Source organism: Manis pentadactyla, chromosome 16 (assembly GCF_030020395.1).
Source record: "Manis pentadactyla isolate mManPen7 chromosome 16, mManPen7.hap1, whole genome shotgun sequence".
Classification (NCBI taxonomy): Eukaryota; Metazoa; Chordata; class Mammalia; order Pholidota; family Manidae; genus Manis; species Manis pentadactyla.
In genome coordinates, this window is record NC_080034.1 from 36808099 (window position 1) to 36873510 (window position 65412).

The 65412-nt window shown below is 44.5% G+C and overlaps 2 protein-coding genes and 2 long non-coding RNA genes across 11 annotated transcripts; 2 read left to right on the forward strand and 2 right to left on the reverse strand.

Moving 5' to 3' along the window:
• Positions 1-2311: 2311 nt before the first annotated feature.
• Positions 2312-28331, forward strand: PXT1 (peroxisomal testis enriched protein 1). Its single transcript, XM_036917444.2, has 3 exons — positions 2312-2743; positions 23769-23899; positions 27611-28331. Exons 1-3 carry the CDS (start codon positions 2575-2577, stop codon positions 27713-27715), a joined length of 405 nt encoding a protein of 134 aa, XP_036773339.2. The 5' UTR covers positions 2312-2574; the 3' UTR covers positions 27716-28331.
• On the reverse strand, positions 23803-24674 carry LOC130681206 (uncharacterized). Of its 2 annotated transcripts, none has more exons than XR_008994276.1 (3): positions 24512-24674; positions 24084-24312; positions 23803-23931 (listed from the first exon to the last, which is right to left on the reverse strand). It is a non-coding gene; the product is annotated as an uncharacterized LOC130681206 (long non-coding RNA). The 2 variants fall into 2 exon arrangements; XR_008994277.1 differs by having other exon boundaries at positions 23808-23934.
• A 1770-nt stretch (positions 28332-30101) lies between the features above and the next one.
• On the forward strand, positions 30102-60159 carry ETV7 (ETS variant transcription factor 7). Of its 7 annotated transcripts, XR_008994274.1 has the most exons (10): positions 30108-30497; positions 32440-32551; positions 41722-41886; positions 42228-42353; positions 44307-44381; positions 45868-46010; positions 47403-47503; positions 47612-47835; positions 49959-50003; positions 52630-52839. XR_008994274.1 is itself a non-coding variant. In XM_057493721.1 (9 exons), the coding sequence occupies exons 1-8, from the start codon at positions 30492-30494 to the stop codon at positions 49966-49968; spliced, it is 738 nt and encodes a 245-aa protein (XP_057349704.1). In that variant the 5' UTR covers positions 30102-30491; the 3' UTR covers positions 49969-50003; positions 59955-60159. The 7 variants fall into 7 exon arrangements, 6 of the variants coding, with proteins under 6 accessions (XP_057349704.1, XP_057349703.1, XP_057349705.1 ...); XM_057493721.1 differs by lacking the exons at positions 47612-47835; positions 52630-52839 and adding an exon at positions 59955-60159 and having other exon boundaries at positions 30102-30497; XM_057493720.1 differs by lacking the exon at positions 47612-47835 and having other exon boundaries at positions 30102-30497; positions 52630-52859.
• On the reverse strand, positions 32683-35793 carry LOC130681205 (uncharacterized). The gene is made up of 3 exons (XR_008994275.1): positions 35024-35793; positions 33732-33846; positions 32683-32810 (listed from the first exon to the last, which is right to left on the reverse strand). It is a non-coding gene; the product is annotated as an uncharacterized LOC130681205 (long non-coding RNA).
• Positions 60160-65412: the final 5253 nt, after the last annotated feature.

Sequence of the window (65412 nt, forward strand, 5' to 3'; positions counted from 1 at the left end):
CTTTTCACTATTAAGCATGATGTTGGCTGTGGGTTTGTCATATATGGCCTTTATTATATTGAGGTATGTACTCTCCATACCCATTTTGTTGAGAGTTTTTATCATGAATGGATGTTGAATTTTGTCAAATGCTTTTTCAGCATCTATTGAGATGATCGTGTGGCTTTTATCCTTATTTTTGTTAATGTGGTGTATGATGTTGATGGATTTTTGAATATTGTACCATCCTTGCATCCCTGAAATAAATCCCAGTTGTTCATGATGGATGATCTTTTTGATGTATTTTTGGATTCTGTTTGCTGATATTTTCTCAAGAGCTTTAATTTGCACATCTGCAAAGTTCATTTTGCCATGTAAGATAAAATATTCATGAGTTCTGGGGATTAGGCTGTGGACATCTTTGGGGACCATTATTCAGCCTACCACACATAGAGAGCAAAATGTGAACCCACAGATGAATTAGTTGCCACAGAAATGATAAAATTCCACTCATATATATTTTAAACTTTATATCAGAACCTCCAAAGTAGGTGAAATAACTTTATTCAGTAAAAAATATCATAAATACACATTGAAATAAGACCTGATACCTAACAAAAAACAATGATTATTAAATAGGCACCATACATCAGCTCAATGGCTGCTTGGACTTCCTTGCGCAAATCCATTATTATGCTTTTGTGAATCCTGGGTTTTCCTGGCGTTTTCAGGTAGGCACATCATTTTCTCAAGGCAATTATCTAATTATACTATATAAAAAACCATAGGGTTTTTCATCCATGTATTCAAAAATAAATTTTAGGTAAATAATATAACTAAGTACTAATTATTTTTCAATAAGTACCTCAACATCCTACAGAATTGTTTGGGTAAAAGTGCAATGTAAACCTATCTGGGGAAAATCAAGTCCAGCATTTCTTGATGTTTATTTTAAAAGACTATGGTTAGATATTTTATTCTGAATTATCTAGCAATGTCATATGAATAACTATTACTAAATGACAGTTTCACAATGGGCTGATAGGTAAGGCTGTCAGCTGGCTCTTTCTGATAGGAACCTCACCCTTCAACTGTATCTTGATGGCCAATTTTGCCTATTTAGTAATTTAATAATTTCATCCAAGGCTGATCTGGCTCTGATGCATTCGCTGAAGAGCAATGTCCTTTTCCCAGTGGAAACTTTGAGAAATCAAATTGAGATCATAAGGTTGCCTGATTAGTATAGTTAAAATGTCAGGCTGCTTAGGGCACCAAAAATGCCCAGGGACTCACCACCCTTCATCCCAATTTACCTGTCCCCTAATCTGGCCCAAATTACAATAATCAAAATACTGAAGAAGCATTCTACACTGAAAAACTTGGTACATTTTAAAAATAATGAGTCAGAATTCAACTTGATGACTTCCTCCCTTGGTTTGTATAGCTGAAGCAGCTGCTCATTGCCTTTCTCCCAAAGTCATTTCTTTTCAACTGTTTTTTTCTCTAAAGCTGCAATGCAGCCTTACTGTTTTTACAGTCCAGTATAGTAGACACTAGCCATGTGTAGCTACTGAGCACGTGAAATATGGCTAGTCTGAATTGAGATGTTTTGTAAGTATAAAATAATACCAGAGTTAAAAAACTTACATTAATGAGAACATAAAATATATCATTAATAATTTTAATATTGATTACTGATCGAAATAACATTTAGATTTATTTTGGGAAAATTTGGTTAAATAAAATACATAATTAAAATTAATTTTACCTGTTTCTTTTTACCTGGTTAATGTAGCTACTAGAAAACTTAAAGTTACATACGCGGTTCACCTATTTTTGTTGGGTAGCACTGATCTAAGGTTCCTGAAGGCCTCCCGTTACCTTCTTTAATTGTTCTTTATGGTCTGACCTCTCCATTCCTTCCCTTTCTGGGATCCGCCTCAATTTATAAGGTAAAATAGAAAGTCAAATTCTGTGAGCAACCTATAAGTCAAGAGAATTAAGTGCATCCATAGACGTTGAAAGTCTTAGTTCAATTCTTCAATTTAGTGGGTTGGTACCGCAATATTAGAAAAAAGGGGGCAGGAGAATAGCCTTCATTAGTGTCTACCATGGACTATTGGTATATGGAGAATTAAAGAGAGAATATAAGAATCATTCTGGAGAGGAAACACACAAACAGAAGGAAGTAGGACAAAGACTGTATTCCATCTCCAACCCTACCCACCTCTCTAGGTTTCTGATCTATTTTTCTTTTGGCTACACCTATTTGCCTCTCCTTTTCTGTGTGCTAATTTAGACTGTTTCCTTGATGGAATGCGGCAGTTGAAAAGATGAAGAAAAACTGCTGGGAGAGGAGGATGTGGAGTGGTGTAGCAGATCTAAAGACCAAGCAACATAGAAAGATGTTTATCTAAGTTGAAAAAGACCTTAGAGATTACCTTCTTCTATCTTCCACCCAAACCTATAACCTTTTTATATGTGGAATAAAAGCTGCTTGTATTGTTAGAACATCAATATTTGTCTCACAAACCAAATACATGCTGAGAAATGGGGGAAATCCTCTGAAAAAATGTTTTTCAACAGGGAAAAAATATGAAGAAAGCACATGTTGCCACTGTTTATGAACCTGAAGAACTTCTGAATACCTCTCCCAAAGTAACAAATTGTTGCAAATCACTGTGGGTGAAATACAGTTTTCAGAGGACATACATGACCAGACTTGTTTGCTCCCAGGCAGTTTCAGCCATGCCAAGGAAAACAGGTAAGATATTATTTGTATAAGATAAATATTCTACTTAGTGTGTATTTTTCTTGGTACTGAGGATATAAAATTGGGCTGTAGATCATTTAAGTGTTAACTGTAAAAGGAGAGTGCTAAATCTATTTGTTGAAGTTATTAGGTGGTGGAAATCTGAAACTGACTTTGCTTCATAGTATTAAATCTTTTAGTTTCTATAAGCCCGAATCATTGTTGTGATAACTAATTAAGATAATCCCAAATCAACTAAAATAGACCAAACACATCTTTAGTAAAAATTTGCCTTTAAACTTCACCCAATGATATCTGCATTGTTAAGGTAGGGAAAATTCAGTTTGGGTTCCTTCTTGATTTTATCAATACAGGAAAACACATGAAGGAAAGATAAACTTGAAATTTTGTTTTTGCAAAATGTGTGATTCCTAAATGTCCCAAAATGTTGGAATATTAAAGTCTTATGTTTTGAAGAACATTAAAGAGTGTTGGGGTTAGATTTTTAGATTAAAAATGTTATACACCTGAAATGTATTATTAAAACTAATCTCAAACTATCCTCCAATTTTAAAAGGTGGAGATTCAAGCATCCTGATAGGTCCCATGCCACTGTATCAAATATGGTATCCATTTTCTAGAAGGAACTCAATTGACTAAAATTTTTAATTTTCAACTGTGCAGGTGTCAACAATTGTCTCAAAGCCTGAGATTCTGTCACTTATAAATACCTTCTAAAACATGTTTTGTTTTTTTTGAGATATAATTCATACACCATAAAACTCACCCTTCTAAAGCTCAGAATTCAGTGGTTTTTCAGTATATTTGCGAAGTTGTTCATTCATCACCACTCTTCTAGAACTTATGTTTTATTGTAAACCTTACCAGTATGTTTTCACACTCATTATACCTCACAGATTCCTCATGAAGCTGATGGGTGTCTTCCTAGGTGTCCTGTGGGTGGTTGCCACATTTACCCCAAGTGCTTTTCTAATTAGTTTCACTTCAAAAACAGCAGCAGTGTGAAAAATTCCGATGCTACCACGTTTGATTTATAGAGTAACAGCCAACAACCTAATGTACACGTTTGGTTTCATGCCTAGAACTCTCGTTTTTCTATGTATGTAAAAATTGTGACTGGCATTTTAGTCTGGTGGGCCACCAATATGTTCAATACCAAACAACTGGAAACAAGGAACCCCCAATTAGAGGTGGTGGCAGATGCAAGCCTGCCTTTTCCTGCCCCCATTTTTCCTGGCTCAGGAGGCCGCAGCGCGTTTCTCCCTTTTATTACATTGCTGACGAAATGGAGGAGGTGCTCCCTGAGGGGGCCGGTGTGAGACTGCAGGGCGTTGTTACCACGGCGTCGAGAACGCCCAAGCCAAGGTAATTGGAGGCGCCCGGCCCCGGAGTGCGGGAAACTAGCTTCCCGACCGTCGGGTCCCGTCAGCGGCTGGGAACGCTAAGGCGCGTCACTGCGGCGCCGGAGCCAGCCCCTGGCCGCCGCGCGGCGTGTGTGCTCCCCATTGGCCACGGGTAGCACACGTGACCGCTGCCGCCCAACCGGCCGAGCGCGCGCTTTTCTCGCCAGGCGCGGGCCAGGGCTGCGCAGCCGGTAGCTCTCCCGCCGGTGTGCGGGAGGTTCCCCAGAAGACCCTGGGAGGCTCTCCGGCCGGGAACCCTTAAACAAACAAACAAACAAACAAAAAAGCCCTAAGCACTGCCCAAGGCAAAAGTCGTACAGAGGAAGCTGATTATTGAAGGTCCTCTTACCCCGGCAGTGGCTTTGATCCGGGGCTGCGACACAGACTGAAGATGGAAATCACAAGCCATTCTTGGCTGGAAAGTGACTCACTGAAGGCCAATTTTAACTCTCTTACTTTAGGGAAGTCTACACGTATGAACACAGCTTTTGGAAAAACAAACCCATAATTTTTGTAAGGGGAACTTAAAGCCACTTTTTCTTAGAAGTAGAGGGGGTGGGTAGGACCTTGGGAAGTCCAGAGCAACGATCCTGATGATTCATTTAAGGGAAATTAGGAACTCATCGGAAATTAAAAATGCATAAAAGGCCCTGTCCACCTCTAAAAACGTAGTAGTTATTGATAGGAAAGGGCTGAATTAAAGAAACCCTATGTATGTATGGATGTGTATAAGCAGTATAAATGGGATACGTTAATTGTAGAAGTCAATAGACTCCAGTTATTCAGCTTTTCTCTCCTTTTGAGAATGCTGGCATGCTTATTTTTACCCGTTTTTCTTTGTTTCTAAGGCTCACCAACTCTCCCCTGCCTCCTCTAGATAGACACAGTTTCTTTTTTTCTTCTTCCAAAAAGCTACTAGGGCCTACTATGTTCCAGCCACTGTGCTAGGTATTAGGGTGACAATGGTGAACAAAAATGGTACTAACCCTTCCTTTCTGGAGTGTACAGTCTGGTAAAGGAGGCAGAGAGTAGTCAGTTACACATACCAATGTTAAATACAATGCGATGAGAGGTCCAGATGCTATAATGGGACTTTGACCCAACAGGGAGGTTAGAGAAGACTTCCTTCGTAATGTAACCCCTGGGCTGAGGTCTGCAACAGTTAAGGGGCCAGGAACTGCAGGCAGAGGGAACAGCCTGAGCAAGGGAGAGCTGGTAGCCTTTCCCTCTCCAGTAACTGCCCATCTCACCCAGTTACTATCCATGCATTAATCTTGCCTCTTAGTTCTCACAAGACACTTTTCTTTCAATTCCAAGTATTTAGAGAGTAACTTGTAACCTAATAATTATATTGTGACAGACAATGTGTATCCTGTATTTAAGTATACTAATATACGTATCTAATATGCATTAACATCTTGTTTTAAGAAAAACATACCATAATTATTACAAAATGTAGAATATGATGTATCATAATAGAACTAAAAGTGCTGTAGATATTCAAGTGTAAGAAATCACTTTATTTTGGAAGATTCAAAGCATTTAGAGTAAGTAATTTTTGAGATATGCTTAAAAGGCAAGATTTGGTCAAATGAAGATACAGTTTAGTGCATACAGTTCAAGAAGAGAAAGTAGGCTGGGCAGATAGGTTGCAATATATTATAAGGGATTTGGAAACCAGTCCAAACAGTTTGTGGAAACATTTAAGTTTTAAGGACTTTTGTGAGGTTGCTTTCCCTTCCAACATTTACCATGGAAAATAAAAAATCTACAAAAAGGTAGTACAAATAAGTCTATGATTACTCATAAACATTTCTCATGGATTCACCATTTTGGGGGACCACATTTGCTTTATCTTTTTCTCTTTGTCCCCCCCTACACACACCACACACACACACACACACGAATACATGCACAGATGTTTTTCTTTGCTAAACCATATGAGATAAAGTTGCATAATACTAACTTCAACTCTAAATAACTCCACATGTCTCCTAAGAGCAAAGATATTTTTCTGCATAACCACAATGCAATTATGACACTTCTGAGATAACTTTTTAAATTAATTTTGGAAAAAGTGTGTTAAGTAAATAAAAAGTGAGTTACTTGCAACAGCGGCTGACACATCGTAAGTACAATGTAAGTGTATAAGTGTTTGCCTAAAAATACATTTTCATGGTTGGAAAACTAAAAAATATGGAAAGGCATATGATGAGAAGTCTCCTCTGTATGCTTCTCTTCCATCTGCTCAGCTCCCACTCTCATCATTCCCTATAATTGGCGACCATTTATCTTAGATTCTTGGGTATTCTTCTAGAGGCTCTTTATGCAAATATGAATAACCGTAAATATAGGTTTTTATACTCCCTACCCTTTTAGACAAAAGATAGCATATTAAGCACACTGTTTTTACTTCATAATTTATTTAAATAGTCTCCTATTGATGTATATTTGGATTGTTTCCAATCACTTAACATTGAAACCAATGCTACAACAAATAACCTTGAACACACTTGCATTTGTAAAATTTGGTACGTTGCCCACCCACACCCCCCAGAGTTTGTACCAATTTACACTCCCACCACCAACTGTGAAAGTATCTCCAGGTTTTTGATAAAGTTCTATACCAAGAGTTTAAAATATGTGAATATGCTGCTATTTTACAACTTAAAATGACAGAAGTGTCTTCAAGACAAACTAAAAGGTCAGGCTTTCCTTAGATAATAAACTAAAAGGTCAGGCTGTCCTTAAATAAACTTACAGAGTAGCCAACATTTTTCATCCAACTCTAACCTTTTTTATTCCATTCTCTCCACCCCCTTATGCAACTATATCTTTATAATCATAACCAACAATATCTGATGAGTATACGTTCTATGTGTAGGCCCTGAGCAAGGTCCCAGAGTTATGAAATAGATACATGTCCTCAAGGGTTTCACCATTCAGTTGGTCAGATATGTACAAAATGTAAATAGTTGTTATGTTGAGTTCCAGAATGCAAAACATACGTCTTGCTTTTGGCCCACTCAATCCTTTGTTGCATCTTACCTCCAGGTCTTCCCTTCTCTGCTCCTTTGCTTGCCCCATTGAGCTACCCATGGCTCGTTGGCTTCCTTACAGTGCCTCCATTTCTCCCAACGTCCCTAACTGAAACTTGCCCAACTTGTATTCTATTTTCCTAATGCAGATTCTAGATTTTGTATTTCCCAGGTATTAGTTAATCAATTAACAAATAATTACCCTTTTGACTGGCACAAGCAGGGCTGGTCCTAAACACATTTTGCAGTAGGTGATCTTCATTTGGAGGCTCTCCCTAGTCAGTTCCCTTTCTTCTCTCTGGGCACCTTGTCTGCTGGGTGAGCAATCAGTCCTCACAGGTACCTTCACTTTTTCTCACAAAAAAAAGTCAAATAATCCTTGCTGTGGTATGAACTAAGCATTAGGGTATTATTTCAAAATAGCATGAGGTAAGAATATCTTCACTATGTATATGTTTCAAAATACTCTTGAAACCAACAATAGAAACTGAAATGACAGTATGGTTGCAGTTTTGATCACAGGGCTAGGTATTTCACCTACTATGTAAGCCACCTACTTAGGGGCTTGCCCTTGGCTGAGGTGAAATTAATGTACAAGACCCTAGCTCCCCCAGACCTCTCCCCCACCTTCTTCCCACTCTTTACTCTGTTGCAAGGTTCTGGCGCTCTGGGGACTGTTGCCCTCAGAGCTCTTTACTTTTGAACCCCACTGGCAGCCCTGGTTCAGTGGCATCTGGCAGCAGGGCTGGGGGGGGGCTGTGAGGGGGAGTTGGTGCCCTCCAGTGCCCTTAGGCACTCTTCCCTTTCTTCTCCCAGTCAGCCTGCAGCCTGGTGGCCCTCTTGTGAAAGGTTGTTTTTCCCAACTATTTCCTCTTGTGTAGGTGATACACTTTCTTCTCAGGAATAAGTAAGTGGTTCCCAGTTGCTGCCCAGTGTATTTGAAAGTGTGGATTTAGGTAATGATGCTGTGTTTTTGTTGCATTAAATTTTTTAAAAATGCAAGTGCTCAAGTCCATGGAAACCTTTTACAATATTTGTTGAATGAAAAAGTGAATGAATGAATGCAGTCAGTATCCAGCCATTCCCTTTCATTTCTACAACATTCCACTATCCCATTCCCATAAGGGAAACTCTTTAACTGGCAACGCTTTCCAGTTTTTCTAGATCAGTGATTCTCAACCCTGGCTGCATGTTAGAATAATTTGGGGAGTTTAAAAAACCTTATGTGTAGTTTTATTCCAAGACCAAAAAAAAATTTTTTTTAAGTTTCCAAGCTGATAGTCATGTGGAGCCATATTTGACAACAGTGTTTAGATAATGTATGTTTACTCTTTTAATCTTCTGGTTTATCAAATTGATGCCATCCCTTGATTCCTTGATATGACAGGTGAGGTTTAGCCCATACTAGACTCTCTCTTCTCATGTCTGATAATTAAATTATTTTAATACTTCTAATTTGTTATCTTTATAAACAATTAAAAAATTTTTAATTTCTTATTTCTCGTTTCCTATTATTTCATGTCTTTTCAGCAATATCATGATCCTTTTATAAGATAAAGATACTAACTTCCCTGCCCTGTTTTCACTCAGCCTTCCACAGCCTGCTGTTTGTCCCCTTTACTTTTCATGTTTTGGGAGAGCCAGGGTTGTTAACATTTACATTCTGACCTCCAGGCACAACCAACTCTTCCATGCTTTGTCTATCAGTTGATTCTAAAAGTTAAAAACCAAAAATCTCAGTTTACACTACTGTATCTATGTAAATATTGTCTAACACCCAAGTCCAATGTTAGTAGCTAAGACATACAACATAGGGCCTATTGTATATCAGGCACTTTAGAAAGATCATTGTTTAATATTCATGAGAATCTAAAAATTCCTTTTAACAAAGTAGGAAAATGAGGCACAGAGAAGCTAACAACTTGCCTAAGAACAGGAAATTAGAAAGTAACTGAAGCTTCTTCTTTGGGAGGATAGGATAAAATTTTTTTTCCTTTAGCTACAAGTTTAGGACCCTTGCCAGCTGGAAAGGGAATGCCCACCAAGGTCATATACATATTTTTTCTTCCTTTTTGGGGGGGCTAGGGGCATGACAGTGGTCTTCAGCTCCTGTTGTACTACTATGGTCAGTTTTCTTCTTTTCACTTCTGTTAGGATCCCCCTCTTCCTTATCATATGGCCTAGTTCTCTGCTCCATGTACAAAACTGATGTCTTTGGGATAAGCACCTGAATCTCCTTCACCCTTTCATCAGAAGTCCTTAGGTGAGCATCACATGTGATCTCCTATCTTAACTCATAGGAAGGTGGGACCCCCTCCTGTTCAAAGCTAATCTTCCATGTGTTTTCATTCTTACTGTTCCTAAACCTCTGGGACTTTGCCTCAACAATTCGCCCTACTCTATCTTCCATTTTACATTACTGTTCTCGAATTCCTTTCCTTAATCTACAAACCTGCTCAAGACTCTCAACTTAGAACATTCCTTCAGCGCCTCTCCTTGCTCCTGCCCACTCTCTCATTCCTCCATTAGGGCTCTCTTGGAGGGTAGTCTACGCTTAGTGATGCCAAGTCTCACTCAGATGCACATTTCACTATAGTGCAAGCTTCTTTTCGTCCTTACTGCGTGACCAGTTCTCTTTTGCTGTACTTCAATCCTGAGGGATACCAGTAATGCTTTTTTAAAGAAGCAGGTTGTCCTTCACAAGTGACTTTGAGCCTTCCTGAGATTGGTTAGTAGTCCTGCTAAATTTAAGCAAATTCTTTAAAAAATATTATTCAGATCAAGTGTTGTTAGCAATTGAACATTCAAGTATAATGCGTTTAATTGAAGATGAGCAAGTGTGTCCTTTGAGATGAGGCAATTGCTGCTGATTTTTACTTGAAAGATTTAATTGTTCAAAGTGATTGAATTCAGAGTACTAACTAATGGCTTAAAGCTTTTCTTAAAAAAGCCACTTTCCTCAATTAAAAGAAGAGGTCACACTAAGTTTGAGATGAAGCCTTGAGTTCTGGTGATGTGGTTTGTCTTGGCAAAAGGGAGGCATCTGTTTTCCAATCTGGAAGCAGATGGTCCAGCATATGGAGAGGCCAAGACTTCCTGAACATTATACCTCATTCTTGTCCACCTGTTGTGTCAGCATTCCAAAGGTAAAAGGTTGTGCAAACACTCTCTTCAAGCTCTCTTAAGGCTCCAGGATTTAAGGGTGATGGCTACCAGCAAAAAGTCTGTATGTACTGATTTTACCTGAGGATAATCACCTCCCAGTAATGAAGCAAATGAAACAAGGGACTAGAGCTGCAATTGCTTAAGATTATGCCTAGTCATACAGGTAAAGTACTGCAAAGTGTAACACAGAGGAATAGCCTTTCAGAGGGCACTATAAAATAATTCCTTCAGTTTAAATTTAAGCCACATATTAATTTGCTTCATGTTTGGACCATAATCTTCCTGTAGATTTTTTATTGTTTTCTGGGCTTTCTCATTGCGTTTCCTCCCCTCCCCCAATGTGATTTGTAGTTATGATATCCTCAAGTTTCCCCAATTTTTGTTTTCTTTTCCTTAATATGTTTTCTATCAAATCTCCCTTTCCCTGGGGACTTCCCTTCTAGAGCTGTTCTCTTGCTCCAGTGTAGTCACTTTCTGAGCCTTATTGCACCATTTCAACCTGGGATTTCCCTTCACATGGGTTGAATTCACCTTCTAAATCTTTTCCTTTCTTTGTTGGTTTAGTCATACTCTTACTGGAATACTTCCTCAAAGACTTCATAAGAAACTGTGAATGGGAGAGAAATTTTCTGAGTCTTTGTGTGTCTGCAAATGTCTTTATTCACCTCTTGCATATTATTGAGAGTTTATTTAGGCATAGAATTCTAGGCTGAAAGTAATTTTTTATGAAATTTTTGAGGGCACTAATTTTCCACTATGTTCTAGTATCCATTGTTGGTGGGAAGTTAGTCACCAAACTAATTTGTGTTTCTCTTTGGAGATGTTTAGCATCTCCTTATGCCTGATGTTTTGAAATTTCAGTCTTTTTATTTTCCCTTTTATTGTCCTGATAGCTTTTTTATTTTTCCAATGGGACTTTGTAATCTGAAGTTTGGTGACCTTCAGTTCTGGGAGGCTGTCTTATACTGTTTGGTTTGCTAATTTCCCCCTCTATCTCTCTCTTCCTGGGACTCCTATTAATCATACTGGTCCTCCTTATGACCTATATTTTCTATTTTTCAACTTCTGATGTTTTTTTCTGAGTGATTTCCTTCTCTTAATTTTTTAGACCATCAGTTGTATTTTTAATTTTGGCAGTGATATTTTTGACATCTGGAAGATTTTGTTCTAAGTAATTCTTTATTCAAGCATTGTCTTTTGTTTCCTGAATGTAATATTTTCTTAAATCTCTCTAAACATGTAACACTAGAACTTGCAAACATTATCTTCTGTTCCCTGAATTATATAATTTTCTTCAGGATCACTGTTCTCTTTATTTATCTGGTATTTCTCTTTCATTCTGTGGTTTTCAATTGCCTGGTGTTCATCCATTATTCTAAAAAATATGGACTGGGTAGCTGGTGTGGCTTTTTTCTGCTGTGAGTAGGACTGTTTTCCCAGTGGTAGCTATAGTTAACATTATGTAGTGTTTAACCATGTTCCAGTCACTGTCCTCTGCAGGTTAAATATATTAACTGATTTACTCATCTCAGCAACCTTTCTATGAGGTAGTTACTATGGTGTTTCATTAAATTTAGTATTTCATTGGTTATAAAATGTACCATTATTTTGTTTACAACTGAGAAGGTAAACAATGCTGTTGAAATATGACATGCTATAGATTATAAAACACATTCTGATTTTGGGGGCATTAAAGAAATCCTAGAATTGTTGAAATAATACATTATTCGTCCCATTTTACAGTTAAAGAAACAGATGCATCAAGAGATTAAGTAATCTTGCCCCAGGTTACACAGTTTTATCTGTAGCAGATTTTGCCTTTGAACCCAAGGGATCTGGCTTCAGAATTTTACCATTCTGATGCCTAACTGCCTCTCTAGGGCTCCCTGCTGAGTGGGGACTCAACTAGGGCATAGGAGGGCTCTGAGTAGGTTGTGTCTGTCAGGGACACTTTAGGGAGATGGTTAGGGAGCTAGCTTTCTAACCCTGGGCCCCTTAAATGCTAGAACAAAGAGACCTTTAATCTGAGGCACCAACACCCACAAAGAAGCTTTGGATTTCTCCACAAGATTTGTTCTCTTCCATTAGAGAAGAATGGTTTGTTTTTTGTTTTTTTGGCCTGGAATCTGAGCAGGGTACAGTGGGCTGGAGGTGTCAAGTGTACCAAGTGGCTCAGTTGATCTCCATCAGACTTCCAGTCAGTGGCATGTCTCCCTCACCCAGCCTCGAGGTATTGGTGGAGTAAAGGGGGCTTCCAGGCTTCGGGAGCCCCTGTGGTAGGTTCTCGGCTCTTTCTCTGCCTGGCTCATTTCTCCGTGTTTTGTTGCATCTGTTTTCAGCCTTCCAGAAACATGTACAGATTTCTCATCTGTTGTTGACCCTGACTCCCATTTCTCTTCATTGTTGTGGTTTTATTCTGTTTCATACTTTAATTTTGGTGGGGTCAGAGGGATTAGGATATAATATCTGAAGCTTAGGGGATGTCAGAACTTAAAATAAGGATTTAAAAGTCATCATTCATGCATTTATTCAATAAAAATACAGGACAGTGGATCAGATACTTCAGAGTTTGTACAACTGATGACATAACTTCTGGATAATGGCTGATGGTCAACAAGGTAGGCAAAGGAGGGGGAATCAAGAAAAAAAAGATGTTTCCTAATCATCTTTCAACTTTTGTTGAAAATTTCTTTCTAAAACATACTAATGGGCATTGCTACTTGGTTAACTATGGTGTACAGAATATAACAGCTTGTGCTCAGTCTTGAAACAGAAGTCTATTTTTAGTAAGACCTTTATTTTTAGTAAATAAGTCATGAGTATAAAAGTATGATTGCCATGGAGAAAATAAAATAGTCATGTGATAGCTGGCAGTGGAGAAACACTTATAAAAGTTTAAGAGCTTGTTTGCTTATAAGTTTTCCTAAATGGAAATGAAGGAATATCTGGTCAAAGTTTCTCATATAGGATTCTCAGCAACAATATTTTTAAAAGTTCCATCACATTGAGGCTTCTTATTTGCTCTATGAATGAATTATTCTTGCAAAAATATTAACCATGAGATTTTTCCAAATTCCTCACTGGGCCAGACCATTTTGTTTTCATAACTGTGTGTATATATACATATTCACACAACTTTTTAGCATAAAGTGAGATTTTCCCCTGCTCTGGATATTAAAAAGTCAATACTTAGAAAATAATAAAGAGTTTACTTTTTCATTTCATTCATTTTGATGATCTTGTGACAAGGTGTCTCACTTCTCTAATATATGATCACTTTGAACTTTGATGTAAGGATTTATTTCCTGTTATCTTATAAAATTACTTATAATATTGTGGTAGAGCTATTTTATTATATAAATGTCTGTAGGACAGGTACACCAACTCTCTCTAGCCAGCAAATAATGTCATATATAGTCAGAGTCCAACAGAGCTTTTGATCTATTTTGCATTCAATGTTTTTGAGTAATTGATATAAATGACCAAAACCGAAGCCAGAAGCCACTAGTATCGGGAACTTAATTTTTAAATTTCATTTTCAGAGTCTGTCCTGAAGCTCAATTATGGCCAACACAATTTTCTACATAGTTTTGTCTAATTTTGACAGCTTTGGACAATGATAATTGATACATCTATGATTATTTTTTTGGTTGTAGTGAAGAGAAACCTACTCTGGTTGGTTCCAGAAAGTTGTGTTTTCTGGTGAGGATGCTTATGGAAAAGAACTGAACATGGAGGATTCAGGTTCTGGGGCAACTCTGCGGTTAATTTTTTCTTTTCTCTTTCATACATATATTTTTTAATTTGATTTCTTTCTGAATGTCTGTTCTGTTCAGTTCTTCTTTGCCAACCAGCTTCCCCTGCCTGTCCTTTGAATGTTTCCTTCCCCTTCATAATTTTCACTTACAAATGGCTTTGACTTACTCTGGACCCAACATACTCCTGTGGCATTCCTGGTCCCACTGCCAATGACTCCCTTAGTCTCCTAGTCTACATTAAACAGAAGTGGGACCCTGCTCACTTTTGGAACTAGGCTCTGAGTACATGGCCAGCCAATGGTTTATTTGCTCTTGGGTCAGGTGTCCATTTCTGACCCAATCAACTGTGACCTGGGGTTAGGGTAAGAAAGAACTTGATTGCTTAGGCAGTAGGACAGACTCTTTTAGAATAGGGTGTGGGCAAGTGAGACAATGTGACATCTTTAATACAAGGATCCTAAGGTGTGTTTCAGGATTCTGAATCATTATCATCAACACACCCACAGTTATATTCTGTACACCATAGTTAGCCAAGTAGCAATGCCCATTAGTATACTTTAGAAAGAAATTTTCAACAAGAGTTGAAAGATGATTAGGAAACATCTTTTTTTTTCCTGATTCCCCCTTCTTTTCCTACCTTGTTGACCATCATTATCCAGAAGTTATGTCATCAGTTGTACAAACTCTGAAATATCTGATCCACTGTCCTGTATTTTTATTGAATAAATGCATGAATGATGACTTTTAAATCCTTATTTTAAGTTCTGACATTCCCTGAGCTTCAGATATTATCCAGACACCTGCTAAGATGCCCTACAGGTACCTTAAATTTATAAATGAACTCACATTTTCTTCTTTCTCTTTCTACCTGCCTGTCCTCCCCTGACCCCCATTCTCTTATAGGCTGCTGCCATCACCTTTCCAGTCTTTAGAACTGGAAGAGTAGAAATTTCCCTTTCCCTCACTTTCTCATCTACTCTATCACCAATTTCAGTCTATTCTGCTTCCTAAATATTTATAGAATCTGTTCTCACCACTCCACCCCTGTTAGTACCACTTTGGTTCAGGCTCTGTGTGCTGAGCACAGGCTTTGCAGCCAGACAGACCTGGATTTAAGTCCTGGCTTTCAAAATCATTGGCTTTCAAACCCTAAGCAAGTTACTCAACATCTCTAGACTACTGGTCCTCAAACCTGCTGCACATGGAAACCATCTGGGGAGCTTTAAAAAATACGGATGCTTGGTCACACTCCCAGGATTCTGATTTCAATGGACTGGAGTGAGGCCTGAGCACTGGGAATTTTAAAATCCTCCCCAAGGGATTCCAAAGTGGAGCCAAGTTTGAAAGCCTCTGCTCTAAACCATAGCTTTCTCATCTGTAACATGGCTGATGACCTGCTGGGGGTCACTGTGAGGGAGTAGTTAGCAAGATAATAGAAGTGTGGTCTGACATATGCTAAGCATGTTAGTTATTGTTAGGCATCTCCTTATCATCTCTCCCCAGGACTTTTGCAGTAGCCTCTAAATGTGTTCCCTTCCGTAAGTCTTACCGGTCTCCATTCTGGTCCCAGAGAGAAATAGCTAGAAAGCAAATCAGATCATGTCATTTCCTGTTTAAAATCCTTCAGTGGGTCTACAGGATAAAGTCCAGTACTGGATAAAGTCCAAGCCTCTTACTACGCCTTCATGATTTTGCACTTGCCTACTTGCTTAACTTGGTCTTCCATCACTCCCTGCCTTTCAACAGTAACACCACTTACTGTCTGTGCACAAAACCTCAATGTCTGTCACCCCACGCCTTTGCTCAGGTGATCCTTCTGCCTGGAATGTCCTATTTGCCACTTCCTTGCTGCTGGCCCTCTCCCCATCTCTCTCTTCTCCTGGCTGATTTTACCTTTCATCCTTCAAGACTGAACTCAGATATCATCTTCTTTGGGACATCTTCCCTGACTTCTCTGTGCAGACCTTGCTCTTACTATAATATGTTGAATTGTAGTGGGAGACAGAGTCTCTCTGACTCTTTGAGGACAGGGCTTATTCTCTCAGGACAAAGTCTGAAAAATCAAAAATCCTCACAGGTTCTGTGCAAAACTTGCCATATTTCTGGAGCCGTACTTACTTACATCTACTTTAGCCCAAATTTATTTCCTCCTCCTCTGTGTTCCTAAAGCACTTGGGAATTATTTCATCCCTAAACAGTGGTTGTAAACAAGTGATGGACAGAAACCTTCTCTTTATTCTTTATAAGTTCCTCAAAGCACCCACACAGTAGTTTACTCATAATGTTGCTTAAAAACACTCATTGGTTGCCAAAAGCAAATAGGTTTTGGAGGAACTCATTAGAGGATTATGGGTATAAACATTAAATGGAAAAATCTAATTAAAAAAATGTAAAGATCCAGACATGAGCTTTCCAGTACAATAACTACTAACCTCATTTGTTTATTGAGTTCTTGAAATATAGCCAGTGCAATTCAGGATCTGACTTTCAAGCTTTCTTTATTTTAATTAATATAAGTTTGAAAACTGATACTTGCTTTAATTGTTGGGAATTTTTTAAGTTTCTTTATTTTTTATTAAGGTATTATTGATATACAATCTTATGAAGGTATCACATGAGCAACATTGTGGTTACTACATTTACCCATATTATCGAGTCCACTCCCACACACCCCACCACAGTCACTATCCATCAGCATAGCAATATGCCACAGAGTTGCTACTTGTCTTCTCTATGCTATACTGTCTTCCCTGTGACCACCCCAAGCCACGTGTACCAATCATAATGCCCCTCAATCCCCTTCTCCCTCCCTCCCCACCCATCATTCCCCAACCCTCCCCTTTGGTAACCACTAGTCCCTTCTTAGAGTCTATGAGCCTGCTGCTGTTTTGTTCTTTCAGTTTTTTTCTTTGTTCTTACACTCCACATATGAGTGAAATCATTTGGTACTTGTCTTTCTCCGCCTGGCTTATTTCACTGAGCATAATACCCTCTAGCTCCATCCATGGTGTTGCAATTGGTAGGATTTGTTTTCTTCTTATGGCTGAATAATATTCCATTGTGTATATGTACCACCTCTTCTTTATCCATTCATCTACTGACAGACACGTAGGTTGCTTCCATGTCTTTGCTATTGTCAATAGTGCTGCAATAAACAGGGGTCCATAGGTCTTTTTGAATCTGGGATCTTGTTTTCTTTGGGTAAATTCCTAGGAGTGGGAATTCCTGGGTCAAATGGTATTTTTATTTTTAGTTTTTTAGGGAACCTCCATATTGTTTTCCACAATGGTTGAACTATTTTACATTCCCACCAGCAGTGTAGGAGGGTTCCCTTTTCTTTGCATCCTCACCAGCATTTGTTGTTGTCTTTTGGATGATGGCCATCCTAACTGGTGTGAGGTGATATCTCATTGTAGTTTTAACTTGCATTTCCCTGATAATTAGTGATGTGGAGCACCTTTTCATGTGCCTGTTGACCATCTGAATTTCTTCTTTGGAGAAGTGTCTGTTCAGATCCTCTGCCTATTTTTTAACTGGGTTATTTGCTTTTTGGGTGTTGAAGTGAGTTCTTTATATATTTTGGATGTTAACCCCTTGTTGGACCTGTCATTTACAAATATATTCTCCCATACTGTAGGATGCCTTTTTGTTCTGCTGATGGTGCCCTTTGCTGTACAGAAGCTTTTAAGTTTGATTTAGTCCCTTTTGTTCATTTTTGCTTTTGTTTCCCTTGCCCGAGGAGATGTGTTCAGAAAAAAGTTGCTAATGTTTATAGTCAAGAGATTTTTGTCTATGTTTTCTTCTAAGGGTTTTATGGTATCATGACTTACATTCAGGTCTTTGATCCATTTTGAGTTTACTTTTGTGTATGGAGTTAGACAGTAATCCCTTTTTATTCTTTTACATGTAGCTGTCCAGTTTTGCCAACACCAGTTGTTGAAGAGGCTGTCATTTCCCCATTGTATATCCAGGGCTCCTTTATCGTATATGAATTGACCATATATACTTGGGTTTATATCTGGGCTCTCTAGTCTGTTCCATTGATCTATGGGTCTATTCTTGTGCCAGTACCAAATTGTTTTGATTACTGTGGCTTTGTAGTAGAGTTTGAAGTTGGGGAGCACAATTGCCCCAGCTTTATTCTTCCTTCTCAGGATTGCTTTGGCTATTCAGGGTCTTTTGTGGTTCCATATGAATTTTAGAATGATTTGTTACAGTACATTGAAGAATGCTGTTGGTATTTTGATAGGGTTGCTTTTGGCAGGATGGCCATTTTGACAATATTAATTCTTCCTATCCATGAGCACGGATATATTTCCATTTATTGGTGTCTTCCTTAATTTCTCTCAGGAGTGTCTTACAGTTGCAGTTTTCACAGTATAGGTCTTTCACTTCCTTGGTTAGGTTTATTCCGGTTTATTCCTATGTGTTTTATTCTTTTTGATGCAATTGTGAATGGAATTGTTTTCCTGATTTCTCTTTCTGCTAGTTCATCATTAGTGTATAGGAATGCAACAGATTTCTGTGTTTTAATTTTGCATCCTGCAACCTTGCTTAATTCAGTTATTAGTTCTAGTAGTTTTGGGGTGGATTCTTTAGGGTTTTTTATGTAAAATATCACATCATTTGCAAGCAATGACAGTTTAACTTCTTCCTTAACAATCTGGATGCCTTTTATTTCTTTGTGTTGTCTGAATGCTGTGGCTAGGACCTCCAGAACTATGTTGAATAAAAGTTAGGTGAGAGGGCATCCTTGTCTTGTTCCTGCTCAGCTTTTTGCTCTTCAGTATGATGTTGGCTGTGGGTTTGTAGTATGTGGCCTTTCTTATTTTGAGGTACTTGCCCTCTATATCCATTTTGTTGAGAGTTTTTATCATGAATGGATGTTGAATTTTGTCAAATGGTTTTTTAGCATCTATGGAGATAATCATGTGATTTTTTCCTTCTTTTTGTTAATGTAGTGTATGATGTTGATGGATTTTTGAATATTGTACCATCCTTGCATCCCTGGAATAAATCCTACTTGATCATAATGGATGATCTTTTTGGTGTATTTTTTAATTCAATTTGAGAAAATTTTGTTGAGTATTTTTGCATCTATGTTCATCAGGGATATTGGCCTGTAATTTTCTTTTTTTTTAGTGTCTTTGCCTGGTTTTGGTATTAGAGTGATGCTGGTCTCATAGAATGAGTTTGGAAGTATTCCCTTCTCTTCTACTTTTTGGAAAACTTTAAGGAGAATGGGTCTTAGGTCTTCATTAAATGTTTGATAAAATTCAGTGGTTAAGCCATCTGGTCCAAGCATTTTGTTCTTAGGTAGTTTCGTTGCTGGTAATTGGTTCATTCAGATTTTCTGGTTCTTCCTGGGTCAGCCTTGGAAGGTTTTATTTTTCTAGAAAGTTGTTCATTTCTTCTAGGTTATCCAGTTTGTTACCATATAATTTTTCATAGTATTCTCTAATAATTCTTTGTATTTCTGTGGTGTCCATAGTGACTTTTCATCTCTCATTTCTCATTCTGTTTATGTATATAGACTCTCTTTTTTTCTGAAAAGTCTGGCCAGGGTTTTATCTATTTTGGTTTTTTTCTCAAAGAACCAGCCCCTAGTTTCATTGATTCTTTCTATTGTTTTATTCTTCTCAATTTTTTTTCTGCTCTGATCTTTATTATGTCCCTCCTTCTACTGACCTTGGACCTCATTTGTTCTTATTTTTCTACTTTCATTAATTGTGAGTTTAGACTGCTCATTTGGGATTGCTTTTATTTCTTGAGATAAGCCTGTATTGCTATGTACTTCCCTCTTAGAATGGCCTTCGCTGCATCCCACAGATTTTGCAGTGTTTAGTTTCTGTTTTCATTTGTTTCCATATGTTACTTGATCTTTGTTTTTATTTGGTCATTGATCCATTGATTATTTAGGAGCATGTTGTTAAGCCTCCATGTTTTTGTGGGCTTTTTTGTTTTCTTTGCATAATTTATTTCTAGTTTCATACCTCTGTGGTCTGAGAAGCTGGTTGGTACAATTTCAATCTTTTTGAATTTACTGAGGCTCTTTTTGTGGCTTAGTATGTGGTCTATTCTGGAGAATGTTCCATGTGCACTTAAGAAGAATTTGTTTCGTGCTGCTTTTGGGTGGAGTGTTCTGTAGATGTCATTTAGGTCCATCTGTTTTAATGTGTTGTTCAGTGCCTCTGTCTCCTTATTTATTTTCTGTCTGGTTGATCTCTCCTTTGGAGTGAGTTGTGTGTTGAAGTATCCTAAAATGAATGCATTGCATTCTATTTCCCCCTTTAATTCTGTTAGTATTTGTTTCACATATGTAGGTGCTCTTGCTTTGGGTGCATAGATATTTAAAATGGTTATATCCTCTTGTTGGACTGACCCATTTATCAATATGTAATGTCCTTCTTTGTTTCTTGTTATTTTCTTTGTTTTGAAGTCTATTTTGTCTAATACAAGCAGTGTAACTCCTGCTTTTTTCCACCTATTATTTTCATGAAATGTCTTTTTCCATCCCTTCACTTTTAGTCTGTATATGTCTTTGGGTTTGAAGTTAGTCTCTTGTAGGCAGTGTATAGATGGGTCTTGTTTTTGTATCCATTCTGTAACTCTATGTCTTTTGATTGGTGCATTCAGTCCATTTACATTTAGGGTGATTATTGAGGGATGTGTACTTACAGCCATTGCAGGGTTTAGATTCATGGTTACCAAAGGTTCAAAGGTAGCTTATTTACTATTTAACAATCTAACTTAACTCACTTAGTACACTCTTTCAAACACAATCTAAAGGTTCTTTTTTTCCCCCTCCTTTATTTTTCTTCCTCTTCCACTATTTATATATTAGGTGTCATATTCTGTACTCTTTGTGTGTCCCTTCACTGACTTTGGGGGTAGTTGATTTAGTTTTGCATTTGCTTAGTAATTAATTTGTCTACTTCCTTTACTGTGGTTTTATTTTCTCTGGTGACAGCTATTTTGCCTTAGAAGCACTTCTATCTAGAGCAGTCACTCCAAAATACAATGCATAGATGGTTTATGGGAGGTATATTCTCTCACCTTTTGCTTATCTGGAAATTGTTTAATCCCTGCCTCAAATTTAAATGATAATCTTGCCAGGTAGAGTATTCTTGGTTGGAGGCCCTTCTGTTTCATTGCATTAAGTATATCATGCTACTTCCTTCTGGCCTGTACAGTTTCTTCTGAGAAATCTGATGACAGCCTGATGAATTTTTCTTTGTATGTGATCTTTTTCTATCTCTGGTTGTTTTTAATACTTTGTCCTTGTCCTTGATCTTTGTCATTTTAATTATTGTATGTCTTGATGTTGTCTTCCTTTGGTCCCTTGTGTTGGGAGATCTCTGCACCTCCATGGCCTGAGAGACTATGTCCTTTCCCAGATTGGGAAATGTTCAGCAATTATTTCCTCAAAGCCAGTTTATATCCCTTTTTCTCTCTCTTCGTCTGGTACCCCTATAATGCAAATATTGTTTCATTTGGATTGGTCACACAGTTCTCTTAATATTCTTTCATTCCTAGAGATTCTTTTTCTCTCTGTGTCTTAGCTTCTTTGTATTTCCGTTCTCTAATTTGTATTTCATTTACCATCTCCTCTGCCTCATCTAATATGCTTTTATATCCCTCCATTGAATGTTTCATTTTGGATACTCTATTTTTAAATGTTTCTATCTCTTTCTTGGATTCTTCCCTGAGGTCTTGACTATTTTTCTGTAGCTCCATGAGCATGTTTATGATTTTTATTTTGAAATCTTTTTCAGGAAGATTGATGCTTTCAGTTTCACTTAGCCTCTTTCTGGTGTTTGTGGAATTTTGGGTTGTACCAGGTTATTTTGCCATTCACGTTTGTAATGATTATTATGGAATAATAACTTTGTGTAGGTGGCACTCTCTAGTGCCCAGAAGCTCTACTCTCTAGAGCTTCCCAGCACCTGGAATGATGGCGGGGTTTGCAAGGGAGTTGCACTGTTGCCTGAGGGGAGGAATGAGCTCTTTCCTGCTTCCTGGCTGCAGTGCCTGCTTCCACTGCCATGGCCAGTGAGTTGAGCATGCATGGAGGAGCCCCTGTGTTATGCCCCAGTAGCTGCCCTAGGTGTGACTGCCCTCTGGCTGGCCTGGTGCAATGGTGGGGGCAGCAGGTTTATGAGCCGATGCTGGTGGGGAGGAAGGAGCGGCAGGCTGTGTATCGCAGTGGGGTGCCTCGGCATTCATTGCCAGCCAGGAGAATGGAGTGCCTGAAGCTCCTGAAAGTTCTCAACCTGCTGGGCTGAGTGTGCAGGGACAATTTTGTCCACCTCTCCTTTCTCCTGAGCAGCAAGCTTTGTGTAATCCTTGCCCCTTTAGCAGCCCTCTCGCCATTGGGAAGTCTTTCAAAGTGCCCACCTTTCTTTTGTCCTGGAGTTACTGGTTTGGGGTACCTGTTCTCCATAAGCAGCTGTAATCTCAGTCTCTCCAAGTATTTTGCCTGTCATTGCTTTCCAACCCCACTAATCTACATAGCACCATGTAATTTAGTCTCCAGGAGTGGTGTTCAGAAGTCCTAGGCTTTTACTCCCTCCCTGATCCATTTCTCTTCCTCAGTCTAGTAAACTGGGGGCTGGGGGAGAGCTTGGGTCCCGCTGGATTGTATATTTGCTACTTTACCCTTTTCCATGAGGTTTTCTCTTTTCCCTAGATGTAGGCAGTCTGTCACAGTCTTCTTTCCAGTCCTTCTTTCAGGATTAGTTGTATTTGCTGTATTTTCATATTACATATGGTTTTGGGAGGAGGTTTCTGACTCACTTCTCACACAGCCATCTTTAAGCCCCTCTGTTGGGAAATTTTTAAGTGTGTTTGGAACAACTTGGATATATGAACCTACTTTTTTAACTGTAAAGTTCATGAAATCTAAATACAGATCAAAGTTTTCCAGTGAAAGAAGCTAGTACCTGGATTGAGATATACTGTAAGTATAAAAAACACTGGATTTTGAGGACTTAAGTATAACAGAAAGAATGACAAGCATATTAATAATTTTATATTGATCATATGTTGTAATAATAGTATGTTGGCTATGTTGTCTTAAGTAAAATATACAGTTGATCTTTGAACAGTTGGTTCACTTATATATAAATTTTTTCTATAAATATATTGGAAACATTTTTGGAGATTTTCAACAATTTGATAAAACATTTTCTTTTCTCTAGGTTACTTTATTTTAAGAATACATTATATAATACATATAACATACAAAATGTGTGTTAATCAACTATTTATATTATCAATAAGGCTTCCAGTCAACAGTATGCTACTAGTAGTTAAGTTTTGGAGGAGTCTAAAGTTATAATACACTGATTTTCGACTGCTAGAGGGGTCAGTGCCCTTAATCCCCACATTGCTCAAGAGTCTACTGTATTATGGAAATTATTTTTACCTGATTTGGGTACTAGAAAATTTTAAATTAATATGTAGCTTGAATTATATTTCTATTGGACAGACAGAACTGATCTATTCCACTGCAAAGATTTTCTTTTTGATAATCATTGTGATGATGGAATTTCATCCCTCTCATTGTCTAAGACAATTTTTAGTAACTAGTGGTGAGTGAGTTACACTCAGTTTATGGGGTTGTCTCTTTTGAACTCTTCTGTCAATGCAGATCACAGTTCACCTTTTCAGCCCAAGGTGAATAGAATTTGCCAGAGCCTTCATCAGGAAGAAATAATCCAGGAGTTGACCGTGAAGCTGAGACACATTGGAGACAGCATTGATCATAGGATGGCTCAAGAGGTGAGACATTGGTTTCTGCAGCAGGGACCTCTCTGCTGGGTGGAAAGAGCAAACAGAACAGTAGGTGCCAAGTATCTGGGATGCCCAGAAATTAGAAGAACACATGGATTAATAATGTCCAGATTACCAAACATTAGATCTGAAAATTGTGAACCTGAGTCAAAGCCAGTGTTTGAACTCACACCTGCTACTCAAACTGTGGTCCATGGACCCGCAGCATCAGCATTGTTTGGCAGCTGGTAAGATGGCCTGAGGTATGGTCTGGGCATCAGGCACTTTGAAAACTCCCCAGGTGAGACTAATGCTCCATCAGGGAGAAGAACCTCTGCCTTTGGTTGTGGTCATCCTCGCAGCACCATCCCAGAGGTTATGATCAGCCCCACTGCTGTTGATTGTTGATTGCTTTGGTTCTCCTGATTATTATTTAAGATAAGGGAAAACAGAAAAGAATAATGATTACTGTTTGAATCTGAGGGATGTCAAAATCCATAGCCAACTTAGTTTTCTTCCAGAACAACCTGTAGTTGGTGGCAGAGAGAGAATGATCACATGGAATTTCACAATAAGAGGGGTGGCTGCCCCTCAGAGCCAACTTCTTGCCCATAAATGTACCTGTCCTATGATGACTTCCTGTTCATCACTGCTTCTGCATCACAGTGGCTTTGAGAAGGGCCTTATCCTCTTTTATGCTCTGGTCCAAATGTGAACAATACTTGGCCATTCCCTCAAACAAAACATTCCCTGAGACAAAATATGAATGGAAGTTCCCAAAATAATGCTACTAAAAGTAAGAGGGAAACAAAGAGGAAATAAACACAGGCAATCAAATAATGTATTTGATAGACCAATTTCATTCAAATAAATATTTATTGAGTACTTACTATATGCCAGAGTCAGTTCTAGGCTTTGGGTGTCTGAATGCGAGAAAGAAGATGCACCTGCTCTCCCAGAACCTGTAACGCAGGAGGGAGACAGACAGTAAAGCAGATGACTGGCCTGCTGTTTAGTCCCATCAGACAGTGATGTGGTCTCAAAGCAGGGTTAGGGGAGACTGAGTGATGGAGAGCAACTTTGGTTGGGTGATCAGGGAAGGCCTCTCTGGGAAGGTGATATTTGAGCAGAGCAGAGACTGGAAGTGGGGAGTGGGCCTTGGGAACACCTGGGTGGAAAGTGTCCCAGGCAGAGGGAACAGGCCTACGGAACAGCGTGGAGGCCATATAGCTGGAATGGAGTGAGTTCAGGTCCAGGAGCCAGGAGTTGGCCTCAGTTTAAGAACTGATGGTCGGTGATTGGGTTTTACCCAAAATAGAGTGAAAGCTTTTGGGAGAATGGAGACTGGCTGTGGTGCAGAGAGCTGGCTGTTGTAAAAATTAAATGAGATCATCTTTTATTATTCACTTAGAACAGAGAACTAACCCACAGAAAATGATCAACAAATGTCATTTAAGCCAAAATATTAATTTTTTTTTTGTCCTTGCCCTTTCAGTATCTGGAGTTGAACATCTCTTTGCTTTGTACCATTCATCACATTCTCATGATGTTGGTCGTCTCCCCCTGCTACGGTTTCTTCTGTAGGAAAGTGTTGCTGATGACTGCACTTTATGATTCTGAGGAATGTCCTTAGTTCAACTTTCTTGCTTCTTTATCAGCTAATTCTCTCAATACTCATGGCTCCTTCTAATTTTTTTTTCTCTCAAGAAGAGAGAACAAAGTAGGACAAATCACTACCACCTATTTCCTATGTTTGCCTCAACCCAGTCACTGCTTGATGTAACTCCTTTCCCATTTTTCTCCTTTTCTTTCTTTCCCTTACTTTTTAAGTAATTGTGTCTTAAATTTACCCCTGCAGCTTAAGAAACTGATGCTGAACTTCTCTGGCTTTCCTTTCTGTTTAAAAAAACTTTATTGAGAAATAAAATCTACATACCATACAATTCACCCCTTTCAACTGTACAATGAGTGGCTTTTAGTATACTTATGGTACTTTAAAACTGTCATTACAATCAGTTTTAGAACATTTTCATCACCCCACAAAGATATCCCAAACCCAAGAGCAGTCACCAGTCTTTCCTCCCAGCCCCACCAGTCTACTCTCTGTCTCTATGGATGTACCTATCCTGGACATTTCTCCTAAGTGGATTAACATAATACATGAACTTTTGTGTCTCGCTTCTTTTGCTTAGCATAATATGTTTTTCAAGTTTCATCCATATTGTAGCACATATCAGTTCTCCATTTTTTATTGCTGAATAATATTTCATTGTTTGCCATTTTGTTTATCCATTGATCAGTTGATGGACATTTGGGTTGTTTCCACTTTTTTACTATTATGAATAATGATGCTGGGAATATTGATATAGAAGTTTGTTGTGGACATATGGTTTCAATTCTTTTTGGCACATACTGAGTCATATGACAACTTATGTTTAACGTTTTGAGGAACTTCCAGACTATTTTCTGAAGTGGCTACACCATTTTACATTGTGGCCCACCAGCAGGTACAAGGGTTCTGGTTTCTCCACATGCTTGTCAACACTTATTAATTGTCTTTTTGATTATAGCCAGCCTAGTGAGCATTAAGAGGAATCTCATTGTGGTTTTGACTTGCAGTTCCATAATGGTTAGAATTGTGCATCTTTTCATGTGCATTGGTCATTTGTGTATCTTTTCAGAGAAATGTCTATTCAGATCCGTTGCCCATTTTTAAATTGGGTTGTCTTTTTATTACTGAGTTCAGGAGTTTTTCATGTATTCTAGATATAAATTCCTTATCAGATATATATTATTTGCAAATATTTTCTCCCATCTATCAGATTGTCTTTCCTGATGGTGTTCTTTGAAGCCCAAAAGTTTTTAATTTTGATGAAGTTCAATTTATCTATTTTTAATTGTGTTGCTAGTGCTGTTGGGTCATATTTAACAAACCATTACCTAATCCAAAGTCATGAAAATGTATACCTATGTTTTCTTCTAAGAGAGTTATAGTTTTAACTCTTAAATTTAGATCTTTGATCCATTTGGAGTTAATTTTTACATATGGTGTGAGTTAAAAGTTCATCTTCTTTCTTTTGCATATGGGTATCCAGTTGTCCCAGCACCATTTGTTGAAAAGACTATTCTTTCCCTACTGAAGTGCCTTGGAATGCTTGTCAAAAATCAGTTGATTGTGAATAGTGGGCATTTATTTCTGGGCTCTCAATCCATTCCATTTGTCTAGATGGCTATCCTTATGCCCTAGCTTTTCTTACAGCACTTAACACGGTTAGGGTTTTAAAGATACCTTGTCTTGTACCTCAAAAATGAATTTTAAAACATTTCTAAATAGACCACAGCATATTTTTAAAATTCTACCTAAGTTTGGCTCTAAAATGCTAAAGACTTAAATCAAGCAACTTTAACAGAATTTCAAATCTGGCATGGTTCTCCTATTTTTCATGTATTTAAAGAAACTTTTACTCTTGTTTTTGGATCTCCCTAGCAAGAAGCTCACCAATTGTGAGCTATAATTTTGTCTGCTGAATCAGTTGTCCTTGGACTGCCACATAGCTTGATTTCTTATTCTATTCACTCAAGCGAGGATTCAGTGTTTTCAAGTAGATCTTCATTCTCAAAATGACATCTTCTGTTTTGCTATTTAGTTTTGAGAGGTTTTGGTTCAAAGATCTGGTCTTTTTTTTTTAAACCTCTTTTTTATTTTTATTTTTTAAACAGGCTCTTCAACAGGAAGGCAGAGATGCACTGGCTCATTTTATCTTCATTTTCTTCGGAGGAGTTCATGGGCTGCTGCGCTTTCTCTGGAATAACCACTTGGTGTAAATGGAATGTAAATGTCAAGTTCTGTTTTCCTGCTACCCTCTGAGAAAACATGAATCCTATAGGAACAGACAGGAAAAAGACCCTCTTCCACTTCCCTCTCTTCACCCACCACTGTTGATTTATACCTGGTTTGTTGGAAAACTGCAGACTCTGGCCATTTGTCCATTCAGAGCAGCCAGCTTTGAGATGTCTGTGATTGCCCCATGGCAGAGCCCAACGGACACTTAGGAACCCAGGAGGCCTTGACACTTGGTGAACACCAGTGCTGTGGATGGTCCCAGTGTCCCTTATCAGGAAACCTTGAACATTTCCTTCTATCGTGAAACTGAGTTCACAGAAATGGGCACTTTCTCATGGCCCTTCCTGGGCGCCAGGCCTGCAGTGAGCTGTTGGCCCTACCCTTGTTGCCCATGCCCAGATATGCAGTGTCCCATTCACCTTTTACCTTTCTGTCTACCTCATATTCCCTCTCTCCCACCTTGTAGAAGTATTACAAGTACTAAGACAGTTTGCTGTTGTAAGTTCTATAAAAGCTTTTTGAGTTCTTTGTAGGAAAAGTGTTATTTAAAAAAACAATAATTTAAAACAAGAAATAAATATTGTTATTTTATTGAGCATGAAACACCTGTGGATATTTCTTTTGTGAAGGAGACATTCCACTTGCTCCTACTCATGTGGGTTCATAATTTTGTAGGCTTTGATCATATGTAGCATCGCCTTTGTCTTTCCCAAGGGAAAAGTCCCCATTTTTTTGGTCTGTCTCAGGCAATGAATGCTTGTTCAGTTCCAGCATCACTTACTTAGGTTTTGGCTTGCTGGCAAGGAACAGATCACAAAATGTCTTTCTTCACTCTTTTAAGCCTGTATTTATTCATATGGTTAAAAAATCAAAACAATACAAAAAGGTTTCCAATGAAAACTCTTGTTCCTATTTTCTACACTGAATTCCAATTAAGTTATTAGTTTGTTACATATACTTCCCCAGTTTCTTTGTATACATACCAGTGTATATACATATACATGAAATACTTCATATATATGTATAGGTATATATATATGTATATATTTATACACAAAATGTAACATATAATGGACATTGTTCTGTACCTTGGTATTTTTTGTTTTGCATGGTGCGCTATTTCCACTGTCTTAAAAATATTAAGTTACAAATGTTTACTCTTCATAGCAACCTTATGAGACAGGTATTATTATTATTAGCTCTATTTTGCTATTAAGGAAACTGAAGCAGTAGTTTATAGAGAAGTTAACAAACTTGCTCAAGGACACACAGCAAGTAAATGACATAGTTGGGATTCCAAGCCAGGCAGGCTATCCTCAGAGTCCAGGTTCTTAATTGCTATGCTTGGAGAGTTTGCCATAGTCCTCAGAGAGCTCTGTCAGATAACGAGCTTCTGTTAAGTGGATGTATTATAACTTATTTCATCAGATACTTTTTAATGGATACCTGGGTTGTTTCTAATCATTTGGTATTATAAGCCATGTTGAAAGAATTAACCATGCACATTTGGGATATGTGGGGGCGTATTTGTTGAATACACCTTTTCCAGTAATGGGATTGCTGGGTGAAGGGCAAATAGCATCGGCAACTTTGCTAGTCTTGCTGTACTACCCTCTGTGGGGCTGTATCACTTCACGTGCTCAGTGCTCTGTCCTCCTCAGCCTCTCCAGCAGATTACGTTATTAAACTTAGGAATTTTTGCCAACAGGTAAGCACTGATATCTCAGAATAACTTTAGTCTGCGTATCTTTTATAATAAATGAGTCTGAGCAACTTTTTCTACATCCAGGAACAATTTGGCATTTTGTTTTTGGTGGGCTTTCTATGCACAGTCTTGGTTCATTTTTCTTTTGGGACTCTGGCCTTGTTCTCGCTGGTTTCAGGAGCTCATGATGTATCCGTGCTAAGCTTTCTTTATAACAGCATCTAAACCCTCAGATTTTTAGCAGAAGGTTATGACTTCTTTCCTCCCTTACTTCGGAGGCTGTGTTGGTGTGCTTTAATGCTTGCAGTCTCTCTGGGCTTCCTCTTGGGACAGGGGGAGCTGGGGCAGGGGCACCACACCTGGGGCAGCCAGAGGCCGGGGAACACAGGTGTCAGCCCAGATGGGTCTAAGTGAGAACACCGCAGTGCCCTGAGGTGCCTGGGCCTGGGCGGTGAGGCCTCCACCGAAAGGCAGGGTGACGCACCCCTACAGGGATAGGAACCTGGTCCTGGCCGACAGCTTGGGAGGCCCCCTCCCATCCATCTGCCCAGACGCCCAAGGGCGAGGTGAAGTTGGTCTGTAGCTGTCCTGAGCCCGGGACCAGGGAGGCGCTGTCCCTCGGCTCGGCTCCCCAGACCATACCGAGTCCCACGCCAGGGCTAGGCTGCCCGAGGGGCTGTCAGCCGCAGGAGGCTGCGAGCAGGACCGACGCCTCGCAGCCCGCGGGGCTCTGCTCCGCAGGGCCGGCCCCTGCCCTCCCCAGAACCCGCAGGGCGGGAGTGGAAGCCGGATCCCACTCTTTCGTTTTCGTTTCCCGGAAGGATAGCGATTACCCGAGCGCCCTGCGCTACTGCTCGCCCGGGGACCGAGGGCTCATCACCCGGCGCTTCTCAAGAGAGATTGCCTCCTACGTGACTTCCCAGTGTTCCGCGCCAAGTTAGGGGTTTGGGTAAGGAGAGCCTGAGAGCACCGGCCTGGGGCGCAGCAGAGGCAGCCAGTAGAGAGCTCACGACACACCACCAGGACGGGTGGCTCCCTTACCTCCACCTGTAATGCAGGTAAGCGCCTGGCTGCTGAACCACGGGAGCCACCTGCGCCCCCATCCCTTCTCCACCACCTCAATTTCCATACCCATTTTATCAGACCCTTTTCCTGGCTGGAATCTCACTTTGCACCAATTCCCAAACCTCACAATCCATGCCTCCCTGCCTCTCATTTTCCACCACACTCACCCAGCCCCTCTCTTTTGGAAACCACACTCTGAGTTATATTCTGCTCCTCCTTGCCTCCTCCTCACCCCTGCATCAACCAGATTGGAAGTCCCTGCACCAGCGAGACCCTCACTGCTGGCAAAGGTGTTGTGCAGGGACCCCCACCTTAGCAGCCCCTTCCTTTGCCTGTTTCCTAGCATCCTCAGAACTGTCCCCAGAGCTGGGCCCTGTGCCCACTTCCAAGGCCTTTCTCCACTCCCCTCTGTCCAAGAGCCATGTCCAAATCTCTGTTTTATCTGCTCCCTGGCCTTTATGCTGAAACCCAAAGCTCTATTTCTCAGCAGCAACCAGGCTGGGGTTTCTCAGGCAGCCACAGCCCTGGAATTCCCCGTTCTTCTGGAGGACAAAGAGCTTCCTGCAAGTCTCAGGCCTGCAGTCCCTTCTCCAGTGTGGCAAGCCCCCACTGACAGGTGGCCGCTTCTGAGGCTGGGTTACCTGGAAACAGTACCAACTGGGGCAGCAGACTGAGGGCTGCCAGAAATGCACTGAGAACCACCCCAAAAGGTGTTGATTCCTTTTCTGTCATGGCCAAGACTTCTGGGGTTTGCTTTTCTAGCTCCAGATCCAGTCTTTCTCTGCAGATTGCCCTCCTCAGACACCAAGAGGTGAATATAACACTCTTGAAGATCCTAGATTGAGAAAATGACTCTTGCTGGGACTGGTTTCACTTTTACTTTGCATGATGTGGCTGATCATGGACCCCCAGGGTCCTCCTATTGCTGCAAAATCCTATCCGTTTTTTTATTCCCTCATCCTGATGGATGAGCCAAATCACCTCTGGGGGCTAGGCTGACTATAAAATTGTAAAGATTCAGACTTCCCTTGGTGGGACGTTGGGGTTCAGAAAGACATCCTTTCTTTTTTTTCATTTTTAAAATTTTATTTTGGTATCATTAATGTACAATTACATGAGCAACATTATGGTTACTAGTCTCCCCCCATTATCAAGCCCCCACCACATACCTCATTACAGTCACTGTCCATCAGTGTAGTAAGATGCTAGAAAATCACTACTTGTCTTCTCAGTGTTGTACAGCCCTCCCCATGCTGCCCCCTACACCATGTGCACTAATCATAATGCCTCTTTTTCCCCCTTCTCCCTCCCTTCCCACCCATCCTTCCCAGTCCCTCTCCCTTTGGTAACTGTTAGTCCATTCTTGGGTTCTGTGAGTCCGCTGCTGTTTCGTTCCTTCAGTTCATTCTTTGTTCTTATACTCCACATATGAGTGAAATCATTTGGTACTTGTCTTTCTCCACCTGGCTTATTTCACTGAGCGTAATGCCCTCTAGCTCCATCCATGTTGTTGCAAATGGTAAGATTTGTTTTCTTCTTATGATCCTTTCTTTTTCTGTTTTGAAAATAGTATTTAATTGTTTATTTCTGATTTAAGGTCTTTTTAAATCCTGGATCCTCAGGCTCCTTGTGTCGTCTCACCAAGATCCCAGGGAGTTACTCCTAGGCCCTCAGATTTCCAGCTTATAAGTCAAGTCTTGGCAGGTTAGCCTTATGGTGGGTCAGGCACAGGCATGAAAAGTTAGAGTTGGAAAGATGAAATTTGTCAGCGTCCACTGTTTGCAAGATGTTCACGGTACCAAGCTGAAGACATACATGGCTCCTGCCTTTAAAGCAGAAACAGAGATGGATGTTCTTTCCCTCTAAAAAAATCCCTTAATACGTTTGGATGACTGAGCACTGGTCTTTGACTGCCCTGGATTTACGCCTCTCTAGGCAGGAGCCTTGGCAGCTGCACCACCCACAGGTCACCAGGCCTGGGCCGGACGTGAAGCTGGAGTGAACCTGCTGGCTGCGAGGGGAGTCTGCAAGCTGCCGGGAAGACTCCGTGAGTAGAGGGGAGGAGAAAGGCTGATTTTTTTAAAGGACATACATGTGACACATTAACTTCTTCTCTGAGAAATTGCTTCACTTCATTTGCTATTTCTTTGCTGAGGTTTTCTTTAACCTTCCCCTGGTGAGGCAGTCAGAGGAGGTACGAGTGAATTGCCCACTGGGGAGTACAGCTGACATGGCCAGGTCTGAGGGTGGGCAGCCTCCTCATTGATACAGTGAGGGCCGGGATGAGATGAGTTTTCGGGTCCCAGCTAAAGACAAAGAGGTGGGGACATTGCCAGTGAGGGAGCCAGACAAGGCTAAACAGTGAACACTGTATGTGTGTAGAACCCTCTTTTAAATAGCTATGTTTAATTTTTACCATTACCAAAGTAACATGTGCTTAAAGATTGAGAAATAACAGAGAAGCATAAGAGGAATGTACAGAGCAATCAAATCCCCCCAAAGATAACCAAAGATTTGAGGAATGTGTTGGTTCTATCCTTTCATTTTGTTTTCCTAAGTAAGTCGCTTGCCAGAGACTCATGGCCATGGAACCGGCTGTAGATGAATGCATTTACACCTATGTTTCCCGTGGCAAAGCTGAGAGGTGGAAAAGCTCAGTGACGTGCTCAAGAGCACACAGGATCTCCATGCTAAGGCCAAACCTTGGTCTTGTTGATAATCTTCTCAGAGATTTTTTAATGAACCTCCTAAGCTGTGGGAATCATAAGAGAGGCAGCTAGCTGACTGCTGTGGGGGGATCTTTAATCTGGGTGGGGGGCTTGGGGCAGCTGTGGGTAGGGATGTCTGACCTGGGTTGTAAAGCATCCAGACCACTTCCTGCTCGGCTGGCCCAGTGGTTGGAACATAGCTTCATTGACTTCACACCCTTCTGATTTCCTGGCCACAACCTGCTTTTTGAGTGCTGACAGGATTGAGCAGAGTGGGGTATGACTTCATAGGCCTTGGGAAGACCTTGCTGCCCCCGGATGCCTCTGATGTGCACTGCCTGGCATTCTTTTAATGGGGAACAGCCTGTCTTTTCATGATTAGAAGGAAAGTGGGGACTCACAGACACAAGAGAACCTGAGGCTGCAGAGGGTGCCCTGGCACCTCAGAGCCACGGTGGAGAGAAGTGGCAGTGTGATTTGGGGAGAAGGGTGAGGAGCTCTGTAAGGAACCTCTGTTACCTCATTCTGTCCAAATGCCATCTTGACAGGTAGATCGGGGCTCAGGGCTGCTCCAAGGAGATGTTTGGCAACAGTTGCTTAGAGAGTAGAGTTTGGGCTCCATTCCAGGCCCAAGCTGCGGTGATAAGGAAAAACAGGATAGATGTGAAGACCGTGAGTGTTGCTGTTGAGAAGGACCTTAGAAGTCATCTAGTCCAGTCCCCTCATGGCAGCTGGAGGAGCCGAGCCTCAGAGAGGGTGGGGCTTCTCTGCAGGTACCACAGGGCCCTGTGGATTGTCCCCATTGCCTACCCCATATTCAAAGACCACACTCATAACCGGCTCACCAGGCCCTAGAATGTTGACACTGACAGACCCTAGATTTTGCCTTAGGTAACTGCCTCATATTCCAAATAAGGAAATTGAGAGACAGGAGCTTGTGTTCTGTCCAAGGTCATGAGTGACCTTCAGTCACTGGTGCCTAGCTCAAGGTTACTGGGTGGGAGGGTACAGGAGGAGAATTGGGGCTTTACAAAGGTCAGCCATTGCCTTGGTAAGCACAATTATGTGTTTTTTAATTTTTTGAAGCCCCCTTCAGCAGGAACCCTCTGAGATGGTTACCAGGTCTTCCCACACACTTGTAGTGACAGGAATGTCCTCCCCTCTTAAGCCAGCCCATTCCTTGGTTACTCAACTCAAGGTGAAAGGTAATCGTGACTGGTTTAGAGCTCCTGAGGTACTAGTCCTATTGCCTTGGGTTAGCTTGCTTTCTCCAGAAGCAGCAGACCCTGAAATACTTCCCCTCAGAAAAGAGAAGGAAATCCAAGAGAGTGTTGCCCTTGAGCCTGATAGCACTGTGGGCACCTGGAGTTCAATCTCAGTGGCAACCTCTGGGCACAGTGAGGGCACAGCCTGAGTCTTCCAAACCCAGGTCAAGGAAGCTAAGTCTTTATCCATTCCCTTCCCACCCACTATGGGAGGAGGGCTGCTGCCAGGGATACTGCCTCCCCAGCCTTCCAAGCCGCCCTGTGCGTGGGCTGAGCCACGCGCAGGCAGGAGCTGTCATTCGTCATTCAGCTGCCTGCAAGGAATTGGTGAGAGCTGAGGGCCATGGGCAGGGCACCAACAGCGTCTTCCCTACTTCTTGTCTTAGATTCCATGACTCATATTTGCTTCTGAAAATATTCAGGCAACACAGTTCTGGCCCTTAGTAAATATCTAACAGTCTTAGGAGATAGAATACACTAAATGACTCATTTTCCTGTCAAGAACATCCCAAATAAGCAAACTGCTCACACTTATGAGGGTCTGACCTTTCAGATGCTGTGGTGATGCAGCCCCATTTCTTTCATTTCAGGAAACTGGGTTTCCATCTCTCTGACATTTATTCCCAGGCACCCGTTCCATTCCGTCCTCTACCTCCACCTTCCATTCTGATCATCAGGACTGATTTGTCTCAGCAGGGAAATGAGCAAACAAAACAGGTCTTGCTTAGATCTGTGAGCCAGCGCCAAGTGGAGCACACAAGCTATTTCTGTGTAGAGCTCACTTTGCTGTATTTATTTGCCCGATGAAGAAAGATGTGCAGTAGAGCGGTGCAGAGTCCGCTCTGAGGGCAATTGCAATGTCATCAACCCAGGCCTGCTGGGATGGAGGGGCAGCACCCACGGGGCCTCTGGCAGAGTGCCCCCACTCACAAAAGGAGAGTCCCAGCTCTGCTTCCCTCTGTGGAAGCGGAGAGTGAAAGAGGAGTGCATCTCCCTTGCCTAGTCTGTCTGTGAGGGTCTGTCCAAGGGCTGGGTGAGTCAGGAGCTATGAAGGCAAGAAAGCCCTGGGACCCCTTGCAGGACCCAGGCTAAGGTCACAGGGGAGTGAGTCAGGAAGGAGGGTATGCAACCTTAAGGGACAACTCGGGAGTCTTGAGAGGAGGCAGTTTAGTGATGGTCACCAGCACATTTCATTAGATGACAGAGGAACTGAGACTCTGAGAATGAGACCCCCAGGGGCTAATGGCCAGTTGGGACCTCACACCCAGGACTCTTAGTCCTTGGTCTCAAGTAGTCTTTTCATTTTCCTGGAGCTGATTCCTCCGGGAAAAAGCTCTGTGAACTTGCCACTGCTGAATGCCTAGGGATGGAGATCTTTGTGTTTTGAAATTGACAAAGTTCCAAGATGTGAATAACAAGAGGGGACATAAAGTGCCACCTCCAATTTCCAGATGTCTGGGGCAGAGAATGACACTCACTGCATGTCCCTGGCAACGTAAAACAAGGGACAAGCTCCAGCAGCTGTTGGTGCCCCTGCTCAACTTCTCAGCCTTCACTTACAACAGAGTCCCCAGGCACTTATTTTAATACATACAGTCCTAACAAGGGTGACTTCCTGGTGTCCTAGGCCCCGGGTGTCTCAAATTTCCATGCGTACATGAATCTCCTGCCAGCCTTGTTGAAATACAGATTCTGATTTCGCAGATCAGAGGTGGGGCCTGAGGGTCTGCATCTCCAATAATCTCCTGAAAGAGGCTTCTGCTGCTGGGAATGCGTTCAAGGACCTCATTTTATGCAGTTAAGTCCTAACAGTGATTTTCAAAGTGTTGGTCAAGAGGTGAAATGAATGTAGTGGGTCAACATAAATATTTTTAAAGAAAGAAAGCATATACCATAAATAGTAAAGATAGCTGTGATTTCATTTGGGCTATTGATACATATGTGTGTGGGGGTCTTTTTTTTTTTTTTGCACTTTCGACTTCTATTTTATTTCCTCTGCAAAAGTCAAGACAGGAACTTTTTGTCTTACAGTATCCAAATTAGAGATCTGATTAATGAGGACGGAGGGAGCTGGCACCATTGTGAGCAAATCTCTCCATTACTAAGGAATAAAGTATTATTAATGTTTTTCTCCCATTTAAAACTTAATTCTTACCAGAATGATGGGCAGCTTTTCTGAATTTGTTTTTATTCTAATATTTAAATTCCTTATACCTTGCTTGAAATGATTGCCTTTATTTGGACTTTGATTATGCTTCATTGTATTCTTTTATGGTAAATATTAAAAGTATTTAATTTTTTATTCATCCCTTAGCCCCCCAAATCTATACACACTTAATCTTTTTTAGCAACTACTTAGCAAGAAACACTGAGGAATCCTCACCATAAATTACGTGCTCATAATCAAAAAACCCCTGGTAATGTGTGTAAATCATCATTTCTCCCTCCAGAGTGAGCACTCCTTGAGAGCAGAGTATGAGCCAGCATATGTGACAATGGGGGGAGGTATAAGAACCCTGTGAATAGATACGGAATTAGTAACTACCAGGGAAAGTGACTACGTAGTTCCCTGTGGGGGTCTTGATATAAACGTATTTTTTACTGCGGGTTGGGGTCAGAATGTGGGGGATTTAGTGGGGTTCAGTGATAAGGGCAACACAGCCAAGGAGGGAGGAAGCCCAAGTCCAGCCCTGCTCTGCCAGTGGGGGACAGAAGGCCGACTCCTCAGGGACACACCAGAGCCCTCCCACTTTGTCTTGGGAAACAGCTCCTCTGGCTGCTCCAGCCGGGGGCTCTGTCCAGATCTGTCCCAGAAGCTAGGAGCTGGCCAAGCTGGAAATCCCCAGTAAGCAAGTCACAGGGGCAGGGAGAGTAAGGTGATACCAGGCTGGAGTTTTGAGAGATAAAGATGGTCGCTGTGAGGAAGTGAAAAGACAGTGGATCACTGCTGAGCCCGGGACTAGCCCAGGCTGGACTGCAGGTGAAGCCCCAGAGGTTTGGTTAGACTGATTAGGGAGACGCAGCTAGGCTCCGACCACTAAATAGGTCAGGGAGACTTCTCAGTGGGGAGCTGACGCTTTAAATAACACTTGCCAGCATTTGTTGAACTCTTAGGTGTCCTGGGCCCTGTGCCAGGCATTTTACAAGTGTTACCTCATCCAACACCAAGACCTCTGTTTGTCTTGAAGCACATGTCACACGCCAGGCCCTGGATTCTAAACTGATTCTCTCGTAGAATCCTCATGACTGCTTGTGTGCCCGGTACTATTTTTGTAACTGTCCTCAACTTGCAGATGAGGAAACAGAGACACAGTCATTTAAGCCCCATGGTTTGCAGCTGGCCTGGCACTATCATTGGTACTTTTTGTTGTTATATGTTTTTACTTTTACTGTTTCCTTAGGTATAATTTATATATAGCCAAGTGTGTAGCTCCATGAGTTTTTGTGTGTGTATACACCTGTGTAGCTGAAATCTAGATCAAGATCTAGACCATTTCCAGCTCCTAAGGTAGTCCCCTTGTGCCCCCTCCCAGTCAATTCCCCTCCACTGTTTGAACTTCTACTGCATTAGCACCGTCTATTCTTGATTGTAGTTTATGGCTGGCTTCTTTCCTTCTACATAAGTATCTTCAAGTTTCTTCCATGTGTCAGGTGTAGCAACGTTCGTACTTTCTGTTTTATTGCTGAGCAGCATTCTATTCGTGAAAGCATCACAGTTTGATTGTCCATTCTCCAGCTGATGGATATTTGGGATGTTTCCAGTTCTTTTCTATTTTGACCAGAGCCACTGTGGACACTCACACACGTCTGTCTTCCAGGGTACGCGTTCACCATGTCTCCTAGGTCTTTACTGAGGAGTGGAAATGTTTGGTTTTGCAGTTTGTAGCCTCAGCTCCTAATCTCTGCACCACGCTGCTCCAGACAGGCAGTGTTATTATCTCATTTCACAGAGGGGGAAGTTGAACCTGAGTGAGATTGAGTGACTTATGAGGGGACTTGGCTAGCATGGCGCTGAGCTTCGGAACTTGGCCCAGAGCCGGGTAGCTGTTCCAGTGATTGGTGTGAGGGCTTTGACCCGCTGCTGGCTTTGATCAAAACCTTGGTGGCTGACCCACAGCTTGGAGCTTGGTCCTTTCCTGGGGACTCAAGTCCTATTGGAAAACCCTTTTGACCTTACTATTCTCTGAAGACGTGAAGAATGAGAAGGTCCTTTTTCAATTTATTGGACTGGAGGTGTGGCAGCAATAGGATGAAAGGCAAGGGGCAGGAGTGAGCAGGTGTAGCAAGTAAAAACCCAATTCCACTCAGGAAGATGGGGCAGGACCACATCTGGGGTTGATAATATCTGCCAAGTTCAGGGTTTTTCCCTCAGTGCGATTTTAGTGTTTTTGCAGCACAACAACCAGAGGGCTGTAGAATTCATCCCTACCCTCTGACCAAACACAGGAAAACCCACTCCTCTGATTTAGGAATTATAGTTTTGAATTTTCAAGCTGTCAGCCTCATATATCATGAAACAGGCAATCCTGAGATCTCTGACTTTTACACCACTCAGCTTGTTGTGTCTCCCTTCTCTCATCAGCATACTGATCTCCTTGGGAGGCTCTGAATTTGTTTGCTCCAGCAAGGTTTCCTTTTCCCTGCATTCCCGCGAGGTGTACGTGTTGTCATTGAAGTGGTATCTCATTCTTCTCTGATTGTGTCTGTCCCTGACTATTCAGGTGACATATCTTGCCACATGTTTATTAGTGGATCTGCTCTACTGCAAAGGTCCTAAACTGGCAATGACTTTGCTCCCTTCCCCTTGGGGACATGTGGCAATGTCTGCAGACATTTTTGGGTGTCACAACTCTTGGGGGTGTGTGCGTGCTGCTGACATCTACTGAGAAGAGACTAGACATGCTACTAACCATTCCACAAAACTCAGGATGGCCCCCACAGCAAGGGATTATCAGGCCCCAAGTGTCAATAGCGCTGGTGCTGAGAAAGCCTGCTCTGCTGTGAATTGCTGGCAAGAAAATTAATTTAGAGATGCTCTTGATGTATGATAGGCTTTAGCCCTTTGTCTGTCATCTGCATTGCAAATATTCCCGAAATCTATCAATGTTTAGTTTTGTTTCTATCTTTTGTCACACATACAAAAATTAATGTAGTCAGGTATATCTTTAATTTTTATTATAGCCTCTAAATTTCTTTGTATGGTTGAGGTCCCCTCAACCCTTGTTTGGTACATATGGTTTCCTATTTTTACTTCTAGAGAGGTTTCTATTGTTCTAGTCATTTTACTGGGCCATAATCCATCTTGAATTGGGTTTTGTGTATGGTGGGATGTAAGGGGCCAAATATATTTTTTACAGGTGGAGAAGCAGTTGCAATTTTGCTGTATCTTTCCACTGAATTAAAATCCCACTTCTGTCATATATTAACTTCACACACATTTCTGGGCTCCCTCTTCTTTTCCAATAATACTTGCCAATCTTGGGTTAATGCCATCAGACCTTGATTACATGGCTTTGCTGTATATAGTACCACAAAAGGCAGTTGTCACCTCTATTCATTTTATCCCTCCTTAAGTAATTTTTTGATTAATTTTAGATATTCATTCTTCCTTCTTAGGTCCCAAAATAAAGGGAAGACTCCTCCCTTCCAAGGTGGGCTGCATGCCCTGCTTTCTGGGTTTGTAGCACAGTGCATTTCCCTTTGTGCCGCTGATCAGGACTGTCATTAGGTAGCCACTGGCTGCCAGGGCCCCTTGCTCTGCGCCTCGCTCCCAGCAGGAGCCCGGCTCCTTGCATGTGGCTGGTGCTTGTTAGATATTGGCTGAATGAATGAATAAGTAGATGACACACTTTTTTCTTTTTAACATGAAAACTAGCCTTATCTCTTTGTGTTGTTTTGGGCCCAAGGCACTCAGAGGTTGGTTTAGTCTTGTCACTGCCACTGTGTGGCCTTGGACAGTTGCTTCTCTCTGCTGCCTCGGTTTTCTTACTTGTCTGCCCAACTGGGCCTGATGAGCCCTGAGCTCCTCCTACTCTCACACGCTGAGGCTGGGCCCAAGGGCCAGGAAGAGCTCTTGGGGGAAGCACTGCACAAAGAGGAGCACCAGCCAACTGGTCACAGTGGGCACACTGCCTGTGGCCCCCGTTCTTTCAGGGACCTACGAAAATGTTCCAGTTTCTTTTAAAATCAGAAGAAAAAATGAACTTTTAGGAAGAAGAAAATGTTTTAGAATATAACAATGTACTTGCATATAACCTTATATGCAATACCAGTATACTTTAATATATAACAATATACCAATGCAATCATAAAATGTAATTACAATTTTTTTTTAGTGGAGGAAGGGGGTCCATGAAGGCAAGAGTGCCAAGGACCCATGGAAGTCATAAGGTGGCCCTGCTAAACACAACCCAGATGAGTGAGATGAAACTGGTATTGGGAGCACAACAGGCCCAGGCAGAGTAGGGGAAATGAAGGAAAGCAGCCATTTGCCTGGGTATTGCCAGAGATAAGAATACGCACAGACTGAACAGGGTGTAGGAGCCCTTTTGTGCCCTGGGCTGTGTCCTGAGCAAACCCAGATGGGAGTGGGCACAACTGATCAGAAAGTATGGCAGCTAGACAGGCCTGGGTTCTGGGCCTGGCTACTCCTCATGCTACTTACCTGTGTGACCTTGGGCTAGTCACTTCACCTCTGGGAACCCCAGTCCCCTCATTTGGAAAACAGTAGCAATAACACCTTATTTGTAGGACTGTTTGCTCATTCAGTCACTCGGCATATTTGTGGCGCTTCTATGGTATTCCAGGCCCTGTGCTAGGTGCTGAGTACCTACAACGGTGTGCCCCAGCACACCTCGTCCAGGGCCTGGCACCGAGCAGGTCTTCATTAAACATTTGTTCAATGAATACTTGGAAAAGAGGCCCAGGTGGGGGAGGAGGTTCCAAATATAAGTAAGTGAATATATATATAATGCACAGATGATGATAAACATAAACATATACCTATATCAAACGTAACATGGAATTCTAAAGAAAATAAGGTGCCGGGAAGGAAAAGAACAGGGCACAGTGACAAAATGACTGGGCATGCGGAGCAGGGCAAGACAGCATCTGCTCCGAAGTAGTGTTCCAGGTGGCCTTCTCTGAGGAGGTGACATTGCAGCGGAGCCTGGAGTAGGAGGGTGAGCGACTCATGGGGCCAGCCCCCTTCGCCGGCCCTCCGCCAGCCGCGCCCTCGCTTGCAGGCGTCCAGCCGGCGCTCTGGAGCAGGGAGGATGTGCTGCACTGGCTGCGCTGGGCCGAGCAGGAGTACTCTCTGCAGCGCACCGGGGAGCGCGGCTTTGAGATGAACGGCCGAGCCCTCTGCATCCTCACCAAAGACGACTTCCGGCTCCGCGCGCCCGGTTCAGGTCAGGGAAACTCCCTGCCTCCGCTGGAAGCCCGGTCCGCGGGAGGGGACGGCGGGCGGTTGGCTGGAGGCTCATGCTCACCCCGGCCAGGTGGTTCCCGCTGGAGCAGCCGCGGAGTCACTCCAGCTGCTGTTTTCAGGGCCCCAGGGGCCTGTCCTGTCCTGCTGTCCTCCCTTCCCCGCGGCCCCGGTCTGCCCCACCCATTTCCAGCCCCCGCCTCTCACTCCATCAGCGCGAAGCTTGGCGACGGGCCGAGGCAGTCCCTCGAGCGACAGGTGGCGGGTGGCGGCCCGCCCTCCCCGGCGGCGCGCTCAGCCGCCGGCCCTCCCGCCCATCCTCAGGTGACGTCCTGTATGAGCTGCTCCGGTACATCAGGACCCAGCGGCAAGCCCTGGTGTGCGGGCCCTTCTTTGGAGGGGCCTTCAGGCCGAAGATGCCCACTCAGCGCTGCCCCTGCCCCCTGGAAGGTGAGGAGGCTCTGCTGGGGGGCACTGAGACACTCCCCTAAGACGCCTCAAGGTGGGGGTGGGGGTGGGATGGCTTCTTCCGGCAAAGTAAAGAAGGGGCCGCGCTGTGGGCTGAGCTCCCCTCTCCCCCAGCCCTCCCCTCCTGCGCTCTGGGGCACTCCTGGCAGCCCTCTGTGCTGCAGCCCTCTGGCGGGGAGGCCTTGCCTCTCATCCCCTCCTTTCTCTGCTCTCCTCTCCAGCAAAGAGTTGTTGGTATGCTGCCTCTATTCCCTCTGCTCGGATCTTTCCAAAGAAGCCCTTCTTGTCAGGGTCTCCAGGGACCTGAACAGGGATGTGCATGTCCTCTCTCAGTCTCACTGGCATGACCTCTTACAGCCTGCAGCCCAGTGGGCCATCCTCCCTCCCCCTGAACTCCTCCCTTGGCTTCTAGAACACCCCACGGCCACTCCTTCTCAGTGTCCTGGTTTTTCTTCTTCTCCCCTACTTCTAAATGTTGGGGAACCCCAGGACTCAGGGGCCTCTTCTCTATCTGCATTCAGGCCTGAATAATCGCATCTACTCTTGGGTGTTAAATACTGTGCATTGCTGATGACTCCCATACATACCTGGACCTCTGAATTGCAGACTCATGAACCCCACACTCCTACCCCACCTCCACTGGGATGTCTAACAGCACCTGGACCCCAAAGCTCCTAAAGCAATCACCTGCTTCCTGCCTCCACCCCAACCCTACTCCTCTCCCAGCCTCTCATCTCAGCACACTGGTCCATCTTTCCAGTTGCTCTGAACAAAACACTGGACGTCATCTCTGATTGTTCTTTCTCTTCCACCCTCATCCTGGTCAACAAATCCAGTTGACCTTCAAAATCTATCCATAATCCAACCACTTCATGCAGCTCCCCTGCTGCCCGTGGGCCAGCCCCCATCACCTTTAGAGAGCCTCCTCGCAGGTCTCCTTGCTTCCGTTCTTGACATCCTGTGATCTATTCTTAGCAGAGCAGCCAGAGAGAGTCACAGATCAGGCCATGTCATTTCTCTCCTCAAAACCTTCCAGTGGCTCTGGTCTCACTCAATGTCAAAGCACATTTCTTACCTGACCCCTCTGATTTCTCCTATCCTCTTCCACCCCTCTGCTCCTTGATCAGGCAGCTCCAAACACACTAGCCTCTTTGTTCATTGAACAAGCCACAGACACTCCTGCCTCAGGGCCTTTGCACTTGCTGTTCCCTCTGCCTGGCATTCCCTTCTCTAGATACCCATATAGCTCATTCTTCTGCCTTTACTCAGGTGTCCATTCAAATGTTAACAAGTCAGTGAGTCCTTCCCTGGCCAATATGTGCATGTATATACCCAGGATTCCCAATTTGCCTTACAGTGTTTTATTCCCTCCTGCCCCTATTATATACTGTTTCTATTGTAATCATCTACCGCCCTCAGCCTCACCCCCCAAACAGAACAATGCCTGGCTCATAGAACATTCTCAATAAATATTTATTTGGCAGATGGAGAGGACATTGGACTGAGAAACAGGGCACCTGGGTCCTGGTCCTAGCTTTGTCACCCCAAAATTGTGCAAAATAGTGGCTTTGCAAACAATTTTACTGATGAGGGAACAGGACTGAGAGATTAAGCTTCTTGTCTGGGAGCTAGGCTGTCTCACTCATGCCCTCCACTGCCTCCCTGACATCTAACCAGGGGAGGAACAGCATCAGGAGTACTGCCCCACAGGGCTCCCAGGCATGTCCTTGAGGAGGTTTGGGCTGGGGGAGGCTCTGGGCCACAGCATCAACGGAGCTCATCTGCTTGCAGAGAGGACGGGGCCCTTTCAGGTGGCCCCCCGAAAGGGCCTTCTACAGCAGGGGCTTGCCAGTACCGGGAGCCACCTGGATGCCCCTGGCCTAGCCAGGTGGCCCCTCAGCAGGGAGGAGTCCCTAAACTTATCTCACTGTGCAGAGTTCGGCTGCAGGGATGAGGGAGTCCACTCCTTCCCCACGGTGTCACAGGCCCCCATAGACGGCAGGATCGCTGGTAAGTAGGAGGCTGTGTTCCCTGGCCCCGAGGGGAGTGTGCTGAGACGGAGTCCCAGGAGGGTCGTGGGTGATGAGGAAGAGGGCAGTTTTGATCTGGGGGATGAGAGGGTCTGTGCTGCCTGGGGGGCGGGGCATGGCGTGACTGTCCTGTGTGCTGGCCACAATCTGGTTGCAGCAGGCAGTGCTGCCTGGGATCGCCAAGTCCACCCTGTGTCCAGGGCAGGAACTATTTAGCCAGTCATAGTCTGGTGGCAGATTTGCATGAAGTATCTTATCTTTCAAACTTTTTGTATTTACTTTTAAATAGTTGAGTACTTACAATATGCTAGGCATGGTTCCAAGGCTTTAGTTAATCCCACAGAAGCCCTTTGAGGTTGGCATTGTTGTTAGCTCCATTTTACAGATAAAGGAAAATGAGGCACAGAGAGGTTAAGCGACTTCCCCCTGATCATACAGCAGAAAGCAGCAGAGTTGATAAGTAGATCCAAGCAGTCTGGCTCCACAGCCTGAGCTCCAACCTGGTGATACACTGATACTCCACATTCATTGTTAAAGGACTGACTCACAGACAGGCAACCAGACAGACTGACGGATAAGCTGCCTGCTTTTCCAAAGGGTGTTTTCTAGCCATGGTAGGGACACTACATTTATTCTAAGACACCACAGAGGGGGCAGAAATGACTAGGACTCACTGAAACCCAATTATATATAGTCTTTATAATAATAATGCTTAACGTTCTTTGAGTACTCACTCTGTACCAGGCACTATGCTAAGGGTTTTTTTTTTTTGCCCTTTGGTTACTTAATCCTCATGTTACCTCATATGAAGAAATTGTGGCTCAGAAAAGGTTGGGCAATCTTCCCACAGTGACAGTCCCCACAGTGACAGTCCCCACCCCCAGGTGGCCCAGGCAGTGGGGTGAGGATCTTGCTCCTAGGTTCCTTTTGCCACTTACCTTCCATACTGGCACATTTGATTTTCCCAAACCTCCCATTAAGGGGCTTGATAGGATGGATGTTATAATCCTGATGTAACAGAGATCCAGGGGGCTGAGTGACTGGGCAGAGGCAGAGAGGGACGTGGAGGCAGGGCTCTGCCACCGGCCAACAGCCCCCCACCTGCCCCCTGCCCCTCAGTGAAAGGTTAGCGTTGCTCAGTCTGCATAGCTGGGTGAGACTCCCCACTCTGCCTGCTGCTTAGGAGCTTGGTGATTGGGACATGTCCGTCTTTCTCTAAGATCAGTTCCTCATCTTTCCCTGGGCATAAAGGGAGCCACTTCCTAAGTTAGGATGATTGAATGAGACAGTGAGTATTGAGCCCCCACACGTGGCCTTTTCCTGTTGATACTGTCATTGTGTCCACCATCGTGCTCCTTGCCTGGGCCCTGCTTCCAGAGCCCCAGAGCACTTGAAAATGATTTCTAATGCCTGTGCCCACAGCTCCAGGAACGCCCCCTGACTGCATCCTCTCTGCTCAATTGCAGACTGCCGGCTGCTGTGGGATTATGTGTACCAGCTGCTCTCTGACACCAGGTACAAGCCCTACATCAGGTGGGAAGACAAGAACGCCAAGGTCTTCCGAGTTGTGGATCCAAATGGGCTCGCCAGACTCTGGGGAAACCACAAGGTGAACCTCAGCCAGCAGGCAGGGTAGTCTCAACATAACCAGAAGAGGACAAGGCAGGGGGCCATAATGGGCCCCTCAGCATTGGGGGACAGTCCCCAACTGACAGGGGCTTCACCAGGAGCCCTACACGTGCTGGGATCATTTTATTGCGGGAGATCCCGAGGGACAGGCAGTTACTTGTTGAGAATGGAGACTGTCTATGGAACTCAGGAATCTTGCCTTCTAATCGCTTAGTCCCACCTTTGCTCAGCATTTGAAACTTTCCAAGCACATTTACATGAGTTGTGTAGCATATGCAGTGGGCAGTTAGGCCAGGTGAGGAAGCTGGTTTCCTGGGAGAACTTGGTGTAGAAAGTCAGGTCCCAGGCTCCAGAGGAGCAATTGGTGTCAGGGTCGGAAAGGCCTGGGAACAACTGAGGGCAGCATTCCCATCGTGAGGAACACCCATACCTAAATGGATGTCTGCCGGAAGATTTTGGGCACTTTAGTTATATTCTAATTATTATTTATTTCAGTAAGAATTAGGATTAAAAACTTTACTACCCTGTCAATTTCATGATTTACAGGAATGATATAAAGCAAGTGTCCTTGTCTATAAGTAATTCATTTAGGTTAAAAAAAATGAGTCTTTTAGCAATAATGGCCATCTGCAGTATTAAGCATTTCCTAAAACGGTATAGCGTTTAATTGCCAGGCACTGTTCTGAGGGCTTTACATGCATGAACTCACTTCATCCTCACAACAACCCCATGAATTAGATGTCAGATGGGGAAACTGAGGCCCAGAGAGCAGCAGTTCCATTTAAGGGGCGCATACTACATGCCAAGTGCTGTGTTAAGTGTTCTCATGGATTAGCTAATTTAATCCTCACAACAGATCTGTTCTAATCCTCATTTTGTAGCCATGAAAACAGATTCAGAGAAAGAAAGAAACTTATCCAAGGTCACACAGCCGCCCAATGGTGGCACTGGGCTTAAATTGACACCGAGACCCAGCTCTTTGCCTCTGTTCTGCACTGCCCACACCCCAGAGAGAGGGCATAAATGACTTGGCCAAGATTGTGCTGCTGGTGGCAAGGCTATCACGTCCCACTTCCATGCTGTTTTCTCTCTGTGCATCCAACTAAAAACATATTTATTTGTTACTACGTGGGTCCACTATTTAAAAGCAACATGTGACTCACTCTGCGCCCTGGTTCTCAGCCTGGCAGGTAGCACCTATCACTTCTCTGCCACCCGCCTCTCCCTCCTCCTACACTAGGAGAACTCTCCCAGCCCCTCACGGAACCCAGGGCCAAGGGGCTCAATAAGCGACCATCTAGTCCACCCTGCTCCTTTCCCGGTGTGGGAACTGAGGCTGTGGGGACTGATGTGAGGCTGCTTCCCCTTCCAGAACCGGGTGAACATGACCTATGAGAAGATGTCACGCGCCCTGCGCCACTACTACAAGCTGAACATCATTCAGAAGGAACCGGGGCAGAAGCTCCTATTCAGGTGAATAGTCTAGGGGCCCGGATGAAGTAAGTGGGCTGGGGCCAGGTGGGCTGGAAGCCCCCTGCAGCTGAGGTAGGAGCTGATCTGCTGCTGGGGCCTGAATTCCAGATTTCTGAAGACACCTGGGAAGATCGTCCAGGACAAGCACGGCCGCCTGGAGCAGCTGGAGAGCCAGCAGCAGGGCGGGATGGAGACGCTGGAAGCCCTTCCATGAGGGGCAGGTGGACGCTGGGCGCTGGCGCTGACGGGGCAGAGATTGAGTCTCCTATGAAGGCAGCTTGCTGCACGGTGGCCTCCTCCCTCCTCGAGGGGCAGCAAGGGCCCGAGCTGGGGTTTGTAGTCATGAATCACAGCTGTTGTCTTGCATGTGGCCACTGCCTGGAGGCCTGGAAGGCCTGAGAACTGGGAGGCCTCCCATCAAGGACATCACCCAAGGGCATCATTCTTAGGAAGGGCAGCCCTGGGGCCAAGTGGGGGGCTCAGGGAGTGAACCTTCTCTCTGCCCTACCCCTTGCTACCTACCTGGCTGGAGTGGTAGTTGGGCACGGAGAGCATCCAGCCCAACGCATTCATACAGAAGAGGAAGCAAAGGTCCCTCGCTGAGCCTCAGCTTTCCTCACTGTAAAAGGGGCACGCTCCTGAACACCTGCCCTCAGGGGCCTGATGCATGAGATGGGAGAAAGGACTCCTGCTTTACCAGCCTTAGGCATAGGAACCATAAAGATAACTGAGGCTTAAGTGCTTAGTCTGTGCCAGGCCTTATGCTTAGGGCTCTGCCTCTATTTTATCTCATTCAGTTCATGCACCAACCAACCCCCTGAGATTTGACAATGGAGAAACTGAGGCAGAGGCTGGCTGAGTGGGGTGCCTCTCCACACCCCAGGGATGTTACCTGTTTTCTTCTAGTGCCTCTGAATGTATCAAGCATTTCTTAAGCAGAGGCCGTGGCCCTACCTCTATGTCCCTGGGTCTTTGCTGAACAGTTCAATTCACTTGGCCCAATGCCCTTGTCCTCAGCGTTCAGTCCTTTGGTGATTCTGTGACTACGACCCAGTGAAGATTGCCACCCCCCACCCCACCCCAGCCTGTGGCTTCCTGTGTTCGGGGCCTGCACCTGCCAGGCAACCTTGGGCAGGTTGTTCCACCCCTCTGGAGTCTCAGGTTTCTCAACAGCAAATACTGTTCATGCCTGACCTGGACTGCCAGGAAACTTCAATAAGACACTGTTTGTGACATCCTCAGCATCTGCTTGCTCTGCAAGGACAGCTTAACCTGTGTTAGCTGAGAAAACTCTGCAAACCAAGAGCTGCTTTAAAGCATGACAGTGCCTCTGTCCTGTTGGTTCAGCATCTCCTGCCTGCTTCCCCAGACCCAAGTACTGGCTGGGGCCTCCTGAGGTCAGAGCCTCTGCCCTTGCAACCCCCTGGTAAGGATGGTGGGGGAAGGGAAGCCAGTGTTTTCACTCAATCGAAAACAGAACTTCTTGGATTCGCATCTTCTTTCTTGGAAGGAGGAAACCACCTCTGCCTGTGGCCTCAGTGGGTCAGGAAATCCCCCATCTGACTGAACCTGAGTTAGACTTCAGTCACTGTACAGGAGAAGGCTGATAAGGATTCTCAGACGTTGGGACTCAAAGCTGACTGCTCATGAGCAGGGAAACTCTTGGCTTAGTCCCATCTTGACAATTCTACACCAGAAGGGGCCAGGCAGCTTGCGTCAGCAAAAAGGCTCAGCAGCAAATTCCTTGGCCCTTCTCATCTTTGCTGAGACTATTCCATCTCCTCGACTTCTGCAGAATGAGCCCACGCCCCATAGCTTTTATTTTTTTTCTACATCATCTGCAATCCAAAACTGTATAACTGGACTGGGAGGGATTGTCAAAACAAACTCTCTTTTTGATCATAAAAATCAAAAGGATAGACTGATAATCAAAATCAGTTTCTCTTTTTATAGATAAGGCAACAGGCCAGAGAGGGGGAGTGACTTGCCCAGGGACACACAGCCCAGCTCAGACTGCTGACTGCTAATACTGCCTTATTTCCTCTTGTCTTTCACTTTGCTCCTGAATGTAAGATGGGGAGGCTTAAATAAGAGGATTGAGTCAAGACACTTCTTCCAGTTACTCATGCCTGGACTCTCCACTCAACCTGGGGTGATCTCCACCCTTTCCCCATCTCCCCAGGCCCTGGTATGGGATAGACACCTGGGTGCCAGGAATAAAAGGGTTCATTCAACCCTTCCTTCCACAAGCATTAATTGAGCAGTTGATATGTACCTGGCACCAGGTGAGCTGTGGGTGTGCATCCATTTCTTACACAATTAGATTCTTGAAAAGTGGTGGATCACTGAAAACTACATATGTCAAAATGGACTTCCTCACAATTTTAAAAAGCAGGAAATATATTCTCATGGTTGGAAAAAGTAGCTAGCTGTATCTTTTTTTTTTTCTTCACAGACTATATTAAAGTCAACAGTAAATAAAGAATTTATTTTGAAAAAAGTAAGTATATTAAGAAATTCATTAATTAAATAAATAACACAAGTCACTTTCTCCTACCAGTCAGACCCTTTACAGTGTTAACCCTGGGTCATGGGCTCTGTTAATCTCCATCTTTCCATTCTATGGATTCTTGAGAATAGTCTTTTTCCCAAGGAAGTTCCACCCCTGCTCCCCACTTTACTGAGATATGATTGACATAGAGCATTGTGTAAACTGTAGGTGAGTGACATCTAGCACTGTCTCTAACCCTGGCAGTCCTGCGACGTTTCAGGTTCTTGCTGCAGGGAGCTCTTCTTGTGGAAGAGCCTAGTGGTTACACCCTTTCTTGGCTTCTTCTTCTGGCCCCTCCCCATCATGCTAATCTGCATTTTCTATCCAAGTATTCTCTTAGCAGTTCTATAGAGATGCACAGAAAACACTTTTACAGAGCAAGGTCTTGAGCCTTCCAAACTGTAGTGTCTGGTGGTGTATGCGAATGCGGTGCTGGCTCAGAAGAGGCCTTGTCTAACGTTGGTGTCAGGTCCCCTCATCCGTCCGTGCTGGCTTGGCCATTCAGAGGGACCTTGGAACTAAGCTGCCATTGGGACAGCCCCACGATTTGGATGGAAAGTTTAAAGTGGGTTGTTTTGAAATACGAATGTGTATATTTTAAAAATATTTTAATCATGGTCTTAATTTCTTAAATTCCTAAATCCTTGTAAGTTAATTGCTCATATGGGGAGGGGTGGAGGTGGTGAGGTGAGGGGGCCCTGCACTGGGGAAGCTCACAGGTCAGTCAGGGAAGCAGGTGGTGTGGCAGGCCCAGGGAGAGATGCAACGAGAGGCATGCCCTCTGGGGGCAGTGGGGGGACCAAGTGGCACTGGTGAATTCTGCTTGGGAGGCACTAGGGAGTGTCCCTAAGGATCATACAGGCTCCTGCTGTGTTTTTCTCCTTCATTTTTCGAGGGCTGAGGTCTGGAGGCATGGCAGGGCAGTGTGCCTTCTGATCCCAGTGGGTTGGGGGCTCTGGGGTGCTGGGGAATGTGAGCAGTGCTGACTGCAGAGGCCTGTCCCTGAGGAAGGGCAAAGGGGTCCCTGAGTCTTGTGCTTGGGTCAGCCTTACTCACTAGGACAGGCAAGTAGACCATGAACTCCCTTGCGAGGGCAAGGAGGGCACCTTTAGGACTAGGGAGGGGCTGTCCTATGTCTGACCCTTGAGGAAGGGCCAAAGTAACCTCAGCAGCACCAACTGCGCACAACCCACTTCACGGAACAAGTGATGCTGTGAGGAAAAAACATTACTTGGAGTCAGTCCACAGGGACCCTTCAGTTCACCGAAAGACTATGGAGTAGCACAGTCCCAGGCCCTGTGCTGGGGTTCCCTGCACCCTGGGGCCTGGCTGGCCTCCAATGCCCAGGTGTAGGCTTGGAACGAATCATTGATCAAAACTATGTGCTGTTCTCAGCAGTGAGGTGAAACTGCATGGAGAAGTGCTTGAGAAGAGCAGCTGGCCTGGCCGGGGAGCCCACTTCCCACAGGGGCATCTGAGCCCTGCAGTTCAGAAAGTCTGGGCTGGGAGCCAGAGCCCATTTCAGTACTTCAGGTTGGGCTGAGCGTGACCCAACACCTGCCTCAGGTGGGGCTGCGCTGGCCCACTGCACTTGCCAGCGTCGTTGCTTTTACCCAGATCAGATGACCTCTGCGTGGTAATGCGAAGCGGTGAAGTCTTCATGGCTTCTACATGCAGTTGCAAAAGGCCTCTGATGATAATAAAGGGTGCAGTAAGATAAACATAAATAACACTACAACAAATATGAAAATGTGCACTCTGGTAGACAAAACCTTTCACAATATGATCTCCATGGAGCAAAAAACCTTTACAGAATTTTTGCTGGTGGTTTGTTTTTCGTTTCTGGTCGTTTCATGAAGGCTTACCCAGAACTGAACTGAACTGAACTGGGAAATTTTACTTCTGGTTAAAGACAATTCAGGGTCACTCCCAAATAGAAAGACAAGCTGAATGAATAAAGGAGCATCCTCCTGATGTCCTCCAGGTATCGTCCCAGTTTGTTATTCCCAGGAATCTGGAATAAGTTTGGGAGGGACATATCCCCTTCAATCCCAGGGACATACCTCAGCAACCCCTGAGTCCCATTAATAGATCCTTCCTGTAACAGTGCCCTGTCTGAAGCCTGATGGGGCCTGGCCCAGGGCAGGAGCTCCGCTGAGCTTGTGTAAACTGAAGCGGGCGGGTTCTCATGAAATCGTTAGAGCCTCTATGAACTGGCTTCACTGCTCAGGTTCTTGGGGGACGCTCAGGCTGCCGGCTTCCTCCATGAAAAGGCCTGCAGCTTAAAGTCATGTCCACCAGGTGGCGCAAAAGCCGCTTTCGTGTCGGCGCTGGCCTGGCTGGCTGCTGCCTGTCTGTTCTGTGATGCAGTATAGCCCCTTCTACTGGGATGGGAGAACAGCTCTCCAGCTCAGACATACTCCGTAGGTAGACATCCAGCCCCTGCCCGAACACCTCCAGGCACAGGGAGGTCACTACCTATGGGTGCAGAGTAAGTAGCAGGAGTGGGGGGGTGGAACTGAGGGCGCTAAAAAGCCACCTGTTTATGAATAATGTCATTTTCCTCTCCCTGAAGGGCCCCCACCCATAAGATGGCGAACCTCCTGCTTCTCTTCCGAGTCCTCGGTTCCCGCTGGCGCCACCTGAAGCCCAATCACCCCTCGTCCCCCTAATCCCAGCACCTAGCCAATAGCCACCAGCCCCGTAGAAGTAACACCACAATCACCCCATGCCCCTTCCTATATAACCCAGCACCTTTCCCTAATAAAGCGGAATTCTCCGGTGAATTGCTGCTGTGTGTCGCTCCTTCCTTTCATTGGTGCCAAAACCCGGGAGACGGGACACCCCAACTGGGCCCTGTCTTCCCCCGACACCAGCAGCAGCTTGCTCTCGTCCTCTTTTTCCGGCGCTGGCTCCTCACACTCACCACTCCTCTCTGGCCTTTGTGTAAGTTTTCCCCCGAGCGGGCCGCTCTTCCCTGAGCTATCGCAGCGCCATTGACCGTGATCGTCCGGCAAGGCCCTGATGCTCGGGGACGAGGAGGGAGCTCTCCCCGCCTCAGGCCTTCACGGCTGCGGCGGACCCTCAGGCCCCTCCTCCAACAGCCATAAACGAGGTGACTCCTTTGCGGATGAGAACGCTCCCTCCCCCCCCCCTTCTGTTCCTTCCACCGAAAATTCCTTCCACCGAAAATTCCTAGTACTAGGTTCCTCATGACTCCAGCACTCTGCCTTCTTAGAGAAGTCTGGGTGACGACCCACACTTCCTAAGAAATTCCTACTCGTATACGCGTTTCCGCAGACCTGTTTCTACCCCACAGACTGAGCCAGAACCCTTCAGTCCCCCTCAGACTCGGTCCCGAGGGCCTCCCAAAATTATCGCCCCCCTCTGGGAGGTAGCAGGATCCAAAGGCATCGTGCACGTTCACGTCCCTTTCTCCTTAGGAGATTTAGCCCAACTTTAGAAACGCCTTGGTTCCTTTTCCACTGATCCCACGACATACATCAGGGAGTTTCAATGGACCCTCCAGTCATACAGCCTCACACATCATGACATTTTCATGCTCCTGGCCAATACCCTCCTTCCTGAAGAGCGCAGACGAGTTTGGGACTTTGCCCAAACGCACGCCACCAAAACCCACAGGACTGACCCCACCTACCCCCCTGGCCCCACCGCTGTCCCCGAACAAGACCCACACTGGGATTATAACACCGCCGTGGGTCTCCGCTCTCAGGATATTTTCGCCTCCTGCTTAATAGCAGGTCTGAAAAAGGCAGCTCGTAAAGTAGTCAATTTTCAAAAGCTCCAAGACATAATTCAAAAGAGGGAGGAGACTCCCTCCGAGTTCTTGGACAGACTCACTCAAGCCCTATTACAGTTACCAGCCTGGACCCAGAAACGCCTGACAGGAGACATGTCCTTATGACATACTTCCTGGCTCAAAGCTACCCCGACATTAAAGCTAAACTCAAAAAGTTAGAACAGGGCCCCGCTACCCCACAGACTGAGATCCTAACAGTGGCCTTTAAAGTCTTCCATAACCGGGAGGAGGAGAAAGAACACCGTAAACAAAAGGCTGATCAGGCCAATTTCCAAATGTTGGCCCAGCTGATAAAACCACAACCTGGGCACTACTCTGCAAACAAGCCCCCCCCAGGAGCTTGTTTCAACTGCGGACAAGAAGGACACTGGTCAAGGGCGTGCCCCTCCCCCAGATCTCCTACCACCCCATGCCCCAGATGCCACAAAAAGGGCCACTAGGGGTCTGATTGCCCAACCACCCGAAGGGGAGGCTGGACGAACAACCCCCATCCTAAGCCCTCCGTAGTGGGGCTGGCAGAAGAAGATTGACGGGGCCCGGGGGCTTCTCGCCCGACCATTTCCATCACCAAACAGGAGCCCAGGGTTACTTTAATAGTAGATGGTCGCCCCATCTCCTTCCTCCTAGATACAGGAGCCACCTTCTCAGTCTTGCGAGAATACTGGGGCCCTACCACGCCTGCCAGTACTCCTATAGTCAGGGTAGGAGGTAAACAGATTTTCCCATTAAACCCCCCCCCCTTTTATGCACAATCCAGGACAATCCCATACCTTTCTCCCACTCCTTCCTGGTTATGCCCCAGTGTCCCATCCCCTTACTAGGATGGGACATCCTTTCTCTCCTCCATGTTTCCATAACTATATCCACTCCCACAGCCCCCAGTACTCCCTTTCTAATGGCCCTCATAGCCGACGACCCCCCTCTACCCAATGAAAGCTCCAGTTCCGCCCTCATACACCCTGTAAATCCCAAAGTTTGGGACATTACAAGCCCCTCCATGGCTCTATGTTCTCCTGCCTCTATCAAATTACGTGACCCCTCTCAGTATATCTGTCAGGCCCAATACCCCCTAACCACTTCAGCCCTCATAGGCCTCCAACCCATCATTCAAGATCTTTTAAACAAAAATTACCTCAGACCCACTCACTCCCCATTTAATACCCCCATATTAGCTGTTAAAAAAAACCAACGGATCTTTCTGCCTCGTCCAAGACCTTCGCCTCATCAACATGGCCATCGTCCCTATCCATCCCTTAGTCCCAAATCCATACACCCTTTTATCGCAGATCCCTGCCTCAGCCTCCCACTTCTCAGTCCTAGATCTCAAGGACACATTTTTTTCTATCCCTCTGGACCCCTCCTCCCAAGATTTTTTCACCTTCACCTGGACGGACCCATACACAAGACATTCTGAACAACTCACTTGGACAGTTTTGCCACAAGGCTTCCAAGATAGTCCCCATATTTTTGGACAGGTCCTAGCTCAGGACCTCAAACAGTTTCATCATGATCACCCCGAGTCCACCTTATTATAATACATGGACGATCTTCTACTCTGCAGTCCCTCGTGGGAACAGTCTCAACTTGACACTGCCTCCCTACTTAACCTTCTAGCTTCCAGAGGTTACCGGGTATCCCCCGTCAAAGCTCAAATCTCTTCCCCTTCTGTCACTTACCTCGGATTCCTTCTATCTCAACAAAGAAAGTCTATTACCTTAGACAGAAAACGGCTCCTCTCTGACCTGCCCGTTCCCAAAACCAAGACAGAAATCCTTTCCTTTCTAGGCCTGGCTGGGTATTTTAGAGCGTGGATCCCTAACTTCTCCCTGTTGGCAAGACCCCTATACGACCTCAGCAAGGGCCCCCCTGAAGAACCATTGTCCTCCTAACCCCGACACTCCTTCATTAAGCTCCATCGAGCCCTTGTGGCAGCCCCAGCTCTCCATCTTCCTGATTTGTCGAAGCCCTTCTCATTATAAATTCATGAGAGGTCCAGTCAAGCTCTAGGAGTCCTAGGCCAATATTATGGCCCATCCTTTGCCCCAGTAGCTTATCTTTCCAAGCAATTAGACCCCACAGTTCGGGGATGGGCCCCCTGCCTACGGGCATTAGCCGCTGGACAGCTCTTGCAGGAGGAAGCTCATAAACTGACATTCAGGGCGCCCCTTACCATTCTGTCCCCACATCACCTAAAGGATCTCTTAACCTACAAAAGTTTACAGACTCTCCCTCCCTCCAGACTCCTGACCTTACTGTCCTCTTTCCTCCAAAACCCAGACATTTCTTTCCTCCCCTGCCTGCCCCTGAATCCGGCCACTCTTCTTCCTCTACCCTGCTCTCCTCATACTCCCTCGCATGATTGCCTGGAAGCCCTTCACAACTTCCTTCCGTGCCACTCCATGGTCTCCGAAGGAACCCTCTCACACTCCGACCTCATCTGGTTTACTGATGGGTCCTCCTTTAAACATGAGGGCACCCACTACGCAGGATACGCAGTAGTCTCCCTTGAAGACGTCATCGAGGCACGAGCCCTACCCCCCGGTGCAACCAATCAACAGGCCGAACTCATTGCAGCCACCAGAGCTTGCACTCTGGCCCGGGACACGTCTCTCACACTGTACACTGACTCCAAATATGTATTCCACATTCTCTTGGCTCACGCAGCAGTATGGAAAGAACGAGGCCTCCTCACCACAAAAGGAAATTCCATCACTAATTCAGCCTTAATTACTAAACTTCTAGAGGCTTCACAACTCCCACACCGACTGGGCATAGTCCACTGCAAATCACATCAAAAGGACGACTCCCCCATTACAAGAGGTAACAATAAAGCTGACAGAGTAGCCCGGTCGATTGCCCTGTCAGAAGAAGCACCAGACAGCGATCCGTCTGCCCCTGCGGTTTTAGCCTTATCACAAGACACCCTCTGTTCCCAGGACAAAGAGTCCCTCTTCTGCTTCTTACACGATCTGTTCCATCCTAGCCCCCAATCCTTGATCCATTTTTTACAATCCTTTTTGTCTCTCTCTCCTGAAGACAAAACCCTACTTAACCAAATCACCTGCAGGTGCACCATCTGCCAACGCACTAACCCTAATACCCCCCTCAAGGCCCGACCCTTCCCGGCTCATCAAGCAAGGGGTAATGTCCCAGCCGGAGATTGGCAAATAGACTTCACTAACATGCCCCCCATACGGCGTACCAGATACCTACTCGTGTTAGTAGATACATTTTCAGGATGGGTCGAGGCTTTCCCCACCACTAACAAATGAGTGTCCGCGGTTGCCTCTGTCCTCCTCACCCAGATCTTTCCTAGGTTCGGGATGCCCACTTCCCTCCAATCAGATAACGGCCCTGAGTTCACTGCCCAAATCATTCAGAACCTCTCCAAGTTGCTCTCACTCCCCTGGCATCTACACTGTCCTTATCGACCACAGGCTTCGGGAAAAGTAGAAAGAGCCAATAGGACTCTAAAAGACGTCCCGACCAAACTATCTCTAGAGCTACACCTTGACTGGGTTCACTTACTTCCCTTAGCTCTACTCCGCATTCGGGCCTTCCCAAAGAAACCTTCCTTCTTGTCACCCTTTGAGATCATGTACGGCCTCCCAATTCTACCCCCAGGGCTCCCTTCCCACAAAGGACCAATTCATCCCAATATGGTCCTTCCGCTACTCTCTCTCCTCCGCACTGAACTGTGGAAATATCAGGATTGGCTCCTTCCTGATCCATCCGCCTCCCAAAACCCTCCTGTCTTACAGCCCGGCCAACTAGTGTTTTATAAGCAGCCGAGGATAGGCCCTCTCTCACCCCAAAATGGGAAGGTCCACACCCAGTTATTCTCTGCACCCCCTCGGCCGCCAAGCTCTCACTGCCTGATAACTCTGTCACCCCTTGGATTCATATCTCCAGGTTGAAACCAAACACCCAGGACCCATCTTCTCTGGACACCCAAGACCCATCAGTCACAATCCAGAGTCCTTCGGATACAGCCCAATACCCTGTCTACTCTACCACGCCTCATCCCTCTGATCCCTTGAAACTCCGCATCTCCCATTCACCCCCTTTGCCATCCATACCCGAATCATGACTTTTTCCTCCTTTACTGCTCTCTCACTTTTTCCCCTCATTCCTATTGTCTTCCTCGCCACCCCAGCCTCCTTTGTATGGCAATTCAAGGTCAGACAGACTTACACACAGCATCAAACAAAAGTTACTGCCCTCATTGCCACATCAGACTGCCCTCTGAAAGGCTGCTCTGAGCCTTTATACCTCCACTTTCCTCCCTCCACCGAAGTGTTCACTAGCAGCTACCTTTATTCTCCCTACCTCTGCTTCCTCTATGACCAAAAACAAGCCTATTACAGGCGATGGCCAGACACCTATGGGGGATGTCCCTACTGGTCTTGCACCATTCATTACATGGGTAACTCCCGGTACCCACAGTATTACTCCTCCAACCGTTTCATAAAATATCCCAACAGCTCATTCTCCTTATCAATCCCAGATCCCTGGAACTCTCAATGGGCCACTGGAGTCACAGCCTCAGTTTACTATGGGGGGTCCTTGACCCCCCCACGGTACCCTTCATATCTCTCGAGAGTATGTTCCCTCTCATTCCCAGATCTCTCAAGTTGCATCAGACATTGGACATTCCAAAAAAGTCATTGTCCAAACTCTTGATGGCACCTCTTCATCTTCTTACCCCCGCTCCTACTCTTGGTTACAGCTCATTCAAGACACCACCATCTTTCTCAACCACACCCTCAACACTGCCAATTGTTTCTTGTGCACATCACTACAGCGCCCACTGCTGGCAGCCGTGCCCCTTAATATTTCCAACTACTCCTTCCATGCAGAAGGACAACCCTTCCGTCCCCTGGCAGACATACCCCTATGGGAACCAGAATACGCAGATAATCTCACCATCCACCACTGTGTAGGCCCAACCCCTCCCCCCTCCAGCGCACTTCACTGCCTCTCTATCTACACCCCCACCTCCGGCTCTAAGACTTTTACGCAACCAGGACACTTCTTTTGGTGTAATGGCAGTCTTTTCAACTCCCTGCCTTCCAACTCCAATATACCCTGCATTCTCGTCACCCTAATCCCACAGCTTACACTTTACAGCATGGCAGAATTCCTTGAGCTCCAACCTCCCTTGCCCTCGCGCACAAAAAGGGCTGCTTTCCTTCCCATCATGGTCAGTATCTCTTTGACCACCTCAGCCATTGGGGCAGGGTTTTCGGGAGGAGCCTTGGTCACTCTCTGTGGGCAATTAAAGATCTCAACGCCAAACTTGAGGGAGCCCTGACATCCACTGCCGATTCCCTGGCCTCTCTCCAAAGACAGGTCACTTCGCTAGCTAAAGTCACTCTTCAAAACCGGCGGGCCTTAGATCTGCTTACAGCCGAGAACGGCGGCACCTGTGTCTTCCTTCCGGAAGAGTGCTGCTATTACATCAGCAAATCCGGCATTGTAGAAACTGACATTACCAAACTGACCTACCTTGCCTCCAGCCTCCACTCTGCTTCCAATTCCAACCCATTCTCTTCAATACTAACAAACCCCCTCCTTACCTGGCTGTGGCCCATTGCAGTCCCTGTAATAATCATTCTTCTCGCCTGTCTCTTCTTACCTTGTATAGTAAAGTTTATCAAATCCCAAGTCGGTAAAATCTCTAATCAAACTTTCAACCAGCTTTTACTCAGGAACTACCAGCTTTTAGCCACAGAAGATCCCTCACCCTCACGTAACCTCCTCACCACACGCTGAGATGGACCCCTCTCTCCGCTGGAAACTGTTCCTGGAAACAATGGCCGCAGACGCCTGGCTTCTGGCACCCGTATCCTCTTGGCACCATTGGAATCAACAGGTCCTCGACCTATGGTTACAGGGAACCTTCATTGATTTCCAACCTGAAGAAGTCCACATCTACTCGTCCTTACTGTGGGGAGTCCTATCAACCCTTTCCTCCCGGTCCTCAAGCCCTCACCCCCTTCTCCGCCCCCGTTCAGCAGGAAGCAGTCAGAGAGAAAGCAACGTCCACAACCCCACAGAGGAGAAAGGGGGGAATGAAGGGCCCCCACCCATAAGATGGGTAACCTCCTGCTTCTCTTCCGAGTCCTCGGTTCCCGCCGGCGCCACCTGAAGCCCAATCACCCCTCGCCCCCCTCCCAATCCCAGCACTTAGCCAATAGCCACGAGCCCCGTAGAAGTAACACCACAATCACCCCATGCCCCTTCCCATATAACCCAGCACCTTTCCCTGATAAAGCGGAATTCTCCGGTGAATTGCTGCTGTGTGTTGCTCCTTTCCTTTCACTCCCAATTCACAGACCACGGGTTTCTGAAATTCCTATCTTCCCAGTCTCTGTTGGGAATAACTTTTTGTCTTTTTCTTACCACCTTATCCCAGAGTAAGTTATCAAATTCTGATCAGAGGCTCAGATGAGACCCTGCACAGGTATGAGACACATGTCAGGGGAATATCAAAAGCTTCTCTACCTACCCCACGTGCCTCTACCCCAGCCCCTGGTCAGGAATCAAAAGGACTGAGGCTACCTTAGTTCCCTAGAGGCCTTAGTGAAGTCAGCCGTCTGGGCCTCAGTTTCCACCTTTGTAAAATGAATATGGGCATCTTCTACCCTGCTTGCCACATTGCTTTTTTGAGAAGCTTCAAATGAAATAATGTATTCATTTATTTAACACGTATCTATTGAGCACCTACTGTATGCTGGACACTGCTCTAAAAACTGGGGAATACACTGGTGGCCAAGACAGATAAGTAAACAAGAACTACAGCATACGGTATCAGGTGGCGGTAATTGCCATGAAGAAAAAAAAATAGAGTCAAGTGAGGGGCCCAGTTTTAGATTGAGCTGTCAGAGGTGTGAAAAGCATGTGCAGGTAGGAGCAAGTATCTTTACTCACATCGGTTTTTCCCCTGTAGTCTGTCTGCTCCCCTTCTATTTGGCCTGTGGTTCTGTCAGTCCCGGGAGAGGAAATCCTGGGGCAAAATACCTCTAAAAACTGAAATCATTCAAAAGGAGAAATAAAGTTTAAAACCCATTTATTGCTTACAAACTGCAGTCCAGGGCCATCTCACTCCTCTGCTCCTGCAGAAACAAGCCAGCAAGCCAGCCCCCTCCCCTTAAGCTCTCAGGTTCAGACATGCCCTTGGTTGCCCAGGTAATTACCCACTGACGTGGAGATGAACTTCTCTCCACCCCTGAGGATATGCAAATGCACTAAAGCCAGGTAAGATATTCTGGAAATGCTACAATTTTACCCACAGGTTCCCACTATGAAAGCCTCACCTGTGATAGACATTGTTGTGAGTTTCTGTTCTGTGTAATCAAATGTAATCCTAATGGGCATGAGTCATGTAGACAGAAAGGCTGGGAGGCAAGGCCAACTTGGCCGGAGCTCTCCCTCTCTATGCCCCTCCTTTGTTTGGGGTGGGGCAAGCTAAGATCAATGAGATCATAAATTCTCCTGAACAGACCTCAGCTCTCCAGGTCAGGCCCGTCTAAACATCCTAACTCAAGGAAGCGCTCTGTATTGGTGAAATCTGCCTGGGAACCCCCTGAGTTCTAAACATGGCTCTTTAAATCCCAGCAGTTCTGACCAGGAAGGGATTTCCCTTTGGTCATAGGGTCACACTCTCCAGCCAGTGACAAGCTCAGGTTCCCTACCCATGGTGTGAACTGGGGGATGCATATCAGATTCTCGGGGAGCAGGGGCTGGGGGTGGCTGGACATGGTGTGTGAATCTCCAGGGAGATCCTGAAGCAGGTGACAAGAGCCCTTCTCTCCCCACCAGTGCTTATGAGCTTCATGACCTAACCCAGCTTTAAGATCTGGGACACTGAAGACTAAGATATCAGAGGGAACCCAGGGCCTGGGATCTCGCCCTTCATCAGCATCCCTTCCAAGCTTGGAGCAGACCATGCTATCTCTAGCCCATCACAGACTCTAAAGTGATTTGTAATAAGGGACATGTTTTCCTGGCTGACCAGTGAATAACTCAATGACTCAGGTCTTGATCAGCCAAGAAGAGAAAAGGGCCTTTGACAGAGCAGGAGGTCTGAACTAGAGCCAAGAGCAGAAGGTCCCCAAATAAATGCAGAAACGAAAGCTAGGTGACTCATTCACATCTTTATTTTCAGCAAGATGAAGTGCCTTTCTGATAATATAAATTCATTCATTTGACTCTAGAGTGTGGGAGACATGCCCAGGTCAAAATCCTTTTCTAAGGAGGCCAGTCTCAGTTGATCTGCTTCTATTCTACCATATCAGCTCTACTATAACATTAGCTGCAGCATCTGAACTCTCAGTGGTGTAGCACCATAGACATTTGTTTCTCAGTCGTGCAAAGTTTGGTTGGTGGGGCATGGTGGTGGTGGTGGGATCCTCTCCATGAAATCATCTGGGGCCTCAAACTGAGGGAGGGACTTCCATTTTCTTCATGTGGCTTCATGTTGGGGATTGGGGGGCTGACCTCCAGCCTGGGGAGGTCAGATGGCATAGAGGATTGGGAAAGTGCTTTCATGGGGCGAGGTGTCCATCATTTCTGTGTGCATTCCATTGCCAGAACTCAGGCATGTGGCATGCCAAATATGTTCTCGCTCCTTCTGAACGACTTTCCACCCTTACTCATGCTGCTGTCCAGCCTTCATCCTGCTTTGTGGCCAGGGGCTGGCCTCTGTGGATTGTTACAGTGGGCTCCGTTGTCTTCTGTGTCTACTTGGGTTTAGCCAGTGAAGCCACTGGCAGGAGATGGAGGAGAGTGTGGCCGAGGCTGTATTACCCGGTCTGCCCAGGCCCTCTTTGCTGGGTCCCCTAAGTTGGCTATGTTCCTCTACTAGAGGTCACATTTCTATCACTGCCCTCTCCATTCAGTCACTTCCTCCAAATTGTTTCACTGCTCACTCCACATGCTTTTTTAGGCTTAGGAGTGGTAACAACTCCCCACTGTTACTGGTCTCAGGGAAATGCCCTATTATTTATATGCATCCTTATAAATGGTCTAGTTATTAAATCTCCACAATTGCCTGCTGTGTGGTACCTCAGTTCCCTGCCATGACCCTGACTGCTACTCATGGGGACAAATAGCTGCAGAGTGCGTGGGGAGTGGAGTCCCAGCCTGGGCAGCCACTCTACAGTGTGGAAGGGCCTCTTTGGTGGACAGCTAGCTGTCTCTGCCCAATCCATTCTGACCTCTATGCTTTTTGCAAAGGTCTTTCTGCATAGGCTATTTATTTGTATGACCTTGGGCAATGCCTCTTCTCTGGATCCCAGTTTCCTCATCTGTAAAATAAGTGGGTTGTGCCAGCAATCTATCCAACTGACATTCAATAGCCCCTCTGGCTACAAATGGTATCTTGGTTGTCCTGAGATACTTGGTTGCTTACCTGTGAACTCAAATGCAGGTTTCTCTTTCTGGCTCCAAAAGAGAGGCAATCCCATAATCCTCATGCACCATTCTTGCCATCCTCCTCTAAATAACTGATTTTGCCACCGAGAGTGGCTTTTCTCCCATTTCATCACAGACTCCTACCCTTGGCAATGGGGAAAGGCCCTGTAATCCACATGGGGCCATTGGGACAAGGTTATTCCCCTGACCACCTCACTATTCCAGAGATGGCATATGATGCAGGACAGGCCAATCAGAGTCCTTCCCTGGGATTTTCCTAACTGAAGCTGGCAGGGAAGTTAACCCCCAAGCTGCTGATGGCCATGTCCTCTGCCACAGGGGATGCCAGAGAAGCAGGAAAATGAGGTGAGGTCCCAACAGGGTCTGGTCTCCAATTCCTGTCTTTGCAATCTCTGGGCTATCTGGATCCCTGCAGATCTTCCTTCAACTCTTGGACAGCCCAATGCTTTCTAACAAATCTCCTTTCACTTAAGTTGGTTTGAGTTGCAGTTTCTGTCTCATGCAATCAAGCTCTGACTACATTCTGAGGAGGAGGCACAATCTTTAGGTAAAGGATTGTTGTCACCTCTCTCTATACTAGAAAGTGAGTTTTCTAGCAGAGAGGGGATGTTCTTTGCCTGGGATGAACCAAAAGGAATTGCTGCACTGAAGCTCCGAAGATTTAACTGGATGGCACCAGACATGCTCAGTAATAAGCCCTGGTTCCACTGGGTACAGTCTCCTCCTGCTGGGGATTAGAGGCCTAGTATTTGAATATGACTCTAATTTTCTCTCAAACTTATAGGTCAAAGTTAAAGAGGATTAATGTAATACTCCATATTAATAAAATGAAAGACAAAACCCACATGATCATCTTAATAGACACAGAGGAAGTATTTGCTTTTATTATAAAAATACTCAACAACCAAGACTGGAAAAAACATCTTTAACCTGTTAAAAGACATCTATGAAAACCCTACTGGTACCATCACACTGACTGGTGAAAGACTAGAGGCTTTCCCCCTATTATCAGGAGATTCTAGCCAGGGAAATTAGGGGAAGAAAAAAAAAAAGGAAAAGAAAAGAAAAACAAATAAAAGGCATTCATATTGTAAAAGAAGGATTAAAACTATGTGTGTTTATAGATGATATAGTATTGCATATAAAAAGCCCTAAAGATAAAAGTTTATTTGAACTAGTAAATGAGTTGAACAAAGTTGCAAGATACAAGGTCAATCTACAAAAGTAAATCGTATTTCTGTACACTAACAATGAACAATCTGAAAATGAAATTTAAAAACAAGTCTACAATAGTATCAGAGAGAATAAAATACTTAGGAATAAACTTAAAACACAATAAATATACTTTGAAAATTACAAAGCATTGTTGAAAGAAATTAAAGAACACCTAAATAAATGAGTAGATATCTCATGTTTATGGATTGGAAGACCTAATATTGTTAAAATGCAATGCTTGTCAAATTAATCCATAGATCCAGTGCAATCCCTGCCAAAATTCTAATTGCTTTTCTCTTTTTTAGAATTGGATAAGCTGATCCTAAATTCTTATGAAATTGCAAGTGACCCTGAATTGCCAAAACAATCTTGCAAAGAAGAACTAAGTTGGAGAATCCACATTTCCTGATTTCAAACTTACTGTAAAGTTATAGTAATCAAAACAGTGTGGTATTGGCATAAGGCTAGATATATAAATCAAGGAAATAGAATGGAGAATCCTGAACCAAATCCATACATATGGTAATTGATTTTTTAATAAGGGTGCCAGTACTATACAATGGGGAAAGAATAATCTCTTTAAAATGGTATTGAGATAACTGGGTACCTACATGCAAGAAGATGAAGGTATACCCTTATCTCACAGTACATACAAAAAATTAACTCAAGATGAATCAAAAACATAAATAGAAGAGCTAATACTATAGAACTCTTAGAATAAAACAAAGAAGTAAATGTTAATGACCTCGAATTAGGCAGTATTTTCTTAAATAAGATACCAAAAGCACACACAAAAAAAGAAAAAACAGATAAATTGGACATCATCAAAATTAAAAACTTTTATGCTTCAAAGGACACCATCAGGAAGTTGAAAAGACAATAAAA

What these genes read in the sequence shown, in the direction of transcription:
- PXT1 (XM_036917444.2), top strand. Translation starts at nt 2,575, where the DNA reads ATGAAGAAAGCACATGTTGCCACTGTTTATGAACCTGAAGAACTTCTG. An exon ending in AGCCATGCCAAGGAAAACAG is followed by an intron (nt 2,744 to 23,768) that starts GTAAGATATTAT and finishes CTGTCAATGCAG; the next exon opens with ATCACAGTTCACCTTTTCAG. An exon ending in ATCATAGGATGGCTCAAGAG is followed by an intron (nt 23,900 to 27,610) that starts GTGAGACATTGG and finishes TTTTTTAAACAG; the next exon opens with GCTCTTCAACAGGAAGGCAG.
- ETV7 (XM_036917469.2), top strand. An exon ending in CAAGCTGCCGGGAAGACTCC is followed by an intron (nt 32,552 to 41,721) that starts GTGAGTAGAGGG and finishes CCTCGCTTGCAG; the next exon opens with GCGTCCAGCCGGCGCTCTGG. An exon ending in CATAGACGGCAGGATCGCTG is followed by an intron (nt 44,382 to 45,867) that starts GTAAGTAGGAGG and finishes GCTCAATTGCAG; the next exon opens with ACTGCCGGCTGCTGTGGGAT.